At 37.6% G+C, this 50,839-nt stretch overlaps 2 protein-coding genes and 3 non-coding genes across 6 annotated transcripts in view; 4 read left to right on the top strand and 1 right to left on the bottom strand.

Moving 5' to 3' along the window:
* The first annotated feature begins 19,288 nt into the window (after window positions 1–19,288).
* Window positions 19,289–19,489, top strand: LOC125178849. Its single transcript, XR_007157046.1, has one exon. It is a non-coding gene; the product is annotated as a small nucleolar RNA U3 (small nucleolar RNA).
* A 3,484-nt stretch (window positions 19,490–22,973) lies between these two features.
* On the top strand, window positions 22,974–23,165 carry LOC125178847. Its single transcript, XR_007157044.1, has one exon. It is a non-coding gene; the product is annotated as a U2 spliceosomal RNA (small nuclear RNA).
* Window positions 23,166–26,122: 2,957 nt separating this feature from the next.
* Window positions 26,123–26,324, top strand: LOC125178848. The gene has a single exon (XR_007157045.1). It is a non-coding gene; the product is annotated as a small nucleolar RNA U3 (small nucleolar RNA).
* A 15,453-nt stretch (window positions 26,325–41,777) lies between these two features.
* Window positions 41,778–45,486, bottom strand: LOC108682100. Of its 2 annotated transcripts, XM_018171210.2 has the most exons (5): window positions 45,350–45,486; window positions 44,592–44,630; window positions 44,155–44,173; window positions 43,518–43,734; window positions 41,778–42,937 (listed from the first exon to the last, which is right to left on the bottom strand). In XM_018171210.2, the coding sequence occupies exons 1-5, from the start codon at window positions 45,353–45,355 to the stop codon at window positions 42,652–42,654; spliced, it is 567 nt and encodes a 188-aa protein (XP_018026699.1). In that variant the 5' UTR covers window positions 45,356–45,486; the 3' UTR covers window positions 41,778–42,651. The 2 variants fall into 2 exon arrangements, with proteins under 2 accessions (XP_018026699.1, XP_047739521.1); XM_047883565.1 differs by lacking the exon at window positions 44,155–44,173.
* A 3,000-nt stretch (window positions 45,487–48,486) lies between these two features.
* The window catches only part of LOC108682103 (mRNA turnover protein 4 homolog), a 20,466-nt gene continuing 18,113 nt past the window's right edge, over window positions 48,487–50,839 (top strand). Inside the window, exon 1 of the mRNA XM_018171212.2 lies at window positions 48,487–48,643. Coding sequence (XP_018026701.1) covers window positions 48,616–48,643 — 28 coding nt within the window. The 5' untranslated portion in view covers window positions 48,487–48,615. The remainder of the gene's footprint in view (window positions 48,644–50,839) is intronic.

Genomic DNA, 50,839 nt, shown 5'->3' on the forward strand with positions numbered 1-50,839 from the left:
CTGACTCAGCTGATGGTGAGCACCAGCGTGATTATGTGCTGCTATTGTGATACAATTGTGAACTGACTCAGCTGATGGTGAGCACCAGCGTGATTATGTGCTGCTATTGTGATACAATTGTGAACTGACTCAGCTGATGGTGAGCACCAGCGTGATTATGTGCTGCTATTGTGATACAATTGTGACCTGACTCAGCTGATGGTGAGCACCAGCGTGATTATGTGCTGCTATTGTGATACGATAGTGAATTGACTCAGCTGATGGATGAGCTTATCAATAACTTAAATGAACTGTTGAGAAATTTGTAAGGAATAAAATTAATCGTTAATTTTCAAGTCGATTCGGAAATGATTTTCTCTAAATCGAAAAATTAATTTCATGTTTAAATATATTCACCATGTATTCTTCGCATAATCGAATGGCAATAATTATGTACTTATGGTCTACTATCAATTTTCTGCAGGTCAATGATTTTTATTTTAAAGTTTAAACAACCTAATCTCAGATAAAGGTTTGAACATCTTCATATGATTTCTCTTCTAACGGTCATTCAATTCATCATTTTCATACAATTTGACATCAACATAAAAATTTATTCTCTATTTAATGAGTGTCCAGTAACTATTCACATAAAATGTTCACACGATAGACATTTGAAAGATTTGAACACTAATAATATCTAACCCGTCGTAACTCTGGCAGCCGTGCCCAAGGAAAACCTGTATTGGGAATTGGGTCACCATTTGAGGCATATCTCTGCTCTCTCTTTGCATCTCAATACATGAGTAAACCAAACTGTGATTGTGATTTTCAATAGTTAAAGCGAATATTTATAATACCATTCACAATTACTTATCGTTATCGATTAGCTAACGTACCCGAACATAAACCTTAGCTGGCAACTCTCGCGGGGTTTTGTGCCGTGCAGGAGAACGCAATGACAACAATGACAAGGGTTATTTACAGAACATTTACATGTTGTTAATGAACCGCTTCATTATTTGTTAAACTCAATAATGTTCCAAACAAGATTTTGATTCAGCGACTGAAAATAGTATGAACAATGCAATATCCACAATGAAAAGTATGAGCATGCTATCAACGTTGTCAATTTTGCAGTTTGCGGTCTGTTTGCAACAAGTGTTCGGTGGTTGCACATGCACTCATACGCTACGGTCATTATTGATATGCATTGTATGACTTCTTATAGTTTGTTTTTAAACCTTGCCTTATATTGCACGGGACGAATATTCAACGTAGAACTTCCGCATGCTTCCCATTATGCTCTCTATTTCTGACATTAATTTCAAACATTCGCCACCGCAAAGCACACAGGTCTAACACCTGAGACGGTTCGTACGACACTGAGGTCTGAGACTGACTGACTGAGAGGCTGGCTGGGCTGCCACACCGCTGCCTGCGTGTTGACCGCTTTTTTCTGCTCCTTTTTTGTCCGCAGTATAACTTTTCTCATCCTACATTGTTAAAAGCATCTTCATTTGTGTACAAATTGCTCACTATCATGCAACACGTACAGAAAAACATTCGCCCGTCAACTATTAGTGTTTTAATCCATGACTCAACTTACAGCTTACTTTTTCACGAAGTTTAACCTCTCCAACCCGACAAAGCATAGTAAGCGTCAAGGCGACTTGAAACCTATATTAGAAATACACGTAAACTTAACTTGCAACAAACAATATATTGCACCACGATCTGGTAAATTATTAAAATTAACACAAAGTTAGGTACAAGCGATCCGCTACACTAATACGAGAGCAACACAGAGAGTAGAATAAATTTTACAATGAAAAATGCAAAAAGGCAGAAAATAAAATCTATCGAATATAATTGAAAGATTAAATTTAAACGCTATTTCGTCATGAAAATTAGTAAGGTTATTCTCATTTGGTGGTTCGCTCGGTTTCACATCAAACGCTTGCCCCTCAATTTGTCGCCAGTTTAGTTTAAAGAGTTTAAAAGCACAAGTTTAAATCCGAAATACTGAGACATTTCCTGAAACATATTTCAAATGTTCGTCAATATACCCCAGCAAATTATTCATAATGCTAATCAATATACAACAGCAACATTTTCAATTCAAAAATAATAATAAGAATTTGTGTAGAAAGTAAAAATTTTCATCTAAGAGGTTATAATACTAATCTGTGTTTTTAATCAACGATTAGCTAATGAATCAGATGATGAGACGAGTGCTTACACTTCAAATATAAGCCCAAAGCTGCATTAATGGCAAGATTTTGCACTTTTTTAATTAAAACAGACTGCTGAAAATGATTCGATATCTATTTCTCAGAACATACATCATTACTATTATCAAATGAAGTGAACTCATAGTTCCAAACTCATAGTTTAAAACATTTATCGCGATGTTGTTATTGATATTGTTATTCAATATTGTTCAAATTCAACCAAATACTCCTTTATTAAAACAAATAAACTGTAGTAATGGGTGTATGTATAATTCTTATTTATTACATTGAATACTCACAATGTAAACGATAACGTGTCTAAATATGAGTATATTTTTAATAGTTTCTTTCATCGTTTTCTCACAATAAATATTAGTCTTTCCAAAGTTGCTGAGTTTTCTTCACTTTTAAGTGCGCACTGAGAAGATAGAACTCTAAGCCGCGGCTACAAGAACCAGCTTTGGAATAAAAGTCCAAGAATTTAGTTGGCACGTGGAGGAACCTCGAACACAACCAATCGTAGAAGCGCATGGAGGGCGTTGTCACCAACCATCCGCTGTTTGTTTATGGTTGCCATCGTGATCTATTGGTGCACCGCTATGGTTCTCAGGCCACCGCGCATTTGCCGCGGGGCGTTCAGCAGAAACGGTGACGTTACCGGGCACCTCTGACTTAACCTGATTGTACACAAGTACGTGATTGGTACTTGTGATTGGTAATCACAAGTACGTGAATAAATCTTGTGTACAGTCAATCGGTACAATCAGTACTGATTGTACACAAGTACGTGATTGCATGGTAACCTGCAACGTAGGTTACCAATCAGGCGTGTTTTGAATACCCCGTTTAGTTCACTTGCGACTCTGGTAAAACTTGCTATGTTTACCTGCCACTATGGTTGCTCCAACAGGCCGAGTTTCTGTACTGAACGATGTTAACTTGTTACGATTTCCCGTTACTCTGGTATTATCTGCAGCTGTAGCCAGTCGGGTTAACCTGCTTCTGGTCAAACAAAACATTCCTTGCACAATATTCTAAAGATGTCAATAAGAGTGAACTTTGCGTGAATTTAATTTTTTTAGTATTGAAAACAACTAAATATATTCAAAGTTAATCCAGTTAAAAACACGTCACTTGAAATTAATTATTAAATTTAAAGATTGAATTATTAATTCACGCACATGTTTCTTTCATCGCCTCACATTTAGAATATTAATAACGTTTATTGTTACCATTGCATACTAATGATAACAACTATTTAATGTCTGTATGTTGGTTTGGTGTCCCAGCACCGCAGACATCACCGAATCTTACTCTCACATCCACTGAAAAATATTGACGTCATTAGGTGGTCATGCGTCGCAATTGTATCAGTGATACCGTGCATGAATCTGGTGGCATCATTTATAAAAACTTCCATTTAATGCTCATGAATTTAGTTTAAAAATATCATGGTGGTAGAAAGACGATAGTTTTTCGCCGGGCGAAGATCAAATTGAACGTCGCTAAGTTGTCGAGTGATGAGATTGAAAATATTTAGAGTTTTCTCGAGCGCAAATCCAGAGTAAATATTGTACATGNGCTGAGTGTGGTGTGTGATGTGCTGAGTGTGGTGAATGTGGGTGATGAGTGTGTGATGTGGTCGACTTCAGCACTCACTTGCAGGCCCTTGGCCGTGGTTTTGAAATACGAAATGTACGCCTAAATTTGATGACCAAAATTCAACTGAAATTTCGTTAAAGTGAAGAATTAAGATTTGGGCAAGATTATTCGTGTTAGCTAAACTTTATATTTATTTGTGTATGTTAAACTTCTAATCTCACTTAAATAGAATAATCGCTCTATCTTCATAATTGATGATATGCTTGACGTGAATGCAGCTTTTTCGTTAATATATATATTTTTTAATGCTAGCGATTTATTTATTGACAGATTAAATTATGTGAAGCAAGACTTACTTTTACATCATTAACACAACGTTTAATAAAATTACAAAAAATTAAAAAATATTTTCATGAGCGTGCCACCTCTTTGTGAAGAACATGTATGATTCGAGTTCATACGTAGAGCTCCTAAAAACTTTCTCCGAAAGATGATTCAATTCTTAACCTCTCTCTGAATTCAGACACAATTCCTCGTCTCCATGAAAAACCTAAGCAATTATTATAAATTAAAGGCATTCCGCATTTATGAGCCCTTGTAAGTGAAAACGATGGTTATTTCTCTTTATCGTTTTAAATAATCTATGTTCATTGCCGGTCTTATTTAAATGCTGGTATAACTCTCTTGTATTCTGGTAGTAATAACTTGTATTCTGGTACAACTTATTCATATTCTGGTACTATTCTCTAGTACTCTGGTAGTACTAACTTGTATTCTGGTACTACTCTCTTGTATTCTGGCACTACCAAGTTCCATTAATTTCTACAGGTCACGCTAGTACGTGGCGTGTAGTGATGCAATTTCAGGCCCCTAAAAGTTTTGGCACTCAATATCCTTTTATAACTTCGCAGAGCAGCGATAGTAATTAGGGGTCGTACCATAAAAAGTTTTTTTCGTCTGTGATAGGTAGGTTGAGCTTGTGATACCGTCAGTTATTGGCTAACGGAGTTACGAACTCTGAACTATTCTTGATAGTTCGGCTCATGTTGGTGCTCGCTTGTTAACATGTAATTCACTGCAGACGAACTTGAGTCGATTTAGGTCTCACTTGAAGTTAGGAAAACAAATACTTCACTTCTTGTGTTGTGTTGAAAAGTGCTAACACGCGCTGAATGTCGAGCATCATAGTGTCCCTCATTATTCAGTCATTCCTTAACATCAACAATTATTCCAGAGGTTAAAGACCCGATTTGCTCCGTCAATCACAATTTAATTTAAAAAAATATAAGCTTAACATATAAATTAGAATGGCGAATGCTGGACCAGTTTTTCCTCAACACATTTCAAGTCAACTATCATAACTATTCAGATTTAATAGTCGCTAGCATTTTATTTGGCCTTGTTTTATACAGATTGCTGCCTGCTTAGATTTTTCGTCTCGTTTTGCTCATTTGGTGCGCACACCAAATTTGTTCACCCACGCTGCCCAACAGAGTATCAACAAACTCTTCTTCAATTATTACTTTCGGGCATCTGCTGCCGGCACCAGAATTGTGGCATTGATGCCGCATGCCATCGATGAACGCTGGTATGGTGACTGTTGCATGTTGGGCTACTGCATTAATTGAAAATTTTGGGGGCCTTCTCAGGGGTTTTTTACTGCTCTTTTGGTGAGGGCCCAAGCTGGGCATTTTGCTTCTGAAAAATGGGAGTCATAACTTATGACGTACACGTACTATGCGTTTGACCTGCATGCCTCAAACCCTTGCTCAAATATACGTCCCAAGAAAAAGGGGTTTCTTACTTTTCTGCAAAAACTATCATTTAAGTTTTTAAAAATGTTACAGAAAATATTAACGTTTACTGATCGTAACGCTGATTAAAATTTTCTTCCAATAGAGCTAATGACTCATATAAGGAAAAAAGCGCACCGCTAATGGCACGGCCTTACTCCTCTTATATAATATGCCGATCCAGCATTTCACCTGACATGGTGGCTAAAAAATTATTTTTTGAATGAAAAAATGTTATTAAGAATGGCAGTCGTTTATCGGACATTTTTACGACGGACGTGTTACTGAAGAGACCTTATGCTCNGTCCTCGCACGTGATGTCTGTTGCACCTGCTGTTGGAACTGGTATTGCTGGAGTAATCAGAGTGGTTGATGTTGCAGCTGATGATACAGCAACAGCGGTGGATGTTGTTGCTGACACAGGAACAACAGCCGATGTTGTTACGGATGATATAGCAACAGCGGCGGATGTTGCAGCTGCTGATACAACAACAGCGGTGGATGTTGTTGCTGATGATATAGCAACAGCGGCGGATGTTGCAGCTGCTGATACAACAACAGCGGTGGATGTTGTTGCTGATGATATAGCAACAGCGGTGGATGTTGTCGCTGATGGTACAGCAATAGGAGCAAGGGCTTGCACAGAAGTGCCGCTCGATTGCAATGATGTAGTAACAGGAGTTGAAGAGGAAACGAGCGACGAGGGACATGTAGTTAAACCACCGCCTGCCGTGAATGCGTTTTGGGTTGACGTGGAAGTGGATGCTGTGGATGAACTGGTAGAGGCACCAGCCTGCTTTGACGCTTTCGTCCCCATGATTGGTTTTTCAAACTTTCAAATGCTGAAAACCTTCCAGATATTCGCCTCACCTTTGCGATAACAAGCTGTTCAGAATACACTGAAAACAATTTCACAAGGATTAGTGCACATTTGGCTCAGTGATGATTGCCCTATGAAAAATCTATTTTGGTAGTCAAATATCCAATTTCTGTCCAATCCTGTCCAAACTCAAGTTACAAATTCCAAAGATTCATTCAAATTTGAATCCAGTTGAGGGATCCATGAAAATTATATTGAAGAGATGAACATCCGACCGCGTGAGGGAAGAAGAGCTAGCTGCGAGGACGGAGGCGAGCCAGGACCGAGTCGCAGCGTACCCAGTGACCTGCGAAGGGCAGGAAATTAGTTGGGGCGAATTAGAATCTTACAAGTGATGGCGAGCACCAGCGTGATTATGTTCTGCTATTGTGATACGATAGTGAACTGACTCGGCTGATGGATGAGCATCAGCGTGATTATGTGCTGCTATTGTGATACGATAGTGAACTGACTCAGCTGATGGATGAGTACCAGCGTGATTATGTGCTGCTATTGTGATACGATAGTGAACTGACTCAGCTGATGGATGAGCACCAGCGTGATTATGTGCTGCTATTGTGATACGAAAGTGAACTGACTCAGCTGATGGTGAGCACCAGCGTGATTATGTTCTGTTATTGTGATACGATAGTGAACTGACTCAGCTGATGGACGAGCACCAGCGTGATTATGTGCTGCTATTGTGATACGAAAGTGAACTGACTCAGCTGATGGATGAGTACCAGCGTGATTATGTGCTGCTAGTATGATACGATAGTGAACTGACTCTGCTGATGAATGAGTACCAGCGTGATTATGTGCTGCTAGTATGATACGATAGTGGACTGACTCTGCTGATAGATGAGTACCAGCGTGATTATGTGCTGCTAGTATGATATGATAGTGAACTGACTCTGCTGATGGATGAGTACCAGCGTGATTATGTGCTGTTAGTGGGATACTATATAGTGAACTGACTCTGCTGATGGGTGAGTACCAGCGAGATTATCAATAACTTAAATGAACAGTTGAGAAATTTGTAAGGAATAAAATTAATCGGTAATTTTCAAGTTGATTCGGAAATGATTAATTATGATGATTCGGAAAAATTAATTTCATGTTTAAATATCTTCACCATATATTCTTCGAATGGCAATAATTATGAACTTATGGTCTACTATCAGTTTCCTTCAATTCAGCGATTTTTATTCTAAACAACCTAATAGGCTAATATCAGATAGAGGTCTGAACATCTTCATGTGATTTCTCTTCTAACGCTCATTCAATTCATCATTTCCATACAATTCGACATCAATTAAAAAAAATTATTCTTTATTTAATGAGTGTTCAGTAAATATTCACATAAGATGTTTGAAAGACATTTGAAAGATTTGCAGACATTAAAGAAATAAGACATTTGAAAGATTTGAAGTTTTGAACACTAAGAATGTCTAACCCGTCGTAACTCTGGCAGCCGTGCCTAAGCATAAACCTGTGGTTGCTCACCATTTGAGGCATATCTCTGCTCTCTCTTTTTATCTCAATAAATGAATAAACTAAACTAAGTCGTGTGTGATTGTCAATAGTTTTAGCGAATATTTACAATACCATTCAAAATTACTTATCGATTAGCTAACGTACCCGAACATAAACCTTAGCTGGCAACTCTCGCGGGGTTTGGTGCCGTGCAGGAGAACGCAATGATAACAATGATAAGGGTTATTTACAGAACCTTTGCATGTCGTTAATGAATCGCTTTATTATTTGTTAAAACTCAATAATGTTCCAAACAAGATTCTGATTCAGCGACTGAAAATAGTATGAACATTGTAATATGCACAATGAAAAGTATGAGCATGCTAACAAGTTAACAACGTCGTCAATTTCTCAGTTTCCGGACTGTTTGCAACAAGTTGTTCGGTGCATGGTTGCACATGCACTCATGCGCTACTGTCATGATTGTATTACTTCTTATAGATAGTTTGTTTTCAAACCTTGCTTTAAATTCTACTGGACAAACATTCAACGTAGAACTTCCGCATACTTCCCATTATGCTCTCTATTTCTGACACTAATTTAAAACATTCGCCACCGCAACACACGCAGACCTAACATCTAGGACGGTTCGTACGACACTGAGGTCTGAGACTGAGTCACTGAGTCTCTCTGACAGGGCTCCCAAGCTCGTACCACTGTAGTTCGTACCGCGTACGTTATTCGTACCAAGCGTTGAGAGTTGAGACTTGAGGACTGAGGCGCCTCGCTGGCGGTTGCTTCACTTCTCGAGAATAGAAGCGCTCTTCTCTACCCTCTTTTATGTCCACTACAAATACTGATTGCTGGCTGCTGCAAGCCCTGATCTCTATTTGCAAACTTGTTATAACATTTATGAGCGTAATTAAGCGCAAAGAAATTTAATCTTAAGTTAATAAGCATTCATAAAATCACTGATAATTTACCAATAAATAATATAGATTCTGTAAAACAAAAACAAAGCACAAACTTAGACGACACAACTACCACCATACGGGACACGCCTTGCAGCGCCATGCATGCAACCTAATTATTTTAACATGAATAACACAGTTCTGATAAACTATTGAGCACATTTAACGCAATACTTAGCAAAAAATTTTCAACTCCTCCCGAACAGAGTAGTACACCAGACAAGACACACGCAAATATTTTTTGAGCTGGACTCGAAGTGTAAACTTTGTAACGTATTTTTATCCAAAGTATTGTCGCGCAATGTAGAGATAAAATATTTTAGGACTAAATTTCAATGAAAGTTACATTTATCACTTCCCTGATAGCAATTCTATGGCATAACTCGTGAATAGAAACTTTTCATTAAAACTTCAAATAGACTAAACCTAACTATACAGACTCGCTGCGCTGACTGACACGCGTCGCCGAGCCGCCGGCAACCGCACAGCGCACACCCACCACCGTACGTTCGTTGCGATCACTGGTCAGGGAACGTTTGGCGGCTATATGTATGGTTTTTGTGAATTGTGATACAAAAGTGAAGTGACTGCTGGTAGATGACCGCCACCGAACGTTCGTTGTGGTCACTGGTCAGGGAACGTTTGGCGGCTCTGTATGTTTTTTGTGATACGAAAGTGAACTGACTGCTGGTAGATGACCGCCACCGAACGTTCGTTGCGGTCACTGGTCAGGAAACGTTTGGCGGCTCTGTATGGTTTTTGTGATACGAAAGTGAAGTGACTGCTGGTATAGATGACCGCCACCGAACGTTCGTTGTGGTCACTGGTCAGGAAACGTTTGGCGGGTCTATGGTTTTTGTGATACGAAAGTGAAGTGACTGCTGGTAGATGACCGCCACCGAACGTTCGTTGTGGTCACTGGTCAGAGAACGTTTGGCGGCTCTGTATGGTTTTTGTGATACGAAAGTGAATTGAATGCTGGTAGATGAGCACCAGCGTTATTATGTGCTGCTATTGTGATACAATAGTGAACTGAATGCTGGTGGATGAGCACCAGCGTGATTATGTGCTGCTATTGTGATACAATAGTGAACTGACTCAGCTGATGNATATTATCTACTTATATTTCAAATTTGAAAAAAATCCGTCCATTATTGACGGAGTTATGCGTGCCAGAGTTGAAAATTAAGTTAGGTTTTCCGTATTAAAAAAAAATTATTGATGAAAAAATTTGAAAAAATACCCTCCGCAGCGTAATGATATTATCTACTTATATTTCAAATTTGAAGAAAATCCGTCCATTATTGACGGAGTTATGCGTGCCAGAGTTGAAAATTAAGTTAGGTTTTCCATTCGAACTCGCAGGCGAGTTCGCACGCGAGTTCGCTGAAGTGTCGGACCGGTATTGGGAATTGGGTCACCATTTGAGGCATATCTCTGCTCTCTCTTTGCATCTCAATACATGAGTAAACCAAACTAAGTCGTGTGTGATTTTCAATAGTTGAAGCGAATATTTATCATACCATTCACAATTTCTTATCGTTATCGATTAGCTAACGTACCCGAACATAAACCTTAGCTGGCAACTCTCGCTGAGTTTTATGCCGTGCAGGAGAACGCAATGATAACAATGACAAGGGTTATCTACAGAACATTTACATGTTGTTAATGAATCGCTTCATTATTTGTTAAACTCAATAATGTTCCAAACAAGATTCTGATTCAGCGACTGAAAATAGTATGAACAATGCAATATGCACAATGAAGAGTATGAGCATGCTAACAACGTCGTCAATTTTGCAGTTTCCGGATTGTTTGCAACAAGTTGTTCGGTGGTTGCACATGCACTCATACGCTACGGTCATTATTGACATGCATTGTATGACTTCTTATAGTTTGTTTTTAAACCTTGCCTTATATTGCACGGGACGAATATTCAACGTAGAACTTCCGCATGCTTCCCATTATTCTCTCTATTTCTGACATTAATTTCTATTGCATGTAGAGGGTTGGCATTGGCTTTTGGGCTGATTTAAGAGTCAAAATTTTGGGCTACGGCAGCGCTCCCATGATTGCGGTATATACTTCTTACTGAAGATTTAAATGTCCGAAAAAAATATGAAAATGCAATTCTTACACCGGAACCTACATATATACAAGCGTAGCATATATTGAGTTAAAGACATTTTTGTCGGCGGACCCGGCCGTTTTTAGGCCATCCGGCAACCCTGGTAATATTATCTTCCTTTTTTAATCAATTCGACGTGTCCTTTGTTTATCTTAGACAAGTGTCCTTTGTTTATCTTAGTAATACAGAGCCTCAGGGCTCAGAGCAAAGTCACTCTCTTGTCTCTTCTCTGTAATTCCTTTAGTTTACCTAGCCTTGCTTCTACCTCACCAAACAATGCTGAAAAATTATTGCATAAATTATTCAGATGAAGGTTCACAAATGGTCCTTTCCATGAATTGCCCATTTCAATTATTTTTCAAAATTACTCTATTTAGTCTATTAGTTGATAACCAAATGCAAACACATTTGCCCTTCAAATTTCCTCTGTCTGCACTCAAGCATTTGCTAGTATGAAATTAAAGAAATTGTTATTGTTAGCACACAGGTTTTTTAAAAGGTCTGTAAGAGGGTATGAGCTTTTATTTAAGAATCTTCCTGTTGGGAATTATTCTTCTATGTCATTGAAGCATCTAAAGCAAGTCCAGAAAATTTCAATTCAAATTAATATTATTGTTTCTATGCTGCAATTGAGATCTAGAGGAGCTATAGTATTGGAATCTTGAATAAGATATTTTTAACAGATGCCACATAGCCTAGTAGATAATGGCATAATGTCATGATAATTGATAAATTGTATTGGTAATGAATAATGATTATTGCAATTTGTGGTACTTTGCAATTTGCATCCTACGGTCCTACCTAGGCTAATTCAATTGGTTGTATTAGTTATTATATATTATTTCAAGCTTCCTGGCAAGTTCCTGCAGAGTGCAGAATTAGTGACAATTTTCGCAGCCTATGCATCCTGCGGTCTGTGGAGTTCGTTAATAGACACTAGTTTGTCTGATATCCCATTTTTTCAAATCCTGTATAATTAGTTTAAAATTTTAATCTTGCAAGGTTTTACAGGATAGATGTTGGCACAGTATGACTATGTCCAAAAAATTTGGTGCAGTGCATATGAGTTTACAAATTCTAATTCAATATACTTTTCTTATTTTTATATTTTTTAAGGTTTACAAATGGTTCTGTAACTTGACTAACTTCTGTCCTTGTAGAATTCTATCTAAAATTCTATGCAGTTCAGCAGTTGCAGCCTGCAGGCTTATTAAGTTCTCATTAATAATAATTTATATATACCACATACTCTGTGGTCACTTTGAATTTAAATAAATTTCATTTTTCTTCATAATTGTGATGACTGTTGGGAATAAGCTACACTGACCAGTGTTAAAGTGATAAAAATGGTAAACTCTGATTGGCAATTAACAGCTAATTTGCTTGCCTTTTAAAATGTAGTGCAAATGTCTAATAAATAACAAATATTTGGTAATGATCATTATATGATTTACATTTTATACATTTGTGTGCATTGTTTATTGTTGTTGTAGCTGAACTATACAAAAATATTTATATGTAGACCTATTAATGCTCTTATAGTAATCAAGTTTGTACTGAGCTTTCTAAAACAAAAGTACTGGTATACTCAAAATCAGCACCAAGTGATGACATGGTGCTGACTTCTTGACAATTGCATAATATTTTAAGATTGACCACTCCTTGTTACAAAAACCTGTATGCATCTTCTAAGCATGCGATGGCATTTTCTATAAGAGTCACTAACATTATTTGCATGCTTCACTACAATTAACCCTGATAATTCTATTTTGCAAGGAGACTTGAAAAATTCTAAAATGAACTAGCTAGTTGACTGCTACATGAGTAGATAATCAATCAGCTAGTTTACTGTTCTAGAGTCAGACTGAGAGATCTGTAAGACATCAAGAGAAGCTTTAACATCTAAGGCATTCAAGAGAAGCATAAACATGGGGCAATATACAATGTGTATGGAGAACAAGTATTTGCATGACTGTACTGTTGCCTACTTCATTCTGTAATAAAATGTACATCTGAAGCTCTTTTGTTTTATTTCACCTTTTGTTTTCAGGGTGGTCACCTTCTAAATCCCATCACTTCTAGTGAGAATATGATCCATAACATGTTGCTGATGTGAGATGTCATGATGCATGAAATGGACAAATGAAACCCTTGGATGAATGTTGACCCTTGACTCTCATCACAATCAACTGAAGTGAAATGGGAGCATCTAATTCTTGAAATTTGTCATATCTGCTGAACAGGTTAGTGTGTAGTCTAAGTTCTTTCTCTCTGAATTATTTAAGCAACTTCAACTTTCAGTGAGCAGCTGAAGTTAAGAACGGTACTGTTGCTCTAGAATGTTATGTTTATTCAATCTTGGTTTCAGTTTTTATGAAGACTAGCAAGGCAAACTTTTATTGATTTTTGACCTTGCATTCCAATTTTCCTCTGTTAATTCCTAAAAAATTATTTGTGACATTTATATGGGTGTACCTACATAGGCTGCTAACAAAAGAGTCTCTATAATTTATCTCAAATAAATTAAAGAAATTTTAACTTTTACAACTATTTTCATGACATGCATTCTTTATCATAAATGAATAAAAATGGGTTGAATTCAAGACAATCAAATGATCAGTCATATTTCTTGCCTGCATTTAGTTACACGCTTCTTTCAGCTTTAATTTTCATGATTTCATGCATGAAATATCAAACTGCAGTAGATGATATTGACAGAAATACCTATAAACGATGGAAATATCTACCTGAAATGTACTAGTTATCACAGTCTTCTTATCAACTTATGTTTGAAAGTTCCACTACGGGCCAAATTATAGTTTGTCATGCAAACATGAAGACTCTTTGAGACATCAGTGTTGAGGTACATCTATTCCATGCAACAAGGGCACAGTTCACGGTCGCGGGTACACCTTTAAAAACATGAATTTGAAATGCTCTCGGGAAATCTTGTCGCTCTTAACTGAACTAACTTCGAGATTTACGGTACGTCCCAGCCTCGTAAGATCGTGAAGTGGAAAACCCACACTTCTCTCCTAAATTCGTTCGATTTCAAAAAGTATGGACCCAGAGAGTCATAGAACACTGAACTGTATGGCTCACAAGGAGCTGAAGATCATAAATGTCGGACGGCATTTGGTTGATTTTAACCGAGCGCGCACTACGTAGTCATATGACGCCCTCTTCGATTGTCCCACTCATGAAAAAGAACGTACCATCCAAAATTGCTTACGCAAATGCGCTGGGAAACTAGCATACAGTACGCCAACTTTTTCATGTGAATCCTATATTCTATAGAAATTTAGTCAGTGCGCTGTTATTTGCTAGGAGCGCACTGGAAAGCAAAAATCTTTGTCAGAGCTCCATCGATTAAATTCGCTCATTACTTTTATGACTCTGTTAAGGATTGCAATGGGATTCGTGAAATGTGTCATTTTAGTTTTGATTCACCACCGATATAACTTCGCCAATATATGTTTTCTTATTTGTTATTGTTGCGCAATCCACCAAAGAGGTATACGTGGTTTCATTAGTTCTGGTATTATTTGTGATTAAGATGTGCGTGTAAATTGACTGGTTTTTGTATAAGTTTCTTTATGTTCTGTTATTTTTTCATGTGTAAAGTGTTCGTTCCTATATCCAGGGTTTAGCTCATTATTCCTAGTCCTACATTTGGGTTTGTTTTTATATAACAGAAAGGCTGCAAATCCCTAATTCGAAAGTAAGAACATGAGCAAAGAAAACACACGGATAATTTATTTGTATATTTTTAAGTGATGATTTTTACCACGCAAGGAAACCAGCTCCTTTGAAAAACGTACTTTTTCTGTCAGACGAGAGATTTTATCGCTTTTTCTGTGACACTTCTTCCACTTTCCTTCAACCAGACTAGTGAAATTTTTGAATTTTATGATCTTTCTTCTCTTGATTGGTTTTCAAATTGTTGATGCATTTTAAGGCTGTCATTTGAATACCGGTGATTTTCGTCAGATTACTTATTTTAGCCGTCGGTGTAACGGGAGCGTGCGACTCTTCCACTTAGAAGCTAGGTCCAAAATGATGGCCGAAATCCTGGCACTGAGTTCCTGCACTCACACCCCTGCAGGGTTAGGGATCGTGACCTCCAAGCCGGAGCTTGATGGCTGATGCTGGTTTTGTGAGAAACTTGGGTCCATTAAAATCTCCCATATTCTCTTTCATCTCATCATCACTTATGCTCATCATTCATCATCACATCATCACGTAAACCCATCGCTCGAGGCCAGCCACATACATAATTAAACTCAAGCGAATAGACCCTTGATTTCCTACTGACCGCTTAAAAAATCTCCCAGACCACCTTTAAAGACCTAAGGCTCCATTTTACCACGTTTTTCTTAGCTCGCTTTCGTGTCTGTCTGTGATGATCAAATCTTGCAATCGATATTTCACCAACTTTCACGCTAGCTAGCGCTCTGAAACTTTTAAGGAAGTTCAGCTACCGATAACAATACAATAATCAATGATTTGTTGCACGTTTCCAGGCGTATATATTACCGTACCTTTCTTTATTACAGCCACGCACCCAGATAAATACGGGAACAACAATGGATCCCCTCGAATACAATTTTCTACAGAACTTTGGAAAGAATTTTCTTTTGTGCATATGCGTGGCCAACTGAAATGAAATGAATATTATGTAGGATGGTTGACCTTTTTGCAGTAGTTATAAACTCTAAAGGAACTCACAAGCAGGGGTTGGGAACCTTTAATGCACGTCATCCTCGAGAGGATATTCGTGTTTAGACTGCGTATAAACATCTAAAACGAAAAACGTTGGGGCCGAATGTATTTAATTGTTTGGTGATTACTTGATATGATGAATATGATGGTTCATTGAACATTTGATAAGTGTATTGCTGATATAATTCGAAATATGCAGTGGTTGAATTCAAAATTGAAATTAAGGCATGCCTAAATGAATATGCGCCCCATGTTTTTCGTTTTAGATGTTGTAAAATATTTTAACTGAAATACAAAAGACCAAGAGAATGAAAGCAAACAGAGATCAGCAGCTGCCGAAAAATTATTTTCTACTTTTGAGTCCACATGAAAAACGTGGTCTTTAAAAATTTTTTTTTATACATTTTATATGTGGCTAACCGACACCACAAAAGGCTATTACGTCATTTATGATAACATATCTGCAATTGACCGACTGATCTCTAAAAAAGAAACCATCGCATCCAACAAAGTCCGATCATTCATAAACATAGTTGATAAACGTCGTCACAAATGAATAACCCCAACTATACAATAATCAATTTGAAAGTACTTGTCACTGACTCTGCGAGTCAGGCTCCATTTTGTTCAGTTACACCTGTAAAAGAAGCATGTCCTTGAATTTATTCCTATATCCTCTGTGTTGGTGGGTTTGCGTCCAGTTTTTTTTTTTTTTTTTTTTGTTTCCAGTGTCACTTCTCGGCCTTTTGGCTAAGGGTGGTATCGCTGGAAAACGCTGGACCGCAAACTAAAGAGCACAAATCAAGAAAACGCTTTACCTAACTCAGGGAGCCGCAAATGGATATTTGTCCTATATTCATTGAATTGCTTGAACCCCCGAAAAATAAGATCGGTGCTAGAAAGACTGACATTCTAACCTTTCCAAGACGGAACAGTATCACCCATTCGGTGATGTTAAATTCTAAGATGATTAAAATTTATCCACTGCACCTGCATTTATCTACCTTGGTGGTTAATTCTTAACAGTATATCTATAAACCTATATTTATTCGGCTTTTGAAGAATGCATGACTTAAATTTGATTATGCAGTCAATACACAATGAATGGAGCAACGCATTAAGCGTCAGACTGTATATTTTCCCCAGCTGACAGACGGTACTGGTATTGTACGCGTTCATTACCGGTATTGAACGCGTTCATTACCAGTCGAAGCAACGGTTCCCAACTTCTCGTCGCGCACTGCACAGTACCGCGCTCGCCATTGACAAGTGACAAGTTATAGTTGTGTCGTGCGTTAAGTTTTACTGTTGCTCATGTACCTATCGGTGCTGTTAAATTAACATACCTATAGTGAACAGTGAAGGCCCCGAAAATGGCAAGTCCCCCTAGAAAAGTAGCTAAAAAATGGTACAAACAGTCTTTTAAAGAAGAGTGGTTACATGAAAAAGACTTTAAGGAGTGGCTGCAAGAAGATTCGAAAGAAAAAGGTGTTTCCTATTGCGCATGTTGTAAAACTCAAATAAAAAATGCTAATAGATCCATGTTGATGGCACATTGTAAGACTGCGAAGCATCTCAACAACATGAAAGAAGCTAAAGCAGCTACTAAAATTGATTCATTTATTAAGAAACAGATTCCCAGGGAGAGTGATGAAGTTGCAAAGGCAGAATTACTTATATCTGCTTATATTGCTGAACACAATGTGCCATTCGCGCATGCAGATCATTTAGTGGAAGTGTGCAAGAGAGCATTTCATGATAGCAGCATTGCTAAAAATGTAAAACTTCATGCGACAAAAGCTTCATATCTTATTCAGGAAGGAATTGCTTATCATGAAAAATGGGAAATTGTTGATCAGTGTAGAAATGAAAAGTTCAGTCTGATAATCGATGAGAGCACTGATATATCCGTTTCACAGGTATTAGCTGTTGTCGTTAGATATTTTGATGTTGAAAAAAAAATGATGTATGTGATAGTTTGCTTGACTCGATTGTTGTTGAAGATGGAAGTGCCAGTGGTTTATACAAAGCTGTTAAAACGACTCTGAATGATAAAAAAAAATTCCTATTTCAAACATCATTGGATTTGGAAGCGATAATTGTTCTACTATGATGGGCAACAAGAGCGGCTTTCAAACCCTATTGAAGGAAGACATTCCATCAGTTTTTGTTATGGGTTGCGTATGCCATTCTTTTGCTCTTTGCGCAAGTCACGCTGTGAAAATGTTGCCATCCTATCTCGAATCATTTTTAAAGAATATCACCTTCTATTTTTCCCGGAGTAGTAAGAGAAATAGGGATTTTACGCTTATCCAAGAGGTAACCAAGACAGAGACTCACAAAATACCAAAGCTAGCTCAAACTCGTTGGTTATCTCGTGGAAATGTCATCAAAATTATTCTAGAGCAATGGGATGCACTATTGTTGTATTTCCAGTCTGAATCAAAAGAAGATATACTTGATGGTGCAAATAATATCTACCAAACGTTCAAGAACAGAGGCACGAAACACATGCTACTATTTCTGAACTATGTGTTAGAGAAAGTTGATCGTTTGAACATCGAGTTTCAATCAGAAAACTTCAGACTTCATGTGTTGCATTCTATGGTGTATTCTGAATACAAGAACATTTTGAGTTGTTTCATCAGAGAAGAGGCAATTAAATCCACAAGAGCTTCAGCTATTGATCCAAGTAACAAATCATTACATAAGCATGTTAACGATTTGTATTTGGGTGGACGTTGCATGAGAGAGTTATCCTTGTTTCCAATCGGGGAAAATGATGTTAGATTTAAAAGGGATTGTTTGAACTTCTTAGTTGAGTTGTGCTTACAAATCAAAAAAAGATTCCCATTAGAAGAAGATGGCATTATCGCAAATTTACATATATTAGATCCCGCTGCCTCAAGAGATATCACTAAATCTCCCAGTTCCATAGTGAACGTAGCACAGAATTTTCCCCATATTGTTCCTGAGGATGTTCTTGACAAACTCGACGATGAATGGAGGCTCTTTCGGCAGTTTAGCGATGTATCTTTAAACTACACTTCAGTCCCTGGCTTCTGGCATTCACTGCGTAACATTAAAGACGGGATGAATCGACCAAAGTTTGGAACTCTGTCTAGTTTTATGACAAATCTAACTATATTGCCTCACTCATCCGCTTGTGTCGAAAGGATTTTTTCGCTCGTTAACCACGTTAAAACGAAGCAAACAAACTCGCTTAAAACTGAGACAGTGACAGACAGATTACTTGCACGGCAGTTTCTTGCAAGGAAGCAACAGAATTGCTACACATGGAAGCCGAAACAAGAGTTAGTGAAAGACGTTGTAGATGGAACCTGCTATGCACGATATGAACAGCGTCTCAAACAAAATAACAGAGAGAACATCAATATAGCAGCAGCCGAAGATATATAATTCCATCAGAAGTAAGTAAAATTACAATGTTTTTGATGAAATTTGTTGTCTGGGTTTTTTTTCCACAAAATCTGCAGAATCTGGGTGTTTTTCAGCAACCATCTAAGTTTTTCTCAAATTATTGGCTGGGAGCCCTGGTTGTCACTAAACTAGAGCTTCGCTTCACGCGGAAAGCCACGATGACGAGTTCATCGCACGGTCCTGAGCGGGAAACTACTCACTAGAGATCCGTCTCTGCGAGCCTGATGACCGTTCCTAGTTCTTCCTTGTGGAGTCTAGGAGGGGCCGTGCGCCGGCTGAGTGGTATGCTCCGACTTTTTGTCCGTTCTCCTCATGGAGACCAATAAATCTTGAACTCTCTCTACTTCGTTAGATATGCTCTTTCAAAACCTTGATACAATGAAATTAGTCAACAATCATGCAGGAAATAAAATGCTGAGGACTTCGTACTTTCAAAATATTTATTCTAACGTAATCAAAGTTTTATTTGCTAACACGATTTTTCACACTATTGCGTGCAAAATTTCATCATTGCCGTCCAATATCTAAGTTGATCAACTGCTCTAAGAGTAAATTCTTGATTCACGGATTATTTCATTTGTAGAAAAATGAAATTCATAGTGCGTTTGGTACGTTGCTTTCTGCGTGCGTGTGACGGCCATTCCTTAACTAATATCAGGATGGACAAAATTCTTGTTATTTGAGATGTGTCTGGGTTATTGTATGAAATGTAACGCTTGAACTCCCATGAAATTAAGAAATGTGCATTTTTCAGTTCTTGTTGAGAGTTCAGATAATTATCACACAAGTGTCCTGTTACGACCGATCATTTTGCAGGTAAAAAAGTTTCTAGCTACGTCATTTGAGCGTCCATTTTTGCTCTTCAGCTAAAAGTGAAGTCTTTCTACCAGTCGGGATAACGAATGCTCGGCCACATGTTATAAGTATCATTTGTGATATTGTATATCGATCATTTTATATCCATGAACGACTTCCGCTATCAAGTCGCATATGATCAACCGCAGTTAAACAATTATTTTGAAAGTAATTACATCCCACGTTACTAGCCAGGTTCCATTTTGCTCAGTTACACCCCTAAAAGAAGCATTTTCTTGAATTTATTTTCATGTCTTCAGTGCTGGTGAGCCGGTGTCAAGAGTTTTGCGCTTTCAGTATCGCTTCTCGGCCTTTTGGCTAAGATCAAAGTGGCCTTTTGGCTAAGATCAAAGTGTAGTATGGAGACCATTGCTGCAGAGGAGGCATCGACAGCGGACCGAGGATCTTCACAGCCTGCACCGGAGGACGTCCCACAACATCTACCTGCAGTTGCTGAACTACGGCACCCGACCCGCCAGGGAGCATCTGTTACCCTCTACTATCCCCTGCCACTCAGCCTGTCCTGCACCGAACCTGGGTGCTCATGGCAATGCGTCTCTACTGATTGGACCCATAGGAAGCAAACCCTATGCAGGCACTTGGAAGGGAGACACCTCATCGCTCGACCGACGTTCAACATTACCTGTGCTCGGTGCGACGCCGCCCTTGGCAACAGACCTTCACGCCATGCATGTACCGCAGCACCTGCTAGGGAGATAGTGGCAAGAATCCACACCCACGTATGCCCCCGAGAAAGGTGCGACAAATCCTTCCCCACGGCTCGGGGCCTCATGAACCACATCGCAATGCACAACAGACGCGATGCGCAAGAGTTCCAAAATGCGCTGGTCCACGCCATAGAAAACGATCAAGAGAGACCACCAGCCGAAGCAATGCAGATTGATCTTGTTCAGGCAAACGACCAAATCATTCAAGAAATTAATGCTGCAAATGACATTGCTATAGAACCACACCAAGCAATGAATCACACCCCTACAGAAGTCACCCCCGAGACCGAAGAAGATGATGAGGCTAGCGAAGTCTCCGTTCACGAAGAGCGAGACATCAGCATCGACATTGCCGAAGAAGAAGACAACGAGGGCGCCGCAGGAGTGACTGAGAACACTTTCACAACCAACGACGAAGAAGGACCGACGGAGTGGGTGCTTGAACAATTCATCGCACCTCTCAACGGACTGGCTCGAAACATAAACTGGGATGAGTTCGAACTGCTCCTTGAAGATATTACAACGGCAGTGAAAACACACCAGAAAATTCGACCACCCTCCGAAGAGACGAGGAATTTCAGAACTGACCCTTTGGACTGCAAGTCAATTCAACAACTTTATAGACGCAATCGTCGACGGGCAGTGCGCCTGATACTTGATGGTGAATCAGAAAGGTGCCAAATACAGGACGCAACAGTGATTGCTCATTATTCAGAGATATTTCGAGAAAAACAGTTCGACGCACGCAGAATAGAAGCCTTACCAAGCCCCCCGCCAGGAAGACAACCGGCAACTATGGTTCCTTTCCAAGAAAACGAAATCCTCGAGCGATTGAGAAAAGCCGAGAACACTTCACCGGGCAGTGACGGCATTACGTACAAGCACTGGAGAGCCGTCGATCCCGAGTGCCGTGCCCTTCATCTTATATACAAAATTTGCTTACAAAACAGACGAATCCCATCCGTGTGGAAGGAGTCGAAGACAATCTTGATTCCCAAAGGCGGCGAACCCACCGACATTAAAAACTGGAGACCCATTGCCCTTTGCAGAACCATCTACAAAATATACGCAAGCTGTCTTGTAGACCGTCTCAGAACTTGGGCTACGAACGAAGGCGTCTTCTGTCAAGCACAAAAAGGATTCATGCCTCATGACGGAGTGATCGAACACAATTTTGCGCTTCAAACATACCTCGACAACGCGAGACGCTCCCAGGGTGAAGTATGTGTGGCTCTGCTGGACTTCTCAAATGCATTTGGTTCAATGCCCACAGCCGTCATCAGCACAACATTGAAAAGGGCCGGGATTGGAGACGATATGATCGAAGTCCTCGAAGACATAATGAATGGAGGCTCGACATGCATCGCAACCAAAAATGGAGTGACTGAGCCTATTGAGGTAAACAGCGGAGTCAGACAAGGCTGCCCCCTGAGCGGATTCCTCTTCAATTCTGGACTTGAGTCCGTTTTGAGAGCCATCAACCACCTTGGACAAGAGCTACAACCCTCAATCCAACACCACTGCTTAGCGTACGCCGACGACGTCACACTCATCGCGGAAAATCCCGACAAACTCCAGCAGCTCATCGACCTGACACATGAACATAGTCGAGACTTAGCACTTGAGATCAACCCCAGAAAGTGCGCAACACTTCACTTGAGTGGACGTGCTCCTCGAGGACCGCGAATGACCGAATTCCACATCCAAGAAACCGGGATCCAGATGCTTGAGGAATTCCAAAGCACCAAATTCCTAGGGCGACCAATTGGATTCAACATCTTGAAAGAAAATGACCGCATCGACCAAATAAATGCTAAAGGACGAAAAATCCTCAACAGCAAACTGGCGCCTTGGCAACGAATTGACGCCCTACGATCCTTTGTCCTGCCTGCCACCATATTCCTTATGCGCTCCTGGCAGTACAACAAAACTACATATGAAACACTGGACCGCGAACTAAGAGCACTCATCAAGAAAACGCTTTACTTACCTCAGCGAGCAGCAAATGAGTACTTATATGGGAGCTCTACTGGTGGAACATGCGCTATTCCAATTGCTGCCGAAGACTCAGACCTGTTCCTAGTGGATACTTCGTTCAAACTATTGACCTCTCCTGACGAGGCCATCAGAATAACCTACCATGCATTCTTGTTTTAGTTCATTAATTCAAACTATGTTGTATCCAAATTATTGTAAACTTTCTTGCAAATAAACATTTTGAAATCTGTTCTTATCAGCTTAATATCTGATACGACCCCCATGTGGGGTCAACGATATTAATCTGATTTTTGGATCATGGCGAAGTGCTAGGAGCTTGCTCCACCTTTGTCGCGGATCGGCCCGGTATTGCACTACCTCCGGGATCGGTCCATGAAATAATCTGAGAGTATCAATCTTCTCACGTAATCTGTTTCCTTCAACTGCATTTGCATTCCCTTTTCTAAGATAGTTCAGATTCTCCATCTCAAGTTGAAATCCAACTGAACCTTAGCACGTGGCCTACCAATATTTGTTGTTTCTTCAGTGGTTTTGTTTGAAACGAGAGTTTTTAAGTTATTCCTAAATACAATTATGTCCGAGCAGCTTACAAATAGTTCTGACAATATTTTAAAAATGATTGTAATGCTTGCTTACAGGATTTTCCGACCTGGTGTATTTCAAAGCTTTTCTAATGTACGACTCTGGCATTTTTGCGTGCATGCCGTGAATGTCTCTGAATGATTTTCGAGATGTCAGTCTTCTGTAAAGACGGATAATTTTTTCTTAACCGTGACAAAGTCACGGTGCACAAACATTCCTGACGTCTACGTTCGTAGGACTTTTGATATCCTCCCGCTCCGATTTTGTTTGTGAGCGTGGCATTACACACTGCCTTCTAAATAGCATTGACGTTGAGCCAAAAAAAATTTTATTGTTTAAATCGCGATATAAAATGACCTCATATCAAGTTCAATTCATGATAAACAAAACTCCGGTTCTTGAGATTACCTACATCATTTGACTTGCAAATAAAAACGAGATAACATCCCATATCTTGAAACAACATTTTAATATTTTTAAGTATATTCGATGAAAAATCAAATAATTTGAAACAATGTCTCACGGTGAAGTAAGAACTTTGAGAATAAAATATCCCAATAGGAGAAACCCTCCAATTTGGAGGAATGTATTAAAATTTTAAGCAAGATCTATGTGTTGTAGATAAATAGCAACAAATGATAGTAATGAATGATCGGAAAATGTTGGACATTGAATTTGTTCGAATTCGTATTTTTCTCATCACAGTTTGAAGGAATAAATTTGCAATATTTTCGGACATGGTTTAATCTCTATTCCATCTATAGTAGAAAATAATAATTTAGCTTGGAGAAAAATTATGTATTGTCAACATGACCGTGAACCTTCATTGATCTATTTCACAAAATTATCATAGATGACTTATTTTTGCAAGCCTGGCTTTGGTTCCGGCAATCTGATGCATCTATCAAAGTATACCAGCCTGCATTTTCTATAAAGCTCTAAAAACATTGCGTGAGTGGAAGCTTTTCTATTTAATTTACATGAAGACGTTTAAGTTAAACGATAGCGTAAATGAACAGAATCTATGAGCTACAATTCTATAGTTATTGAATTGCTTGAACCCCCGAAAAATAATATCGTTATAGAAAGACTGACATTCTAACCTTTCCGAGACGGGGCAGTATCACCCATTCGGTGCTGTGAAATTCTAAGAGGATTAAAATTTACCCACTGCACCTGCATTTATTTACTTTGGCGGTAAATTCTTAACAGTATATCTATAAACCTATATTTATTTGGTTTTTGAAGAAAGCATGACGTAATTCTTTGGGAAGAAGCCTTGTTTTAGAAACTACTGACGAAATTCTAGCTACTCAACAGTGAACTAATAATTTAAGCGTTCATGTGCATTTGTTTTGCACTTCACGCCTTTGACATGGTTTTTCGTTTGTCTTGCCACTGTGTCACATATTCGCAAGCGTTCAAATAGAACATATAAAAGTATTTTCAACTGTAAGACTGCTCTCCCACTTTTGCAGGTGACTGGTCTTATTTGGATAGGCTATCCCTCCAAAATATCATTTAGCGTATTTTGGTTTCGTAATAGTTAAAATCAACCCTGTTATCTTATTTAGAAGAAAAATATCGTACGTATTGCGAGTCTCACAGCTTGGGTTACAGTGAGCTTTTTTCACTTTAGGTGGCAATATATAAATGGTAAAATCAATATTTTTATTTAAGTATAGGCGATATCTAGACAGGGTGTCCGGAAGCACTTCGACACGCCGGACACGGCGACCGTGCTGTGCTGCTCATGCTCAAGTCTTTCGCGGTTGTCCCGCTGAGGTCGCCCAGAGTCCTCACCTAAAATGGAAAATTCGTTAAAAGCAACGCAGCTCGGTTCGGTAGAACTGGTAAGTTTTCAACTATAGCTGACGTCCCGGTTGTCTCGCTATGAACCGGGACGTCCCCATGTGTCTCGGTGGTTTAGAATGTGTAGGTAGGCTTTCCCTTTACCACGTTTTACTGGTATAGTATCATATCTCTGTCTACTTAAGACTTTGATATTTTGTGCTCCTATCGGGGCCATCTACAACGAAGATGAGAATATTATTATGTTAAAAAATCCCGGATCCATTGCGCCCTATTCTTTTCTTCGAATTGGTGAAGTACTTGTCACGTGATTTTTCTGTTTTCAAGACTCGTTCACATACTTCGAATAATTTACAAGCACTTGATCGTTTGAGATAGCCAATAAAAAACGCATATATCAAGATTTACTGAACCAGTTAATCAGCCCCCTCACCTTCAAAAGTGGTAATACTAAATTTCTGAAATTTAAACTCTCAACAATTCTGTAGACAATACTTTAAGCATCATGAGACTAGCTCTATATCGAAGCAGTTTTGATAGTCAAACGTTGAACCCATTTTCGAACGTCTAAACTAACATCTTTCACTAAATTTTAGACACGTGAATTTCGTCATCTTTTCGGCTGTCAGATATTTGGATATTGGAAACTCATAGCCGTGTTGAGAAACAAATTCTAATTTTCCATTCGTTTCCGCTTGTTTGTTGAAGGAGCAAAGAATGGTGTAATTTATATCTTACGCGTATTTTACTTAATAATTTTACTTGAAACACATCTTAAGAATATTTGAGCTTTTGTGGGATTTTTGAATTTTTGTTTGAGAAAAAGTTGTGTTGACGCGGAAGAAATTCATTTCTAGATGAGTGTCTCATACCGGAAATGCCTCGGTTGTGCGTGTGTGTTCAGGTTCCTTGCGTTGGTGTGCACACATTTCTGGTGAATGTATGACCATACTCCAAAGGATCATTTCTATAGTATGTTGTCACTAAACTAGAGCTTCGCTTCACGCGGAAAGCCACGATGACGAGTTCATCGCACGGTCCTGAGCGGGAAACTGCTCGCTAGAGACCCGTCTCTGCGAGCCTGATGACCGTTCCTAGTTCTTCCTTGTGAAGTCTAGGAGGGGCCGTGCGCCGGCTGAGTGGTATGCTCCGACTTTTTGTCCGTTCTCCTCATGGAGAAATAAAATACTTAAAAAAACATATTTTTCTTGTGGACTAAAAAGTAGAAAATAAATTTTGGCTCGCCCCAAAAAACGTGTGTCGGGCAGATTTATGATTAAAGCGAAAAGCACACAACACACGAATTTTGGAAATTTGATGGTTAACGCACAGCCCGACCCACGTTTTTTGGGGCGAGCCATAAATTATTTTCTACTTTTTAGTCCAAAAGAAAAACGTGTTTTTTTAAGTTTTCTCAAGTATTTTATTTTCTCCTTTTTAGTCCGTTGCTACACATGAAAAACGTGGTTTTTAAAAAGTTCGATGCGTATTGATGATACGCAGCGTCCGCGCATGCTCGTCTACAACGTCAGCGCCCGCACGTCATACTATATATATACTATATATATATACTTTACTCAATTAAGCTAATTTAGGTCTCTAATTGCTAGTTTTTATGATTGTATCTGAAATTGTTAGGCGAAACTGCTCTAAGAGTAAATTCTTGATTGACGGATTATTTTATTTGTATAACAATGAAATTCATCGTGCGTTTGGTACGTTTCTTTCTGCGTGCGTGTGACAGGTATTCCTTAACTAATGTCAGGATCGACAAAATTCCTGTTATTTGAGATGTGTCTGGATTATTGTATGAAATGTAACGCTTGGACACCCTTGAAATTAAGAAATGTGTGTTTTTCAATGCTAGTTGAGAGAGCTCAGATAATTATCACACAAGTGTCCTGTTACGACCGATCATTTTGAAGGTAATAAAGTTTTCCTAGCTACGTCATTTGAGCGTCTATTTTTGCTCTTCAGCTGAAAGTCAAGTCTTTCTGCCAATCGGGTTAACTAATGCTCGGCCACATGTTATAAGTATCATTTGTTATATTGTATATCGATCATCGATTATTTTATATCAATGAACGACTTCCGCTATCAAGTCGCATATGATCAACCGCAGTTAAACAATTAATTTGAAAGTAATTGCATCCCACGTTACCAGCCAGGCCCCATTTTGTTCAGTTACACCCCTAAAAGAAGCATTTTCTTGAATTTATTTCCATGTCTTCAGTGTTAGTGAGCCGGTGTCAAGAGTTTTGCTTTTTCAATATCGATTCTTGGCCCTTTAGCAAAAATGAAAGTGTAGTAATAAATATGCAGGAGGCGTATCAAGAATACCTATGCCGGCGAGGAGCGACGGAGGTATTCTTGATACGCCTCCTGCAATCTGATGTCACTGGGCACCGCTGGTCCTTCCTGAGCACGCGAGGCGTGATGTGCTGGCTGACACCAAAGAGGAAATAACCCTGGCCATCCACACCCCTGTGGGAGTGTGGCAGTGAATATCCTGCGTGGCATGCCAGCAACCGCCATCTTGTGTGGCGCTAACATTGCCCGACAAATGGCGACCAATGACAGAGCGCCATCATCTTATCATTAATATATTATAGATATAACAGGATCGCTTCTCGGCCTTTTGGCTAAGATCAAAGTGTAGTATGGATACGACTGCTAGCATCGACAGCGGAGCGAAGAATTTCACAGCCTACCCCGGAGCACGAAGAACAGCAGCTACATGCAGTTCCTGATATACGGCACCCGACTCGCGAGGGAGCAACTGTTACCCTATACTATCCCCTGCCTCGCAGCCTGCCCTGCACCGAACCTGGATGCTCTTGGCAATGCGCCTCTACTGATTGGACCCATAGGAAGCAAACCCTATGCAGACACTTGGAAGGGAGGCACCTCATCGCTCGACCGACGTTCAACATCATATGTGCTGGGTGCGACGCCGCCCTTGGCATCAGACCTTCACGCCATGCATGTACAGCAGCACATGCAAGGGAAATATTAATATTATTACCAAAAATTTAAAATTTATGATATTGAACCAACTTGATATTAGTCAACTTTCCATTTTACCAGGGTTGGTGATTTTTTTATTTTTTTCATAATTTTTTATTTTTCAGTTATTTTTGTATTTTTGAAATGTTATTTCTGATATTGCAATTAGTATACTAACTACTAATAATACTACCAATACTAACTAATAACAATACCATACTACTACTACTACTAACAATAACAGTATATGGATGGCTAATAATATACGTTTATAAATTACTTTTTAGAGACAACATTTCCAAATAATCCAGTGTCTCCAATCTTACAGATGTACAATGAATTTCTCATTTAATTTTCGAATATTAAAAAAATTAATTTTTCATTTTTTTAATATATAAATTTTTTTCAAAATTATTTATTCTATTAATTGATTCATGCATTGCCTCTGACTTCGCACAAGTGTGCAAAATTTCAGATCAATTAGACAGGTAAAAGTGTCAAATATCATTTATAAGATTTGTAGCTGACAAGATTATGTTTTCAATTTTTTTAATACTGAAAAAAAATTAATTGTTAAAATCTTTTATTTTTTCATTTGATTCATGCATTGTCTCCAACTTTACGCAAGTGTGCAAAATTTCAGATCGATAGGATAAGTAGAAGTGTGTTAAATTTCGATTACAAGATTTGTAGCAGACAAACAAACAAACAACAAGAAGTGAAGTTAAAGAAAAGTGTTGTAAAAATATGCGTTTAAAAATTACTTTTTACAACACTTCTCTTTAACTTCACTTCTTGTTTGTCTGTCTGTCTGTCTGTCTGCTACAAATCTTATAATCAATATTTAACACACTTCCACCTGTCCAATCGATCTGAAATTTGGCACACTTGCGTAAAGTTGGAGACAATGCATGAATCAATTGACAAAATAAATAATTTTATAAATTAAAAGAAATTTTTCATTTAAAAAAAGTAAAAAATAATTTCGTCTGCTACAAATCTTATAATCCATATATGGCACAATTTGACCTGTCCAATTGATCTGAAATTTTGCACAATTGCATAAAGTCAGAGACAATGCATGAATCAATTGACAGAATAAATAATTTTTAAAATTTACAAAATTTTGATATCTTAAAAAAATTTGAAGAATAATTTTTTTTCAATATTTGAAAATGAAATTAGAAATTCATTGTACATGTGTAACATCCAGGATACTGGATTGTTCAGAAGTGTTGTCTTTAAAAAGCAATTTTAAACGCATATTATTAAAGACAACACTTCCAAAGAATCCAGTGTCTCCAATCTTACATATGTACAATGAATTTCTCATTTTATTTTCGAATTAAAAAAATTAGTTTTTCATTTATTCTATTAATTGATTCATGCATTGCCTCTGACTTCGCACAAGTTTGCAAAATTTCAGATCAATTAGACAGGTAAAAGTGTCAAATATCAGTTATAAGATTTGTAGCTGACAAAATTATTTTTTCAATTTTTTTAATACTGAAAAAAAATTAATTTTTAAAATCTTTTATTTTGTCATTTGATTCATGCATTGTCTCCAACTTTACGCAAGTGTGCAAAATTTCAGATCGATAGAATAAGTAGATACAAGACTTCTCTTTAACTTCACTTCTTGTTTGTTTGTCTGTCTGTCTGTCTGCCTGCTACAAATCTAATAATCGATATTTAACACACTTCTACCTGTCCAATCGATCTGAAATTTTGCACACTTGCGTAAAGTTGGAGACAATGAATCTGAAATTTTGCACAATTGCATAAAGTCAGAGACAATGCATGAATCAATTGATAGAATAAATAATTTTGAAATTTAAAAAATTTTGATATCATTAAAAAAGTTTGGAAAATAATTTTTTTTCAATATTTGAAAATAAAATCAGAAATTCATTGTACATGTGTAACATACAAGACACTGGATTGTTCAGAAGTGTTGTCTTTAAAACGTAAATATTTAACGCATATTATTTTATATTCTAAGGTATAATATATTCAAGCCTGCTATCGTTTGGTCGTGTTCACAAGCAGAAATTGCTTGTGTTCAGTTCAAGACTATAGTAATATACCCAGTAATTTACTATTTATTCTAGGGTATAAAGATTTAAGTCTGTTATCGATTGATCGCGTTTACTAGAAAATGTCGCTTGTGTTCAGTTTAAGATTATAGTAATAAGCTCAGTAACTTTTATTAGATTTTAAAGTATAATATATTTAAGTTTCCGAACGTTTGATCGTGTTCACAAGCAGAAATTGCTTGTGTTCAGTTGAAGACTGTTGTATATGCCCAGTAATTTTTTATTTATTCTAGGGTATAATATATTTAAGTCTCATATCGTTTGATAGCGTTAACTAAAAGAATTCGTTTGTGTTCAGTTCAAGATTATAGTAATAAGCTCAGTAACTTTTTTATATATTCTAAGTTATAATATATATAAGTCTCCTATCGTTTGATCGTGTTCACAAGCAGAAATTGCTTGTGTTCAGTTCAAGACTATAGTAATATGCCCAGTAATTTTTTATTTATTTTAGGGTATATTATATTTAAGTCTCCTATCGTTTGGTCGCGTTAAGTAGAAGATATCGCTTGTGTTCAGTTTAAGATTATAGTAGTAAGCTCAGTAACTTTTTTTAAATTATAAGGTATAATATATTTAAGGGGGAGGTATACCCTCCAGAAAAACTTTCTTGTTTATGGACGGATCACTCTGAAACTTGGTACACTTATGTAAAACAGAATTCTAAGACATTTTTGTTCGTGTAATTTTTTCGAAAAAATTGATAGAAAACGTGAAATTCATAGAAAACGGACAAAAAAGGGGGTACTGTAGAAATCTATCTCCTCCTAGGGTTTTGAAGCTACAGCGATGAGACATATACCATTCTATTCGTAAAGACCATACCAATGCAGTAACAGGGCCTGATTTTTGATTTTTGCTTTAGTTTTTTTTTACAAGCATTTTTCCATTTTTTCTCATTTTTTCTCATTTTCCCCCCCCTTCCCCCCCATTTTGAATCCAAACTATGCACAAATCTAAAAAAAGGGCCGTGTTACTGCATAGGTATGGTCTTTACGAATAGAATGGTATAAGTCTCATTGCTGTAGCTCCAAAACTCTAGGAGGAGATAGGATTTCCGTGACAAAAAGTTGAACTTTTCAGGACGGCGCGACAAAGTTCCGCGCGCCTTGAAATAGTCACTAAATGTAGCATAGCTACCAAAATACAGGCTTCTGTAGCCTAATTCCACTCAGGGATGCTAGGAGCGACTTGCAGAACACCACTCCGCACAAAGCGAAGAGGGTGGCTGCAGCTTGATGCCAGATACACCAATATTTTTAGTCTTAGCGAGTGAATTAAGTCCTATCTATTTTCTGAAGGAAATCCACCCCCGCCCCCATTTAGAGCCCAGCTGTGTGCGTTAAAAATCACTCACAGCTATCGCAATAGTATCGTTGAAAAGCTCAGAATGTCAGCTTTAAGATGAGACTAAGCATGTAACTGCAGCACAACTCAAGTAGAAACTAAATTCAAAGATTTCAGCAGCTAATTACTTTATATCTAATTAGTTAAAGAACTCGCCCACCCTCTTCCCTTTAAAGAGACGTCATGAACGTAAATATTTACGTGCAGAGATGGCAGTGGTACCATTGGAAAGAGCAGAATTTCAGCTTTAAGATGAGATTAGAACCCAAAAATGCCAAATCAGACAATTTTAGGGTATACCTCCCCCTTAAGTTTCCTATCGTTTGATCATGTTCACAAGCAGAAATTGCTTAGTGTTCAGTTGAAGACTATAGTAATATGCCCAGTAATTTTTTATTTATTCTAGGGTATAATATATTTAAGTCTCCTATCGTTTGATCGCGTTAACTAGAAGATATCGCTTGTGTTCAGTTTAAGATTATAGTAATAAGCTCAGTAACTAATTTTTACATTCTAAGGTATAATATATTTAAGTCTCTTATCGTTTGATCGTGTTCATAAGCAGAAATTTCTTGTGTTCAGTTCAAGACTATAGTAATATGTCCGGTAATTTTTTATTTATTCTAGGGAATAATATATTTAAGTCTCCTATCGTTTGATCGCGTTAACCAGAAGATTTCGCTTGTGTTCAGTTTAAGATTATATTAATAAGCTCAGTAACTTTTTTTTACATTCTAACGTATAATATATTTAAGTCTCCTAACGTTTGATAGTGTTCAGAAGCAGAAATTGCTTGTGTTCAGTTAAAGACTGTAGTAAAACGCCCGGTAATTTTTTATGTATTCTAGGGTATAATATATTTAAGTCTCCTCTCGTTTGATCGCGTTAACTAGAAGAAATGGTTTGTGTTCAGTTTAAGATTATAGTATAGCTCAGTAACTTTCTTAAAAGACTTCTCTTTAACTTCACTTCTTGTTTGTTTGTCTGTCTGTCTGCTACAAATTTTATAATCGATATTTAACACACTTCTACCTGTCCAATCGATCTGAAATTTGGCACACATGCATAAAGTTGGAGACAAGCAGGTTTCATTGAAGACCAGAGAATTTGTTTTATTCGCCATTTTCTTATTAGTTTTTTCAATATATCGAACAATATTTTTAGTTTGAACTGGCAAATCGAAAATCAGGTTACCGATGGACATTTTTATTTCGTTAACGACGTTTCGAATGTTTCTATCATTCGTTATCAAGTTAAAAGGCGCATTGAGTGATGAAATTAGCGTCGACATAAGTACAAAATCAAGTAAATAGGATACTACTCAAAAATCAAAATTGTTAGGAATTATTACAAAATCACAAAATAATTTAGAATCAAAGCACCGAAAATCACTCCGAAAACAGTCTCAATGTTCTGACAAATCCAGTAGTTTGAAGGTTGATGGCTGGGGTCCTATCCTTAATGATGAGGGCCTCAGCTATCATGAGTCGGTTGGCGTCGGGGCATCTCATGACGACGCTGGTGCATTCTTCCAGCACCGTGCGAGTGATGGTCTCGTTGTGGGCTTCCATCAGGTGGTTCTTTGGTCCACCAGACTGGAGGTGGCACGTGAGACGTCGGCTTAATGTCGTAGTTGTGAGCCCGATGTAGTCCATATTGGGGAGAAGTCTACAACCTTCTCTATTGCAAGAAAATTTATAGACTACATTGGTCTCTTGGAAAACTCTCGTTTTTTTGCAGGGGTTATTGTTCATTACAAGATTCTGTATTTTCTTGTTTTTGTAATAAATCAGAGGTTGTGACGTTTGCGTCAGTCTCTGGTTCATGGTTGCGTCTGTTTTGGTTCGATCGAAGCTTTGAAAATTCCTTGTCAATTGTTCTATTTGTAAATCCATTATTGACTAAGGTTCTTTTGCAATTTTTCAGCTCCGTATTCAAATCATTTTCAGAGGAGCATGTTTTGAGTGCTCGTTGGATGAGAGCACTTATTGCGCTTCTTTTGTAGCGCTCTGAGCATTCGCTGGCGGCGTTAAAGTTGGAGACAATGCATGATTCAGTTGACAGAATAAATAATTTTATAAATAAAAAAAATTTTCATTATTAAAAAAAATTGAAAAATAATTTCGTCTTCTACAAATCTTATAATCTACATATGACACAATTTGACCTGTCCAATTTATCTGAAATTTTGCACAATTGCAAAGTCAGAGACAATGCATGGTCAATTGACAGAATAAATAATTTTGAAAATTTACATAATTTTTATATCTTAAAAAAAATAAAAAAAAATTTTCTTTTCAATATTTGAAAATAAAATTGGAAATTCATTGTACATGTGTAACATCCAAGACACTGGATTGTTCAGAAGTGTTGTCTTTAAAAAGTAATTTTTAAACGCATATTATTGGTATTTTTTTTGGCCGCGGACTTGGCCGTTTTTTAGGCCATCGGCAACCCTGTCGCAAACGTGCGTAGATATGAGATGTTTGGCGCCGCTAAATGGCAGGGCAAACTAAAGTAGTTGAAGCGAAGCTCGTGGCAAGTAAATCCTGGTGAAGAGATCATTACAAATGCTCGTTTCGTAAGTAAATGTGATAAATTCTCCCGGTCTGTAATTTTTTGGGTTATGTTTGCATGGTAGCATGTTTAAAAATTCTTCATGTTTTCGTTTCGTATTGGATTCAAATTCGCCTAATTGAAATCTAAACCAAAGGCATACGCATTTTTTGCTGTTACCTAACTTATCCTCTTCATCGCCCATCATCATAATTAGAGTCATCATACTCTGAATCATCATACTCCCAGTCATCATACTCTGAGTCATCATACTCATCATAGTCATCATACTCATACTCATAATCATAGTTTTCATCATAATCATCACTCCAAATGAACGCGTTGAACTTGATCGCCCAGGTGACCAGCTCCTCTTCGTCCACCATGCATCAGGTCGCTGTTCTTGTCGGCTTTCGTTGCGAATTTGTCCAGGCAGGGGACTCTGAAATATCAAGCAATTAATTATTATCATTGCACGAAACCTAAAGGAAGTAAACGATTGGTTAATCATCGTTCAACTATATAATCATAATTTATTATTGACTATAAATTCATTCGAACTTCACTCAATGCCATAGCGTAAATTTCCCAACACCACAAGTCGCTAGTTTTAACGTTGTGTTTTACTACATTTATTTTAAATCAATAACATAACAAAAATTTTCCTTAAAGACAAGTGGCAGTTTTGCCGTAGTAATGTTTTCCCAATTTTATTTTAAATTAATATCTTATTAATAACGATAAATTAGTTTCGACTGCTTCAGTTTCTCAGCGTCTTTGTCTTCCGCCAGACACTTGGTCGCTCGAGTGCATGCATTGCTTCATGTCAATGCATCATCTTTTGTCGCTTACACCAATCTTAGTAAAGTATCTAGAGTTGAATATGCATCGCCTACACCATCAAAGGAACAGTAATGTGAGTCAAATTAATAATAATTACTAATAATGATAATAATAATAATAATATTAATAACAATAATAATAATAGCAATAATAATAATAATAATAATAATACCGTCGACTGCTCTTCCCTCAACTTTATCTTCCTTCCCTCAACTTTACTTTCCTTCCCTCAACTTTATCTTCCTTCCCTCAACTTTATCTTCCTTCCCCCAATTTTATCTTCCTTCCCTCAACTTTATCTTCCTTCCCTCAACTACGGCCCCAGGGCATCCCTGCCGCCACGCCCCTGCAGCCCCGCGCGCAGCTCCACCATCAGCGTCGAGCACGCCGTGTCTCCTGAAGGTCGCCATACGCGGTACTGAAACGAATTATTTTCCACGAAATATTTTAGACATATTCATAGTGAAAGAAATCGATCAGGATATGCAGAATCCTCAATCTTTTAGTGATTTTATATTTATAAATGCGATAGAATTCGTTGCTTATCATTTAAAAATCGTTCAGTGAAGCTTATGCCTTTTAGAAAAATATTTTACTAGCGTCAGTTTCACCCAAAATACTAATGACCTTAAGAACTTTTATAATTTTTCTCATTCGAAAATGAATTAATATATCTTGTTTGCAACAATGCCCTACTAGTGCCATAATCTATAATATCAGCCGTAAAAACCTCAAACATATTATGCTGCAATTCGTCAATTTAATTTCCGAACGAACAGCAAAAATTTCTCTAAACATATGATAAATTTCATATATGAATGCAGTAACAATAATTTGAATTCGTAAATACCTACGTTGTGTAAAACGATCTCAGTATCGTTAAATAATTCGTTTAATACACGTATTCAAGGGAAGTGTAAATCATGAAACGGATAAACCATAAGTGTATAGTAGATATTAGGTTGCCTTTAAGTGTAAAGTAGATATTAGGTTGCTCTTAAGTCTATAGTAGATATTAAGTCGCCCTTAGGTGTAAAGTAGATATTAAGTCGCCCTTAGGTGTAAAGTAGATATTAAGTCGCCCTTTGGTGTAAAGTAGATATTAAGTTGCCAATAAGTGTATAGTAGACATTACATTGTCCATGAGTTTATAGTAGATATTAAGTTGCCCATAAGTGTATATAGTAGATAATAAGTTTCCCCAAGCATAAAGTAGATTTTAATTGAAATTAAGTGTATGTTTCACTCACTTGCCGTTGGCGCTGCCACCTGCAACAGATACAAACTTTAGACGAGCGTAAACATCAAAGTTGCAATCCTTCCTAAAAAATAATCAGCCAAAAAATGACTAATTAATTTTTGCATAGGTTGATATATAATTACATTAAATTTATCAAAGAATAATTGTAATTATATCTGTGGCAAAGTTTCAATTATACTGATCAACCTAATTTTGTCATAGTACCTATGACTGAAACATAATAACTGTTTTTCTTGAAAAACTAAATTATCAAGTTTTTTCAGGTTATCCTTTTCAATCCCCTGTCAAAAATTCATGTCGTGTCGCCGGCGATGGAGGGCAAGGCAGGCAATTATGGACAGATATTGGTTATATAGCTGCAGCAAACGCTTCTTACACGAAACAAAGAAGCCTTCTCCATGATTTGTTAGGCACATTCAAAAAGATGTGAACTTAAAGCTGAAAATCTTCATCAGGTCAGAAGTGTAGGGCAAAAATAATTTATTTAATATTAATTTGTGTTTTGGGCTGATTACACAGAATAATAATTGTTCGTGCATACTGTACTAATTGCTACATATTAATTAGTATAGGCAGACAATCATTAACACTGCATGTTAAGTTCACCTCAAGATAAGCGGCTTCTATCGTTTAAAATCTTCAAACAAAGAATTACTTACCGCCAGGGCGACAAAGCAAGAGAGTGTCAGCCACTGCATCTACAAAACATTAATGATGTTTGAGATAGTAATGATTTTCTAGAATAATAGTTATTGCCAGTAAATATATAACAATTAAAAACATTTACAAATTCATTTATCTAAAAAAGTTATTGAATTTATTCCACGCAACGGTTGTCCAATTTTTTTAGTTATTAATTTCACTTATCATTTACACAAAATATCTTCGTGGCTGTGATTAAAATATTTGTTACGTGTAACAAGTCCATTATTTTAATATTATGTTTGCGACCAAAATTTCAGCCTAAATTATTACTAAACAAGAGCAGGGGAAATTCAATCGTTGTCAGCTCGTAACATGCAGGTAGTGTGTGACGGCAGTTACTAATAATTGTCAGCTCGTAACATGCAGGTAGTGTGTGACGGCAGTTACTAATAATGTCAGCTCGTAACATGCAGGTAGTGTGTGACAGCAGTTACTAATAATTGTCAGCTCGTAACATGCAGGTAGTGTGTGACAGCAGTTACTAATAACTGGCTGCTGGTAACATGCAGGTAGTGTGTGACAACAGTTATAAATAATTGACAATCTAGGTGACAGTCGAACATTTTCATAACTACCCGACTGCACCTAGATAACCTACAACCTAACCTATACACATGGCCAGGTAAATCGCTCGGAATCACGTGAAGCAAATTTCACGGTTCATTAAGTTAGTAGAAATTTAATGGTTCATCGTTCACCTCGTTACTGTGGACAATTCTCTCGGAAGAGGCTTGGTATGAAGATATTGCGCTTGTTTCCCAGATGATGCTCCCTTTGCATCAAATTTTGTTTCGAGACTATAAACCCATAAGGGTGATATCATTAGAATATGTTGAAATAAGTTCTATTCACATTATGCAACGAACTCAATGAAATTGAAGGATAAACGAATATGAAAGAGGCAGACATTACGAACAAATATTTATATTAACATGTACGTGTATGGCCGAGTGGATAAGATCGATCTCTATATGGAATTTTAAGTTATCTAAAAGTACATTATCATACGGATATGAAATGTTTGGAATATCGTTTAGTATTTCCGTTAGAAGTTTAATTACGGTAACATATACAGAGATGGACCTTCAGCAACATTAATTAATCATACTATTTCGGAAATAATACGAATTGATTCAAATATCTACATTAGAAATACAGCGTATATACTGTATATACTAGCGTCGTAGTTGTAGATTAGACAACTTTTGTATGGTAGCCGAATTTTGACTCACTTTCATACTGTATTCAGCAGGACGCTCTACCTAGATATATAGATATATAAACTTTATATACGGTGTTCCTATTGCTCGTTCTGCCAGAACTGTGGTCGAAATGGAAGACTTAGTACAGAATGAAGCTCGCTCTTATAGAAGTAGCCTCTCTTTATCCATGGGCGCAAGTGTTCACTTCGGGTACATGTGTTCTTTTAATAAATATTTTTGTGCGGATTCTGTACTGTTCTATCAGGAAAGTTTATGAGGGACAGCTGACGCATAAATATTGTGTTCGTTCATATTTATTTTTGTCCAATGCAAATCGATTCGTGAAGACAGATTTATTTTATACAAAAGACAGATTTACGTGTAGACAGATTTATATAACAGAAATAAAGGTTTCGATATTGGTTTTTTCTTCTTTGCACGAGTGTATCCTATTCAAATATTTTTTAAGCAAGCGAAAAGATAATCACGAAGGTAGGTTATTCAATTTATAACCCTCGTAATATATCAATAAAAGCTGTTGATCGCCTTCAGTTCAATGAGTCGCATTTGTATAAATTACAAATTAAAAATAAATTTTAGGGTGGATTATTTTAGTTTTAAAAAAATATTATTATGTGAGAAACTAGTAAATTATTATTTGAAACAACGTGTTGGGTAACATAAATGAAATTATATCCTCCATACTAACATGTGAACCATACTGTCCATACACTTTCTTCACTATTTATTTTCTCTCGTTGGTATGAGCAACCTTCGTATTCACATAATTTATACCTTTGCATTCACCGGCAACTGAAATAAAGAATTGGTATATACTCGTGACGTCATCTCATGCTCGGATAATGTAAAGGAGGTTACATTCATTATTCCTTCCCTAAGAAAAGGCAAGATTAAGTATCCACAGATTTCAGTGCACATGAAAAACACATGAAAAGCGATACTAACAAATATTTATGAAACATTCTTTATAATCGCGATTGCATTGAGATAACATGGAAAAATTATTTCGTGTAGTTTTCTTAAGATTTATTTTATTCTCCAAATGCTCTGAGTAGCAGAAAAGATCCAAAAAGCTACATTATTTACATAACTATGATGAATAAATTGTATAAATGCTACAGTAGAGAAATAGTATATTGTTGTAAGCGAAAGCCGAGATAACTCAACAAGAGCTTTATTCAACAAGAACGCAACATCCTGGAACAAAATAACACTACTATAAAACAGGAAAACGGTAACGTAATAAGAATATATTCATATGTAACGGTCTTACACATAACGAAACTATTTACAGAATACTTACAAGGAGAACAGTATAGTTGTAGGTCCTTGTAGGTGAACGTACAAGAGCCGAGGCAATGCTAACAATGGTCACTAGTTCTAGAGCGAAGTAACTTACTAGTAGGAACTACATATAGTACGGAATACTAGGTACATGTGGGCGCTACAATAGAAATTTCACGACATATATAATGATTATAAATAAAGAAATTAGCTAATAAAAATATTTTTTGCGATCACTATCCAACTTCGATCACCCATTTTTCGTTCGAAACAGTTTTAGGAAAGCTCTTATTGTTATGAAATAACCTAAAAATCGCATAACATTCTTAATTGGCACTATTATTTTATTATTAATTACTGTCTCTGTTGAGGTTGCCGGCGAAGTCTGTGCCCATATCGCATTTATGGCGCTAGTATATACGTTCCTAGCATGGATGTACAATTCTAAATACGTTTTGAAAGCGTTTTGTTTCCACTGCTTAAGGTTGTTCTGCGCGAGCGACGTAAGGCACAAGATAGACGAGATGTGATGCCAATAATTTCTTTATGGCAAGGCTACGTCTTGTGCAGGGTGGCCCAATGGTTAAGGTTCAGAGTACCAAGATTGGAGCAGAGATCGAGGTGCGGGTTTGATCCCAGCTCTGTGCGCCAGTTTCTGGTCAGAATTGGCAAGGATCGAGGCCGGGCGGTTAAGCAAAAAATATTTGAATCAGCTAGTTGCGATTTCAAACCCGCAACAAGCTGTGGATGTTCTGCAACATTAAGAATCGGCGGCAGGGCTACCGCCTAATAAACGCTGAAACCGCTTTATTATTATAATTGTTTTGCAGGAGTCTGGGATGTAGAAAGGTCAATTCATCTAACCCGGAATTCTCGAGAAAATGTGTCGTTTCCAGCCGGTCTGCGAGGAAGCTGTCCATCCATCGACTGGAAAATGTCCCTCTCAACAACCTGCATTGCACATTGTTCGAGTTTCATGTCTAAATGAAATTGTACGACCGATTTTCGAGCAAAAAATTTTCCCTGTAGATCTTTAAGTAAGCATGCGTCCTTGCGTTATATGTGGGCGTGATACTGCCAAAAGAAAAATGTTGTAATTGATTTTTAGGATATGGGAATGATTTCATTTTCGCAGCTGAGATCGGTTCTGAGAGGCGGAGCGGTAAGTAGGTCCACCTCAACGGATCACAAGCAAAGACACTAGTCGCTTCCCACTGCGTTAGTTTGGATGGTAGAAAATACCTGAGATCTCTTTCTTGCCCAGGTTTGATTATCTCGCCAGGCTGTCAGAGGGCGGTTAGGCATGTAGGCGCTATATATTCATTGATATTTTACTTATCGAGCGGACAGCATTCAGCCTGAACTACCATCTAAATTACTTTCTCGTTCTCATTTTACTTTTAAAACATCGTTCGCAAAACTCAAAGCCTTGCTAATTATTGCGTACCATTAGAAATATCTTGCCTGATATAAATATTACAGTCTGAGATTTTCATCGTCGTGTCGCTACCGTCTGTTGTATTTATGCAAGTCACCTTATAGGCTTCGGTGGAGGTTAGAGAGGCTGAGTTGAGTACTAAAGTTGAGCAGTTTTATCTGTTAGTGAATTCAGTACCCGATACAATAATGCTTTGCTTCAGAAGATGATTGGTACAGACTTCTTCCACTGCCCAGCCAAATTCTACCAAAAATGTGCTTTATGGCCCTGACATCTGGTGCACATAACTCGTCCGCCATGTCTGCCGTAGAGCAGGTGGACGTCATCTTTTTCCTTCTGTACGCGGAAATATTTGGTTTAGTGAGCAGTGTGGTTTTGGGCTTCATCTGTGATGAGAAACTGTCCAAATATTTATTACTTAGCTAGCTTACAGAACGCTTGCTCATGAAACAACGAAAAAAATATAATGTTTTGCGTATAAAGTAATTGTAGTGTTCCATAATAATAATGGCATGAACAGGAAATAGGCTAGTATTGAGGCGTAAATCATAAGCATCAAACGTCAAACGTTCCCTCATAAAAAGAATAATCCTGTGCCCAAATATCAACTAAAATAGAGGAATCGTGAAGAAACATTGACAGATTACACGAAGATTATTCTAATTACGTGGCCTAACTCTTTAGATTAGTGTTTGAGGTACTCACACTTCTCCCTCACGTTATTTTGTCTCAATATTAAAGCTGAGTAAATTTGAGCTAAATCAAGTTTCTGGGAATGCATAATTACCAGAAAATATGAGTGTTTGGGTGTTGTAAAAAATGAAAAAAAAAACAAATCTCAACTTCACCGGCATATTTGCTTGTATTTTACTAGAAGGAATTCAGGCGCGCTGGACTCACCGCAAATCAGGAGCCACGCAAACATTTACATTTCACGTAGTCGCTATAGTTGCGAAGATTATACATATATACTAATTTTGATATCGCTGTATAAATAGAGGATTAGTTAGGTCATTAGTTAGAGAATTAGTTAGGTTATCTGAGACAATACAAAGTTGAAGCGCATTTTTATCGGTAAAGCTGCGAATGCATATATAAATAAGTACTTTTTCTCAAGATAGCAATGCCCCGCAAAACTATGCCCATGAAGATGGCATACAAAAAGCGGTTAACAAAGCGAAAAACTGACATGATGCACAAAAATATAACTCTTCTTATACAAGCTCACTACTTCATCACTACAATATTCATTGATCGCTAACAGCACAACTTTTAAGCCGTACCTGTCCGTTTTATTTGTATAAGTTTTCCGCAAATTTCGCTGTAACAATGTCAAAAAAAATTAATACTGGACTCTAGCGATATAAAAGTGTAATTCTAGCTTGATCGTACCCACAATTTCATGGCATAAGCAGACGCAGTCGTGCGTCGATACGAGAATTCTGGCGCCGAGCTATGGAGGGCAAACTAAAGTAGTTGAGGCAAAGCACTAGGCATGTGAATCAAATTGATGAGACCATCACAAATGCTCATTTCGTAAGTAAATATGATAAATTCTCCCGGTCTGAAATTTATTGGATTAAATTTACGTGGTAACATGCCACATGGTTAAACCTTCTTCATGTTTTTGTTTCGTGTTGGATTCAATATCGCCCAATCGAAATCTTAACCAAAGTCATGTGCATTTTTGGCTCTTACGTAAGTTATCCTCTTCATCGTCCATTATCATGATCAGAGTCATCATACTCTGAGTCATCATACTCTGAGTCATCATACTCTAAGTCATCATACTCTGAATCATCATACTCCCAGTCAAAATACTCTGAGTCATCATACTCATCATAGTCATCATACTCATACTCGTAATCATAGTTTTCATCATATTCACTCCAAATGAACGCGTTGAACTTGGTCGCCCAGGTGACCAGCTCCTCTTCGTCCACCATCAGGTCGCTGTTCTTGTCGGCCTTCGTTGCGAATTTTTCCAGGCAGGGGACTCTGAAATATCAATCAAATAATTATTATCATTGCACGAAATCTAAGGGAAGTAAAAGATTGATAAATCATCGTTCAACTATATAATCATAATTTATTTATCGACTATAAATCTACTTCAACTTCAATCAATGCCGTAGCGATATTTTCCTTTGACGACAAGTCGGTAGTTTTAACGTGGTTATATTTTCCCAAATTTATTTTTAATTTATATTTTATTAATAACAATAAATAAGTTTCGACTGCTATAGTTTCTCATAACTTTCCCCCGGTATTCCGCCGTTAATCTCAAGCACAGTCCGCGTGATGGCCCGCGTCTCTGTCTTGCACCAGATACTTGGTCGCTCGAGTGCAAGCTTTGCTTCATGTCAATGCATCAACTATTGTCGCGTACAAGTTTACAAAAATCTTAGTAAAGTATCTAAAGTTGAACATGCATCGCCTTCACCATCAAAGGAACAATAATGTGAGTCAAATTATTAATAATACTAATAATAATTAATAATGATGATAATAATAATAATACCATCGACTGCTCTGCCCTCAACTTTTTCTTCCTTCCCTCAACTTTCCCTCAACTCACCCAATAGCCTCGCCCCTGTCAGTCCGGAGTGCCGCCATCTCACGCTGGACACATCCGGCAAACTCTGCGTAAGTGAGCGCTGAGTCGCCGTCTGCGTCGCAGACCCGCAGACTGAGGCTCCCTGGGGCGCCGCCCTCCGGCCCCAGGGCATCCCTACCGCCACGCCCCTGCAGCCCCGCGCGCAGCTCCACCATCAGCGTCGAGCACGCCGTGTCTTCTGAAGGTCGGGGTACGCGCTATGTAAATCGATTAATTATCACAATTTCCTAGATCTATTCATTGGTGATCCGTCAAGCAAAAGTCTTGAAAGGAAAATTTCGCTTTCATTGCGTTTTATAACACCTAAAATTTATCTCTTATCTCTTAAGAAACAACTTTGAAGATATATTTTATACACAGACTATTTTAACTATCAGAGCATCGAAAAAATATGAATTCAATCCTTGAGTATGCCATAGAAGCAGGTCGAATTTCAACAGAATTAAATTGAGCAACCTACGTACCTTAAGATCTTTGATAATGCAAATGGTAAAATAAAGAGCAAATGATAATGACGAAAAAGACCACACTGCAAAAAGATATCATGTAGATATTAGGTTGTACTTGAGTGTATATAGTTACTCTTGATTTTACTCACTCGTCATAGGAAGTCCCGCCTGAAACACGAATGAGTATTAGAAAAGCGCCCAAATTTCTTTAAAAAGTCAAAACATACGTTAATTTTATATGTGTATATTGCGGCAAAAAATCGAAAAGTTTATGCAGGCAATGATATCCTTAATATTTAATTCATATATCATGGAATACTTGTCATTGAACACATTTTTAAGGTTTAAAATGGAGCGCTAGTTTAGGTTAAGTTTATAACTTTCATTACAAAAAAAAAAAAACTGGCAATATTTTGACATTTTTAAGTCAAGAAACTAAATAGATAATGAAATTCAGATGCCTCGATATTAGTAAGCTGTGTTGTTGAATTTTTATTTATTTTCTAACAAATTAATTATTTATACGTTTGTTAAACTATTTTCCACCAAGCGTAATTATTATATCGAAAATTATGAAAATGCTTACCGCCACCGCGACGAGACACAAGACTGCCAGCCATAGCACCTGTTCAAATGCAATGCTGGATTAAAATATTCACAATGAAACCTGAGGTTCAGAAGTTATAATGTATAATTTCTATAACGGCATCTTATGAAGGTTTGTTCATTCAATAATTGCAGTCATATGGAGGCCACCATCATTTTTAGCGATTTTTCTCATTTTTGGAAAAAATGCCTTATTGTGCTCGTCATGTCCATCCGTCTGTCTGTCTGTCTGTCCGTCCGTGACTTCACGTTTTCGTCGAAGAGAAAATGCGCTCTCTGTCACTCACTGCAGTGAATACTGAATTATATTTTTTTTTAATTTTATGTTTATGGAAAATATTTAGCTGAATTCTAATATGTTCAACTCAATCATGTGGATTTTACAACATTTGAGGCTTGCTATTTATTTTTTTTAGCTGGATAGCTCACACCTTCTCCCGAGGAGACCAACAAAGGCGCATTTTTAAAATGTGTAGTTTCAAAAATTTTAAGAAGGTATATGGCTCATTCAGCACTGAGAAATAGAGCTAAATATTTGAGAGATCAGCATTCCAAAAGTTGAGTCCTCTTATGTATAAGGGTTTAAGTACCAAGATTCATCATAGTTTTTAACGCCATTTCTAATAATCGATGGACTCGTACGTGTGTAAATTAAATATTGACGAAAGGGATTTACATTTTCGATGGTCACAGGAATTTCCATAGATAACACACACAATAAAAAAAACGTTAACTCACCTTCATGTTTTCTTTTTTCAGGAGAATTAGTCAAGGAAGGCCTCTTCAAGTAAGCCAATTAGGAATATATTCTGAGATATGTAACTGCTCCTGCTACCACTACTCATGAAATGAACAATCTCTCACAAAATGCACCCTGGGTTTCGGATGCTGCCTTACATTACTCATCGTTGCAAGTGTCGGCTTCGCGTTTCAGGTGTTCGTGTTCGTCTATCAGTCCTAGGATCGCAGATTATTCGCCCTGCTACATCCGAACAATTTTTGAGAGTCGAATTCTTATTTCATCGTATTACATTTCCTTTTAATTAACTCAACAGTAACCTATTACGTGAAGCCAGAATAATTGTACGAAGATGCGTTAATGTTTCTCGTTGTTTCTTTCTATGCCATGTTACGTCGTGGCCAAGATTAATTTCAAATATTCAAATTTACCAGAAGGAATTTCTGAATCATCTTAAACCATGAGGTAGGCATACAAGGCATTTTGAAAGGCATGGATATTTTGCTATCTCTTCGGATTGAAGGAGCTGTCCACATGCGGTGATACCAACGGCAGGCTCGTCCAGTAAACCGAATCTACTGTGCACTGCACATACTAACTAAATTTAAGAGTTATTCTCAACCCAAACCAAGATGAGCCTGCATGCTATCACGATAGCAGTATTCTCTATAAGCCATTAATATAATACAATAATATAGTGGTGTCAGCTTTCATCAAGTCATTTCTGTCCAATCGCCGATTCCGTCCAGATTTTTACAACTAATTGCGAATTTCGAACTCCAAACACGCTGAGCTCTCCACTCATTGTGATCTTAACCATGCGGCTTTTCCAAGACAGTTAGTTGACGCGACAAAACGACCTCACCAGCAGAACAAAGCTCCAGTCTCGGGACATACGTGCATGCTCTCGTTGTCCATAAACACCAGCAGGTGGATTCCCCTCCTACTGTTCACGGTTAACAGATTTCTCTCGTTGCTGATGCAACTGAAGAAGATCCGCTAAACGGCCTAAACCTTTAACGTCTATGACACCGGGATGGAACGCTTCATGTACCACCAAAAAATAAGACACTATCTTGTACTGTTGAATCTGTTCCGGTACTTGAACGTACCTGAAGTCCCGGCTCACGTCTGAGGAGCGTGAAGCCGGGCCCAGCCCTGGCCATCGATCGCCTCCGCAAAAATGCGAGATATCAGATGGCGGGTATAGGTAAATAAGGCGGTCCTCCATATACCTTGTTGCAACTTCGAGTGCCTCCACCGCCTTCTTAAGGTCTGTTCACACTTGGGTCAACATACGGGCGTCAATCGCCTCACCGCCCCTTTACGCCCGCTTCTTGTGGGCAACGAAGCGATTGACCGGCTAGCGATTCACAGTCGCCCTGCCTCATGCAAGTGATGCAACACAAGCGCCGGTCCTGGCCGCCGGACTCAGTGGACGGCTGTCCGTGGTCTAGCGAGGTTGTTTGTATACGCTGGTCCTTCACTATGCCAACTAACGCGACACTTATTTGGACTCGCTCTCTAGTAGAGAGGCTAATTGATCTTTGTAGAAAACAAGAATGCCTGTAGAGAGTTCAGTCAAAGGAGTATAAAAGTCGAAATGCAAAAAAACAAGCTCTGGTGAAAATAGTTAAAGTTTTAAAAAAAATTATGTGTACAAGTCACCATTGACGAGGTTTGCAAGAAAATTCATACATACGTTGCGTTCGCAATTCTATCGTGAAATGAATTTCATTGTAAATAAATTTCATTGCATGTGAATTCCATCTCAATTCCATCATCCTGCATCTGGATTAGGGGCATTATTTTTTAGCGGACTGTCAAACAAGTCCACTGGCAGTCTAGTATAACTTTGAAAGTCTGATGCATTTATTTGCAACTGATAATTCTTTGACAATGTAATTGAGCAAATTGTATTTGTGTAAATCTTAACAGCATCACACCCGAGAACAATGGCCCAGAGCTCAAGTTATATCCATCTCCACTGACGTCTTATTAACTGGCATCTAATTTTCAAAGCACGCGGTCTCGAACTACCGCGTCCAAAAAATAGTGCGAACGTTTGTTTGCGGTGAGACGCAGCAGCAAGCGCTTCACCGCCCATATCGTTGCCCCTAGTGTAAACGGGCCTTAAAGACACGTCGTAGTGATGCCGAGGCAGGACGCATTGCCGAAGATTTTCCCTCGGGTGCGATGTGAAAATTCCTACCTCACCGGGTTATTCCGTTTCACAAAGCGAACTGAAAAAGATTGCAGTGTAATGGACTTAGATGAAAAGCCAGTAAACTTGTATAGATCGCAGAATCCAAATTGTAGATCTGGACGCAGATGTGTTGATCTATTATTCTTTAACATATAGAAACACCTACAGAATGTAAATATAGTTTATTTTCCGGACTTTTGAATTTGAATAATAAGTTTCAGTTTGACTGGCAGTTTAAAAATTTAACCTAAGTTCATACTACGTAAATAAAATATGTAACGAAATATAGTTCACATTGCAAGAAAATTAATACCTTTATTATTATCTACAGTCGATCATGGCGATGGTCGTCTGGTCATCCAAAAGGTGCATCGCTACGCTAAACAAGTAACTCGTTGAGGTAAGCTCAGAAAAATTTTGCTTGTAGTCCAGATTTCTGTTTTAAGTTTAATAATTATTACTTAGAAAGTCAATGAATACCCTGATAACAATATTCAAGCTTGAAAATGGTTGTTTCGTATCATAATTCCTAAACTTTCTAAAGTTATCTGACGGCCCATCATTTGCGATAACATCCTTAATTTTCATAGTTTTGCTCAGATACATCATGATGTTCAGAAAACGTTTAACAAAAGTACTGCTCTGCAGCTGCCATCAATATAAGAGCTTTTCTCTATCTTGCTAAAGATATATGACTGGTCTCCGACGTCGGGCTTTCTGCTCGAGACAAGGAGTTTAATCTTTTCTAAATAACCTTGAAGTTAAAATTGAAAATATGGAGACAAACAGCAAAAATTTACATAATCAAAAAGACTAAAATTTGTAGTTTATGTGTAATAATGTGAAGTTGCGTAATTTTTACGATATCCGCATAATCATTTAGAGTAAAAAAATCGTTCAATCCCAACATTCAGTTCTTTTGGATTCAAACTCTAACTGCGCTATTATCGTAAAGTAGCTGCAGTCGATTAATGACTTTTGAATTTAGTTACGAGTTACGAGGTTCTTTATTCAAGGTGTTTGTGTAACTATATCTGTGGTATTAGAATATTTTATAAAATGGCTAAATCAAAGCGTCAACGAAAGTGTAAGTATAATGTTAAATAAGTGTTTATTTATTAAAGTTGGTAATTTGGTATTTATCTCTGTAGGGCGTAGGCTATGGTTGTTGAATTGACTGAGTTTGACTCATTGGATTGGTTAGGTTAGCACTCTGAATTTAGAAGTGTGCCTAAAAAATTGTTATTCAGTTCTCATAAAAAATTATACAGCTGAAAAGAGAAAAAAAATAGAAAAAATAACATATAGATACCTATAAGTGAATCCAGACTGGAATAATGGGCAGTAGCCACCCGTAGAAGAGCAAAAATCACCCGTGCACGTGGTCCAATTTCACCCGTGGCCATGGATAATTTCACCCGAGGCCAATGGCCATGGATAATTTCACCCGTGGCCATGGATAAATTTAACAGTGTCCATAGTCATAGTGGCAAAGCAGAGAGTTTTTTTTAGACTCTCCCTCAAGTTCATTTTTGAGTCCTATAAGTAGACAAGCAAAGTATCATGGATACCAACATTATCATACATAAGAAATTGGTTTAAATCTTGAGTAAATGAGGAGATTAAAAATGAACTGATTATAAAAAATCTCTGGTTTGTCACTATGCCCATAGTCTATAGAACTACAATTTCAACAGTAGTGGCCAAAAGCCCTTAGAAAGCACATCAACAGAAATAATTCATTAGGCTACATGTAAGCAGTGTGGAATTCCAGAGCATAGTGACAAACCAGAGATTTTTTAGAATCAGTTCATTTTAAATTTCCTAATTCACTCAAGATTTTAACCAATTTATTAAATATGATCAAGCGGGTATCCATGATACTTTTCTGGTCTACTTATAGGACTCAAATATGAACTTGAGGGAGAGTCTAAAAAAAAATCTGCTTTGCCACTATGTTCCAGAGGGGTAATATATTAACTGGTAAACATCATAGTGACAAACCACAGATTTTTTAGAATCTGTTCATTTTTAATTTCCTCATTTACTCACAATTTAAACCAATTTCTTATGTATGATAATGCTGATATCCAGGATATTTTACTGGTCTACTTATAGGACTCAAAAATGAACTTGAGGGAAAGTCTAAAAAACTCTCTGCTTTGCCACTATGGTAAACATAGCAAATCAGAAAGCAGGACCCAAAAATCTGGAATGTCCAGCACACTTCCACTTTCAGTCCATCATCATCACTGATGAGTCTCTGCAAGATGCCACAGCTGTTTCATTGAAAAAAACAGAGCTTGCATCATCACAGTAACAAGAATCCAATCAACGCTTGAACGCGTCCAACGTAACAGTCACAATGTTCCCGTGTATGCCGCGGGGGGATTAACTCGTAACCCACTTAAGTGAAATTGAATTGGTCTAATATGGTGTGAGTAAAGAGTTGCCAGAAGAGTTCTGTTTTATTATGGGATTTTAAAATACAACTGACATGCCGATGAATGTACAAAGAGAATATTGCATATAGTGCTTTAGGTCTATGGGACTTGGTGCTTGGTAACTAGTGATATGGAATAGGGAGCACAGGACGGGCAATGGCACATAAGGTCCTCAAACAGCTGAAAGATATAAAAATTACAAATGAAATATACTGAGCATAATGTGACCATGAGGCAAAGCAGGTTACAATCGATCATGCCTAAATTTAGAGATTAACTTGAAGCAATCACGCTACAACTGAATAATGAACAAACATTTAGGAAATTAAGGACTGATAATTTAGCATAGTAAGTTAGATTGCAAGAGTTATTGGTGCAAAAATCATAATTAATAAACACAAAGCAAACAACATTGGAAGTAGATTTGACACAATAATGCAAGTGAAGTTATATAGGTAAAACAAGGACCGCATCACCATTATGTCTATGAACACTTCAAGCATAAAGTTAACTAAATTATGGTAGGGTTGTGCTTAAGTAATGCAGATAAATAATGCAATGGTTAAAAAGATGTGAAAAATGCAGTATTAAGGAAAACATACATATATATACATTATCTGGAAGAGCTTCACTCACCCAACAGTATTGCAGAATTAACTTGATGCATTTAACTGTCTTGGCAGCATTTTAATTACTGAATTACACTTGGCTTGAATGGAATTTAATCATTACCTCTGTTCTGAAACGATATGAAACAAAAGGATGCATTGAGTAAGAAAATTGGTTAATGACACAGATGGGTTGAGTGGAGAAAAAGCAATAATGCCTTCCGGCAACAA

The sequence above is a fragment of the Hyalella azteca genome, unplaced genomic scaffold (genome assembly GCF_000764305.2).
Source record: "Hyalella azteca isolate HAZT.00-mixed unplaced genomic scaffold, Hazt_2.0.2 contig13234, whole genome shotgun sequence".
In the NCBI taxonomy this organism is placed as follows: domain Eukaryota; kingdom Metazoa; phylum Arthropoda; class Malacostraca; order Amphipoda; family Hyalellidae; genus Hyalella; species Hyalella azteca.

What these genes read in the sequence shown, in the direction of transcription:
- LOC108682100 (XM_018171210.2), bottom strand. An exon ending in GACAGGGGCGAGGCTATTGG is followed by an intron (nt 42,938 to 43,517) that starts GTGAGTTGAGGG and finishes TTGATATTTCAG; the next exon opens with AGTCCCCTGCCTGGAAAAAT.